The sequence below is a fragment of the Puntigrus tetrazona genome, unplaced genomic scaffold, assembly GCF_018831695.1.
Source record: "Puntigrus tetrazona isolate hp1 unplaced genomic scaffold, ASM1883169v1 S000000776, whole genome shotgun sequence".
NCBI classification, from domain to species: domain Eukaryota; kingdom Metazoa; phylum Chordata; class Actinopteri; order Cypriniformes; family Cyprinidae; genus Puntigrus; species Puntigrus tetrazona.
In genome coordinates, this window is record NW_025048382.1 from 359,065 (window position 1) to 431,153 (window position 72,089).

General features: G+C 41.5%; 2 protein-coding genes across 2 annotated transcripts; one reads left to right on the top strand and one right to left on the bottom strand.

Moving 5' to 3' along the window:
• Positions 1 to 17,766: 17,766 nt before the first annotated feature.
• On the top strand, positions 17,767 to 18,825 carry rho (rhodopsin). Its single transcript, XM_043233343.1, has one exon. It carries the CDS (start codon positions 17,767 to 17,769, stop codon positions 18,823 to 18,825), a length of 1,059 nt encoding a protein of 352 aa, XP_043089278.1.
• Positions 18,826 to 21,189: 2,364 nt separating this feature from the next.
• magi1a (membrane associated guanylate kinase, WW and PDZ domain containing 1a) lies at positions 21,190 to 54,780 on the bottom strand. The gene is given in 30 exon segments (XM_043233290.1): positions 21,190 to 23,828; positions 26,939 to 27,077; positions 27,683 to 27,826; positions 28,708 to 28,759; positions 28,844 to 28,931; positions 29,799 to 29,996; positions 30,821 to 31,135; positions 32,186 to 32,378; positions 32,572 to 32,663; positions 33,824 to 34,085; positions 37,033 to 37,067; positions 38,886 to 38,912; positions 38,915 to 39,004; positions 39,007 to 39,047; positions 39,049 to 39,505; positions 39,713 to 39,732; positions 39,734 to 39,821; positions 39,824 to 39,892; positions 39,984 to 39,994; positions 39,996 to 40,101; positions 40,737 to 40,840; positions 40,919 to 40,976; positions 41,624 to 41,659; positions 42,213 to 42,295; positions 42,651 to 42,810; positions 44,103 to 44,279; positions 45,882 to 45,969; positions 45,971 to 46,001; positions 54,347 to 54,504; positions 54,733 to 54,780. Coding segments are annotated over 30 exon segments (4,362 nt in total). The 3' UTR covers positions 21,190 to 22,836.
• Positions 54,781 to 72,089: the final 17,309 nt, after the last annotated feature.

A 72,089-nucleotide genomic window follows, 5' to 3' on the forward strand; every position in this document is an offset into this window, starting at 1 on the left:
AATTTTCCCAGGATTTCTATATTGCCTAAAATATTTGTGTTTCAAAATGCTCTCGAGGTACACTGAATAAATTAAGACTTGGAACAGTTCATGATCAATCAATGCAATACAGAAATCCTGGCTAGGACGTGTCCAGGAAAATGGCACGTATGGTCACCCTACAGATTCGTAAATGCTGCTACTAATATGCTAAATATTTGCTCTGGCATACAATTCAAACTGCTTACATGAAGCTTAGTTTACTTGTGGACGCTCATGTTTTGACCCCTTTAGGCTGACCACACACACACACACACACACACACACACATTGTATATATATATATATATATATATATATACACAAAGCAATATAGATTAAAAAGAGCACTCGCTTATCTTAGATGTTGATTTCAGATGTTTCTAAACTGCTACATAAGCATTAGCCACGTTTTGGCTACAGATACAGGAAAGAACCAGTTAGCTATGGAATTATGATGTCATTATATCGTATCGAGTTAGAACCTTTACAACATCCAGCCAAGTAAAAAACAAAGGACTACAATCAAGAGAAGACTTCATCAGAGCAAAGAGGGTTCACCACAAGATACAACAAGGCCTGATTAGACTTAAAATAATAATAATAAGCCCTTCTGGAAAAGCATTCTTTAAACAACTGAAATTAAGTTTAATCTTAATGACTGGAAGACAAAAGTATGGAGAATAATTAGAACAGCTCATGATCAAAGCACACATCATCTGTGAAACATGAGCATGCACTATAACACTATATGCACTATAGTGACAATGACACAGAAGACAGAAGCAGCCAGATGAATTCTGAAGTGTATAATCTCTGCCCAGATTCAGTCAAATGGAACAAAGTTGATTGGATGATGCCCAGAACATACAGCAAAAGCAACCTAGTAGTTTTTGAAGGTAAATTATTATGTAATGGCCAATCTCCTGATCTCAGCTTCATTGAGCAGCATTTCATTTGCTAAAGACAAAACTAAAGGCAGAAAGAGCCATAAACAAACATCGATTGAAGTCAGCTGCAGTAAAGGCCTGGCAAAGCGTCACAAAGAAGAAATCCAGTCTCTGCTGATGTCCATTGGTTCCAGACCTAAGACCCAACAAATTTAGTTATAAAAATAGTTGTAATTCCTAAGCTTTTATGTTCTATACATTTTTGTTCAACACCTTGAATTAAGTTTAAAATTTGCACTTCAATTTCATCTTGATTGTTTAACTTTCTGTTCTGGTAGCATGTCTGACTGCATGTTTCTTTCCTATTCTGAGGTCACTGTAGCCACCAGATCCAGTAAGTCTCCAGATCAGATGGTCACTACAGTCCGTGTCCAGACCAGATGGTGGATCAGCACATAATGACAACCCCACAGGGGTTAACTAAAATTAAGTGTTTACTGATGTCCTTTTGTATCACTACACACACATCTGTTTTCTATTTATTACTGTAATGTGTCTTTGACACAATCTGTATTGTTAAAAGCGGTATATAAATATAAGGTGACTTCACTTGACTTTGATTTCATCCCCTTCATTTTTCTCTTCACATCTTCTTTGTACTTTGTCTCTCACCACTAGGATAAGAACAGACAATAGAACTAAGGAAACACAGGGCTTAAGTATACAGGGAGTGTAACCAGACAGGAACCAGAGGAGGCAGGGCTGTGTGTTTCAGAAGCAACAAAGTGGTGTTTCAATAGAGATGATTTCTTTTTAACAAATCATATGAACCAATGATTCAATGGCCCATTTGTAAAAGAACCAGTTATTTAATTCCTGAATGAATCAGTTATTTAAACCATTAAAATTAATGAGTGACTCAGTAAAACATCTACCCACTACCTACTGGCAGTTTACTTGTCTTATCATCATGTCAATAAATCATACTTCCATAACAATAAAATACGTTACAGGTACAGTTCAATAATTTCTTTTATTTCTGTCGTTATGTACTTACCCACATCTTGTTTCAATGCTGTATGACTTTTTCTTTTGTGGAACATCAAAGAATTTGAATAATGTTGGTAAGTGAAATGATTTGTTTCTCTATGACTTTAGAAACAATACTGATATATTTGTAAGGTACTAAGATATATTTTATGTTTGACAGTTTATGCTGTTGTAAGATGCATTAACACTTTTCGAGTCACTGCATGTTGCCAGGGGCTGGCGATAGGGTCGCTATTGAGGGTGTTTATGTTCTTGTTGACAGTGAATCAGGTTTCTTGCAGCTAAATACAAACATTTTGGAGGCAAAGACTAAATATAAATGTAATATCCATGTAATACATACAAACAATAACGAAAATTTGATCACACACAGTCTGGTAAGTAAACTAAAAATTCGCTAGCCAATGATGAATCTGTTGCCATGGCGTGCATAGAGGGTTGCCTTCAGTGGTCGACATGCTCTGTTTGAATAAATATACTTTCTCACTATTAAAAATACTTTTGTAGCAGTTGACAGTGCTGTGAACATCTGCAGCAAACCTGCCATGTTCAGGTACGGTAACAAAAAGGTAAGTTTTCCCTAAGAGAGCAAAATTCACAACAATAGGCTTTATACAGAATTTCATACTACTCATAACCCATACACTGCAAGCACATTAGCTCACGTATATATATATATATATATATATATATATATATATATATATATATATATATATATATATATGAAGGATGGATGCATATTTTCATTCAAAAGCACGGCAAGTAACTTAAGTTTGCTTCTAGTGGCAAAGCATACAAATTCCAGGTGCTTTCTTTCAGCCTGGCACCTGACACTTTCATGGACTGCATGTGTGCTCTTTTGGCAATGTTTTGACTCCTGTTTTGACTAACCTCAAAAATTGGGTGGTTTTATTAATCCGACATCTTGTGTTTCAGCATTTAGTTGCGTTTTCAATTCCTACGAAAGCTGGGTTTGAGAATAAATTCTCAGAAGAACATTCTGTTTCCGAAGCACAACACATTCTTCTTTGGGAGCAAAAGTAGTTTTGATGCACATTCCATCTTTTCCCAAGAAGTCCTGTAGAATAGTGATTGGAGTCCAGTTTAGCAGTAGTTTGGCAGAGCAGTTGTCTTAAATAAAAGATCTTTAGATTCTCTGTCACCCCCAACACTTCTAGGGATAAGCAGTCTGGCCAAGGGCACTGGTAAAAGCCTTACTGCAAGCCGGCTTCCAGTGAGAGAAGACAAGAGTTTGACTTCTGCAGGAGACGATGTTTGACCAACTGTGCATCTGGTGTCTCCTCTGGTGCCTCCTGAGGAGATTCATCATTCGATCAGAACTGAAACTTGTGTGTTAAGGGTCTCTGGTGGATTATTGCCTCTTGTCATAGGTTATCATTCTTAATGTGAGCGCTCCTTTTACTATAACACTGTATGCTTTTAAGTGTTTCCATCCTGGTGCAGGAAATCCATTCAGTTCCCTGATGGTTCGATGCTGAGATTCTTTAGGAGTAATTTACAAATGCTGAGACCATCTTGTCCCACACAGTACTTATTCACTGTTCTTATTCAGGTCAAGTCATATTTCTGTGTCAAAAAATGCCTGCCATCAGTTAGTCATTAATTCCTTGTTTTTTTCATAAGTGTTGTTCTTTTTTTTGTTTTTTATTGAAAGGTTGAATACCAACTCAGTCATAAAGACAGTCCCTTGCAGCCACCTATAGAGTAACAATGTAACTGCACTGACTGTGAGCCTGTCTAGAGCGTGCAGAGACTGAAATATCAGCACGTTTCAAAAGCCTTGTCCAGTCAGATTCAAGAATTGGAAATAACGAAACAACCCAACAAGCTTATTTATATAGCATAATAATAATAGCAATAACATCAAATTTAAGGAAAATTGCACAAAGCAACATGACAGTAGGTGTGGAAAAGCAGTAATAGAGTATTTCTTTGGTTGACACTGTAAAAAATAAAGCAGTGTTACTTTATACTACTTTATACGAAGGAGCAAATGTTCTAATTGTGTGTATGTACAGTATATATATATATATATATATATATATATATATATATATATATATATATATATATATTGTGTTTATTAAATTAGCTGAAGGAAACTATATGCACAGTCTAGAAGAGTCAACAAAATTGAGAACAGAATATATTAAAATCAATAAATAAGACATTCCTGGCATAAAAAAATAATAAGGTGATGGAGATGGTGCAGTGTTGTCATGGTAACACTAAGTTAAACTAAAGAGGAAATGACACCATCCTTCAATGCTCTTCTCACCAAGTACAGTATGTTTGACCACATTATGAGACACAACTGACCTGCTCCCTCCAGAGATCCTACGATCTGCTCATTAGAGAACCCTAATTCTGGAATTCACAATCATTTATTAATATTATTAAACCTGGATGCAAACATAGACTTTTTTATACTAAGTTCATCTGAGAATAAGGATCCACAACATGCACTTTATATCTTTTTTACGCAAAATTATACAAAATAACGCATGTATCCTCTTTGATGACTTGAGACACCACAATAAGTGCCCCAGCAACAATGTTTTACCATATTAAATTATTTAAAAATTACTCTGAATATTATCTAAGTTTGCGAGGATTTACAGATTTAGAATGTATCAAAAGCTTGTCTAATAACACAGTAAAGCTGGAAAAAAAGGATTTGGTCAGTTATGTTTTTCACACACTTGTTACCTTATCAAATAATCATTAATTTTGCACACTCATTGTAATACACGGTTCCTAGAAATAGCATTTTACACATGGCATTGAATGCACCAAACGGAAAAGTTATATAAGAACTTATGATTTCATCCAGTAGCTTTCCACCCAAACATCTGACCCCTAAACCAATCCAGAAATGTACGTCCAATGTTAAGCACAAGTAATAAAAACAGAAGACACAAGATCTTTCTTTTCTAGACAAAAGATACCGAGGATATGAGGAGGAGGATAACGTGCTAAATTCACATCAGCTCATTTAACACTCGCTGTGTGCCGTTTTCACAGCATCGCTCCCTTATGTGCTTCTCACACAAACACACACTCACACTAACATTCTGCTCTTGCACAAGCTGAACCATCTCTCACTTGCCACCCACTCTATTACTGAGCTGTGCAGGCATGAACACACACACACACACACTCCATATACACACAAACTCCTGGCACACACAAGTAATTCAATACTCAAAGGCAAAGACTTGCACCCTACACACCATTTGCACAAAGTGTGTAACATACACATGCAAGTAAAACACACACACACTAGAGAACACATCTGTAGCTGAAGTACACATCCCAATACATCTTATTACAAATTCCCGCAAATATCTGAATCAAAATGATACTGAAATAAAAACACAAGTAATGGCATTCAAAACGCATTTCCACTCTCATGGGGAGGCATGCCCCCTCACACACACACACACACACACACCCCCACACACACACACACGCATTCCCCATTAAAAGCATTTATAACTGCGCAATATGCTCTGCAAACACGCCCGAAATAAGTAAATCACAGCAATTAGCTGAATTTATTACAACCAGCTGTGCTTCACACTGTAACTTATTACATAAATAAGCCTATTTTTAAACCATGGCATATAGCGTATACATATATGTATAAAACGTGTTATTTTAATACTCCTTTCATTATTTAATTCCTTCTCAGACATACATAGTATTATAGGTTTATTAACACAGTTTTCGCTATTTACTTTCTGTATCATCATGTATATAGGTTTGCATACCTTGATTTTCTTCTTCTCCTTTTTCTTGCTTTTTGTTGGTGTCTCGCCGTCTTTATGTTGGCGGTTTTATGATTGTTGAACTAGCGGTAGCTGCTCGCAGTATGTCTTCGTCTCAGGAAGGAACGCGTCTGGGGTTCTGTGTATGTTTTACCTTCTTGTGTTCTTTTCTGTCATTACGTTTGTGTAGAATTCAGCGCTATGCAGGTTGTGTGAGATGAGGAGGACGCTTTCATTTTCCTCCCTCCCAAAAGCCCGTAGGAGTGAGTCATCGGCCCTCAGCCAATTAGAGGCCGAGAATCTGAATCTAATGACAATCACAAGGAGGCTTGCTGAGCAATAAAAGTGGGCCCACCGACTACAAAAGCTTCCAAATTTGTGCAATTAATAATGATAATAAAAGAAAGGAGAGATAAATTCAATATCTACTGAAGAGGAATATGTCTGTGTGTCTGTGTCTCTTCAGTAGATATTGAATTTTTCAGATAATACTAACATTCCAGTAGTAAAAAAAAAAAAATTAAAGAGTCTTAAGTGCCTCTTGCTTCTTTTACTTTCCAATGCCTATTAATAAAACAGAATGTGCCATTATAACATTCACAGGGGTGTGTTTAGATTTTTCAGGGCCCTAAGCAAGTGCTCCCTGGGGTCCCCCTCCACAGGAATCATATTCCGCAGGGGTCCAGCTTGACTGTATGGTTTGCCTGGCACCTAAACACACTACTGAACAGTTAGTACGATAACCATTCATAAATACTGTAGTTTGTATGATAAAATGTATGAATTCATGTGTAAACTCCACACGTCATTGACTCTAATCTCAGTCTCAGAATGTGTTTCCTGTGATAGACCTGCATTTTGTGTTGATTACGATTACATGTGTTCAGTTGAGTGGTGTTTTTAGCAGAAAATAAGTTTCCTCGTTCATCTAGAGTTAAAAGTGTCTTTGTTTAAGATTTAAGTCTATCTACCTGTCAGCATTAACCTTCCTACCTTATTCCAGAGTAACACTTTATTATGATAGTCCACAATAGGCATTCTACTAACAGTAAGGATCTTACACGTCAACTAGCAGTTGTATTATTTGACTGCCTGCTTAATATCTTCTAACACTTTATTTGTGTTGTGGTGGAAATGGTAATGTTGGACACAAGTGAAACACTCAAGGCAGAACCCCTGGCTATGTAGATTTTTTTCTTTTATTTGCAAGAATAACCCAACAAAAGTTCTTCTTGACTGAGGAATTAACAAAAGTAAAGAAAAAAATAAAAACAAAGGAGAAGACAATGAGACATGAAACATAGGGCTAATTCTTAGGGAATAGGAGAGAAACAAATTATAGGAGAAAGGTTTAACATTTCTTGCAATGAAGTCAGTTACAGGGAAAGCTTCCTTGATTCAACCTGGTGGGGAAGATTCTTAGTGGCTAACCAGACTCTTTAACCAGTTCAGAAATTAGGTGCCATTTGGCGTTTAGGCTGATGTAGGTATCTCTGGGAAGTCTAAGAAGAATAGTTTTCTTTTAGGTCTGCTGGCAGCGTTGGACCAAACGCCAGGCAGGGGGAATGCTAACCAATGTCTCTTTCTTGGAAAACAATGGAGGGGTATACCCGAAAGTATAATCAGAGGCGATCGAAAAGGAATAGTCCAGTAGCTGAGGATTGGAGGGTGTTGTTGGGTGGGGTTTTGACTGCCATCCACCAAAGGAGAGGTCTCCAGATGCTGATTGTTCATTAAAGTAGTGTCTCTAGCAAAAATATGTTTTCCTTAAGGATGACTGTGTTGCCCTGGGATGATGGAAGTGGCCTTCAAGGAACAGTCAAAGGGATGGAGCAGTACCTGAGATTGTTGACATAAGGATTTTCTCTGGCTGCACAAGGAGCATCAAGCTTGCCAAGGTTTTAGCCATTTAGCTTGCTGAATATTCCAGGTTTTGTGGTCTGTCAGAACCTGAAAAGGGAGCCAAGCCCCTCAATCCAGTGGCACCCTTCCTACAAGTCAAGTTTTACTGCAAGCAACTCTACCACTTGGTAGTAGCGTTTATCTGACAGGTGACGAAACATTAAAGCACAAGCGTGTAATTTTCCATCCTCACCCCTTTGTGAACTATTCCTTTAAAGATAGCCTATCACTGTAAAGAAATGTCCCTTGTGGTAATTTTAAATGTGGCTCAATATCAGTCAATCAATCACTTTTTTATATAGTGCTTTAACAATACAGATTGTATCAAAGCACTGAACAGTATCAAACAGGAGAATAGAGTGATAGTGATGTATAATGTCTCTGCACTCAAATTGAAAGTAATCACTTCAAACAAAATGTCTCCAACTAAGCAAGCCAGAGGCGACAGATGCAAGGAACCAAAATCCCATCTGTGACAGAATGGACAAAAAAAAACCTTCTGAAAACCAGGCTCAGTTTGTTACAGTTGTCCTCTGACCAGACAACCAGAACTTAATTTCCAGTTCAATTTTAAGCGCATGTCAGATTGTGCAAAGAACTTGTGTTTGTGTGTATATGTGTGTGTGTGTGTGTGTGTGTGTGTGTGTGTGTGTGCGCACATCTGGTTCCTGAGAAATAGAATAAGAAACAGACTAATACAGGGAGTGCAGAATTATTAGGCAAATGAGTATTTTGACCACCCTCTTTATGCATGTTGTCTTACTCCAAGCTGTATAGGCTCGAAAGCCTACTACCAATTAAGCATATTAGGTGATGTGCATCTCAGTAATGAGAAGGGGTGTGGTCTAATGACATCAACACCCTATATCAGGTGTGCATAATTATTAGACAACTTCCTTTCTTTTGGCAAAATGGGTCAAAAGAAGGACTTGACAGGCTCCGAAAAGAAATAGTGAGATATCTTTCAGAGGGATGCAGCACTCTTAAAATTGCCAGGCTTCTGAAGCGTGCTCATCGAACAATCAAGCGTTTCATTCAAAATAGTCAACATGGTCGCAAGAAGCGTTTGGAAAAACCAAGGCGCAAAATAACTGCCCATGAATTGAGAAAAGTCAAGCGTGCAGCTGCCAAGATACCACTTGCCACCAGTTTTGCCATATTTCAGAGCTGCAACATCACTGGAGTGCCCAAAAGCACAAGGTGTGCAATACTCAGAGACATGGCCAAGGTAAGAAAGGCTGAAAAACGACCACCACTGAACAAGACACACAAGTTGAAATGTCAAGACTGGGCCAAGAAATATCTCAATACTGATTTTTCTAAGGTTTTAGATGAAATGAGAGTGAGTCTTGTTGGCCCCTGGCTGGCTAGGTAAAGGGCAGAGAGCTCCAGTCCGACTCAGACGCCAGTAAGGTGGAGGTGGAGTACTGGTTTGGGCTGGTATCATCAAAGATGAGCTTGAAGAAGTCTGCATCCTTCAAGAAAAACATGATTTTCATGCAGGACAATGCTCCTTCACACGCATCCAAGTACTCCACAGCATGGCTGGCAAGAAAGGGTCTAAAAGAAGAAAAACTAATGACTTGGCCTCCTTGTTCACCTGATTTGAACCCCATAGAGAACCTGTGGTCCATCATGAAATGTGAGATTTACAAGGAGGGGAAAACAGTACACCTCTCTGAACAGTGTCTGGGAGGCTGTGGTTGTTAGGTTGTTCCTGCACGCAATGTTGATGGTAAACAGATCAAAACACTGACAGAATCCATGCATGGCAGGCTTTTGAATGTCCTTGCAAAGAAAGGTGGCTATATTGGTCACTGATTTGTTTTGGTTTTATTTTTGAATGTTGAGATGTTATATTGGTTTCACTGGTGAAAATAAAAAATTGAAATGGGTATATATTTGTTTTTTAAGTTGCCTAATAATTATGCACAGTAATAGCCACCTGCACACACAGATATCCTCCTAGCTAAAACTAAAAACTATTTCCAAAAATATTCAGCTTTGATATTGAGTTTTTTGGGTTCATTGAAAACATGGTTGTTGTTCAATAATAAAATTAATCCTCAAAAATACTACTTGCCTAATAATTCTGCACTCCCTGTATTAGCGTAGATTTGATTCTTTTTATGATACTGAGTACATTGTGTGTTATGGGGAGTTTTCCTGATTCCGGGAACACAACAATCTTTTAACAGATTTGCATAATAAAAGTGTATTAGTGATTTACTTGTGAGCTAGGTTAAAGAGATGTGTCTAAACTGAGTGTGTCTGCTTCCCGAACAGAGTTAGGGAGATTGTACCAGAGCTTAGGTGCTAGATAGGCAAAGGATCTGCCACCCAGAGTTGATTTTGATATTATAGGTATTATGAAATGACGAGAGTTTTGAGAATGCGGCGGGCATGCAGGACTATAATGTGATAAGAGCTCGCTCAAGTATTGAGGAGCTAAACCATTTAGGGCTTTATAGGTAATTAATAAGATTTTAAAATCTATCTGATGTTTGATAGGGAGCCAGTGCAGTGTTGACAGAACCGGGCTAATATGATCATACTTCCTAGTTCTAGTCCTACTCTAGCTGCTGCGTTATGCAGAACAACCTTTACAACTATTACAGGTCATAAACAGATAATTTGGATATATTTTTAAAATGGAAAAATGCAGTTTTACAGATGCTGGAATGTTTTCGAAGGAAAGATTGCTGTCAAACAGCACACCTAGGTTCCTTACTGATGAAGAAGAATTAACAAAGCAGCCGTCAAGAGTTATACTGTGTTCTAGATTATTATATGTGGGGTTTTTAGGTCCAATTATTAGCACCTCCATTTTTTTCAGAATTTAGCATTAAGAAGCTACTCATCATCCATTTTTATATCAACTACGCATTCTCAATTTGGTGTGTATCACCAGGCTGTGTTGAAATATAGAGCTGAGTATCATCTCATAACAGTGAAAGCTAACACCATGTCTCCTGAAAATGTCTCCCAGAGGTAACATGTATAGGTTGAAAAGTAACGATCCTAGCACTGAGCCTTGAGGAACTCCATATTTCACTTGTGAGTGATATGATACCTCCTTATTTACTGCTACAAACTGCGGTCAGATAGATATGATTTGAACCATGCTAAGGTGCTTCCTCTAATGCCAACACAGTTTTCTAGTCTATTCAAGAAAATGTTGTGGTTGATCCTGTTGAGAAGTTGAAATCTAATAGCACTAATAACGAGATACAACCATGATCAGATGATAGAAGCAGGTCATTTGTAACTCTAATGAGAGCAGTCTCAGTACTATGGTACGGTCTAAATCCTGTTATCCTAAAAAGGTAACACTTTAGGGTAACACTTTATTTCGATGGTCCATATAGATATTCTACTAATAGTAAGTGTATACATGTCAACTATCAGTCATTAGAGTTTTATTAGTAGACTCTCTACTTAATACCTTCTAACACTTTATTTTAATGAGTCCACAACATACTATATACTGACTATCAGAAACTTTACAATTATACGTCAACTTATTCTACTAACCCTAAACCCACCCTAACAGTCCACTCTGAGAGTTATAGACATGTAGCTGCAAATTAATGACAATTAGTTGACATGAAGTTATAAAGTTACTAATAATTAGTAGAATGTCTTAGGTGGACTATCAGAATAAAGTCTAACCATATATATGCATGTACACACACATACACACAAGCACACCATTTTTTTTTATTTGATGAACACAATGTCTCTGCAACTCATTTACAGTTACCATATAAAAGTAACACAAGTACATAGTTAAAGCTCTAGTGTTGAATTATCTACAAGTTATTTTTTCCCCCTTCAAATTTCAGACCCATTACCAATGTAAGATGTTATATCTGGGACATTTCATTTATTTTGCACACCTAGGAGTCAGGTGGGATCAGGTTAGGGGAAATTTTATAGATAAATGGCAATTCCATCAGCTATATCGGTAAACATTTTGAAGTGCTAAATATTTTGCATAAAAAGCCCTTTGAATATTGATATGATGCATGATCGGATCACAGAGATTGCATATTAATACAAGTAACCACCGCTAATGTATGACAAGCATACGTCCAGACAAGACTCTGGATGCAAGTTTAATGCTAGACTCAATATGATATTTCATATTAGAGGACAGATGAGGTGGAGCTGAGTGAGACAGGACAAGCAGTAGTCTCTTAACTTGTTCATTAATTAATGGTGGTTGTTTGTGCATTTTCAGGTAGCTACATTAGTTAGATTGAAATAAAAAACTTAAAATGATTCTCTGAAATCTTGGCGATCATAGTAGTAGTATACTAATATACTTTTGGTAGAATTTATGATAATAATTAACTTATTTCATAGATTTTCCGTAGTCCCTAAACATAAAAAATGGGTCCCATGTAAATGCAGAAAATGGGATTCATATTTTGCCCATTTTTCTGATTTCTGCTTTGCATTTAAAGTTAATTCTTGCTGGTGGGGAAATGTACTATGACAGAATAAAGACATCTTCAAGACCTCTGGAGGGAGCTCTCTGTGCAGTTTTGTGTTTCCTTTGATTTGTGTTTAAGTTTGCAAAGTGGTGCTGTGCATCTGATCACCTTGAGGTCTACTGATTGCAGTACACATGAAGATGTCTTAGAGCTAAGTGAGGGGGGTCTTGGACCTCCCAAAAGCATTAAGGGACCCCCCCATAACACCCCTAAAATATACTGTTTTGCATCTCTGAACAACATGACAGTGTAATGTTCCTGAATGAATCAACCTGAATTTCAAATATTCACAGTTTTCAAAGATTCAATTATCAAAACATTTAAGCATTTGTAACATTCATGTCTTGCAGGTTACATTAAATTATGTAAATACATCTGAATACCAAAAAAAAAAAAACTTTATAAACGTAAAAATGCCCATGAATGCTCATAAATGAATTAAATTAAAATGATTCATTTCTATCACTGCTGTGAACTGACCTCGCAGAATATCAAAAGCGTTAGGAGTCAGGTGGGATCAGGTTAGGGGGATGTGAACTGGCTAGGTCAGAACCAGAGGACTTGTCTACAACAACAACAACAAAAATCCTCTAATGTGGCGGATGCAGTCTTGACAAGTCAAGACAGCTTTATTTTAACAAAAGTGCACACTACATGAAAGTATGGAAAACATACATTTTTAAAGAAAATATCCATAATGCGTCACAACAAAACAACACAACTTGAATAGTGTAGTTTATTTTTCTATTGTTCTGCTCAAACTCTCCTGCCATCTACCTTTAAAATACACGTGGACACTGGGTCTGTCACGGCGTGGTTTAGCGGGAAGGAGCATTCGACGAGAATAATTAAACTTAAACAGATTTAATAATAATATACAGGCAGGCAGGCAGACAGGCAGAACATAAACCACACATAAAAACCTTGACGATCGGACAAAGGTGAACTCAAACACACAGGACTTAAATATACAAGGTAATAGACTAAATGAACAAGAAACAGCGGAAGACAATGATACAATTAACAGGAACGGAAGGTAGGGCACACAGAGCACATGGCACAAGACAAAAACCACAACAAAAGAGTCCAAAGACGTGACAGGGTCGCTGTCATATTCTAACTTTGTTTGGTGTTGTTTTTGATTTGTACTCCTATTTTGTATTCAGAGCAGTTCTCCGACCGTGTTGAATTTAACTAAAGTACTTTTGGATCTTTGCATCTATCTTTGCACCACATTTGTGACAGAAAACCAGAAATGCCACAACGTATGGTAAGGTATGGGTTACCTACGAGAGGGGAGCTGGCAGAGACTACGTGGGGGGATTTTCAATTAATGGATTGTTTTTGGAATGGCTATATCCTATTTTTGAGAGGCTGCAATTCCACAGTACCCGTCATGCCAGGTCTCATCATGTTTGACGCACTACAGACTTCAGCTAATTATGCCAGCCACCAGATTCTTCCTGGGGTCAAAGGGATTAGCATCCACCAGCCCCAGTCTAGTCCAGTCCCGAAATCCCCTCCAGAGTCCACTCCAGGGCACTCAAAATTACTCCAGAGTTTCAGCCCAGTAATGGGACACTTAGAGCCTCGGCCAAAGCAAGGAAAAGAAGATGGAGTCTGCTCCAGTGTCGGCTCCAGTCCATTTTGAATTTATCCATCTCTCAAATGGACCATTGACACTCTGTCTTCAATTTCAGTTAGTACGGTTAAAGGTCCATTTCAGAGATAGTCTTAAAACTATCCCTTTAAAGAAAGCAGCATATTCATTAGAGCACAATGAACATTTTACTGGCTTGACTTTTTATTAATGAAGCTTGGAAAGTGTGTGTCAGCCCGGCTGGATCTTTCTGGATCTCTGTTTCTGTCACAGTTAACCTATTAAGTTTTAGCACTGATAAACAGAAACCACTTCAGTAGCTGCTGTCAGTATCTGTGTTTTTGGCATGATCTCATGAATATCCACGCAATGGCAAGATCATTTCTGAATTTTGCATGTTACAGTTATAGTTATAGGCAAACATAATTTGACGTAAGTACTATTTTCAATTTTTTCTTGAATAGATAAAATAAGTAATCATTTACAGCGCAAGGAGGTGAAAGTAAGCTGACCACTGAACCCTGGTTTAGACAAAATGCTTCTGAAGCTGTTTGTAACATACTTATAATATACCTTTGACCTTTTATAGACCATCTCTTCACACAAATCTGTTTAATTTGATCAAAATGTTGGAGTTGGGTTAGCATAGCTCTCATTTAGGTTATGCTTCAGCATCTCAATTAGCTCCAGGACTCAGGAAAACACATACACTACTCTTCTTTGTTTGCCATTGTTTAGATCTTTTATTTTTTACTTGTGTGATTTGGGTCATAATTTTGCATTCACCTTAGGGCTAGTTGATATAGTCAAAAATCATATATCTGTATTTTGTGGCTTCAAAACATCAACCTCTGACATTGAGATAACGCTGCTCAATAGGGCGAACCCCACTTGAAATGCATTTTTCTGTTTCGTGTCCTCAGAGGGGTTACATGCTCTAGACTGTGTATGAAGCACATTTATTTCCTGCTGAAATGAATTACTTGTAAAGCCCAAAAAACTCCCGCAATGCAAATGCCAGGAATAAAAAGAATAAACCTAATCAGACAGGAAGATCTGAGTGAAACTATTTGTTCACCCATCCTTCCCACCAGGCACATGGTCCAGGTCGCTTAAAGAGTGTCAAGAACTTGTTCCAATCTCTTATTAGTCTTATAAGTAGATTAATCTGTAGTATTTCTAGAAATCTGTGGCAGGATGGAGCAAACTGAAGGTTCCTATGGTTGGTGGATGTGAATCATCAAGGGATCTTCTGGCATGCTCGGCCACCTATTTAACACGGTGAAGGTGTTTCTGTATTTTGTTGTTATTTAGTTAAATATTCTTTTTGTTTTGAGCATGTTGGGAGTAGTTCGCTCAAAGGTATTATAACCACACTTCATCCTGGAGCTGTCAAGTTTGTGATCGAGGGTTCGCTTTTGGCCAAAGTGCAATTCCTAATGAACGAAGAATTGAAAGTATGGGATATCTAGAATTATTTGATATCTAAATTAATATACAATTGATAGCTGTGATCGGGTTTTAATTAAGTTGGCTAAATGTAACAATCACTTAAAATTGAAGTCAGATTGAAGATGTAGCTAGATCAAAATTGAAACTAAATTCTGATGTAAAAAACTGAACGCGAATTAAACCGTGGCCTCTGGATTCCGCTCTTTACAACAGCGTTTCACTCCAACTATAAATAAACACAGACTCAGAAATGCTGCTGCTCATGTGCTGATATGCATACAATTCAAGCTGCTAACATGACACTTATCTGAACCTTGTTTATGGTTGCACCTTTTTTAATTCACATGACTGACCATGCAATACAGACAGCGATAAAAGAGCATTCACTTATATTTCTGTAGATGTTGATTTCAGATGTTTCTGAAGCACGCTGTAACTGCTATAGCGAACACCAGTTATATATTTGAATGTTGAGCATGTGTGACCATAGGGAACACTTCATTTCTAGCGATTATTGTTAATTTGATTACAAAGATCCTATTGAAACAGAGCTGATCTCTAAATTCAATAATGACATGCTTATTCAAACATCAGTTAATTATTTGCCTGTGTACTGTGAACAAGATCTGTCTCTTCTTTCTAAAAGCATGTGGGGTGAAATTAACCAATGGCATTACAAAGTTCAGGGACTAGCTCTTTTGAATGCTTTTCATTTTCATTTTTTTGTTAGTTTTAATGTCAGTCAGTGTAAAAGCCTTGTATTTTAACAGTCATTTTGCACCCATGCACTGTAAAGAATGTGAAACCTGGGATGTTAAAATTGAACTGGAAGTTAAGTGCTGGTCGTCCGGTCAGAGGAGAACTGGCCCTAACTGAGTCTGGTTTCTCCCAAGGTTTTTTTTCTCCATTCTGTATGAATGGGGTTTTGGTTCCTCTGGCTTGCTTTGTTGGGGACACTTAACTTCTAGTGATTATCGTTGAATTGATTCCAGAGACCGTCTCTGCATTTAATAACAAACTGTTCAATCTCGTCATTATACATCCCTGTCATTGTATTCTTCTACTTTATACTGTTCAGTGCTTTGATGCAACCTGTGTTGTTAAAAGCGCTATAGAAATAAAAATGATTGATTGATTGATTAACTGATGTTAGAAGTAAATCTAAACTGAGCTACACACAGGGTTTCTGTTCATAAGATATATTGTAGCCTACTTCAGATTGTGTGAATATTCTGTGTTCAGATATTTACCAGCTGTTGAACAGCATGCTAACTGAGACTGTACTGACCTGTTAGAGCCAGTCTTTCCTCTGCATCCTATGCACTAGCAAGCAGCTAATGTGCTTAAGACTTCTCGTTGTAGGGTAACTCTCCTGTAATCTGTAAATCCTCTTCATAAAACCCACCTGTGTGAAATATGCTGAGCCTTGAGCATGTCTACCCAGGCATTTCACAGGGACAAGGGTAGCTGTCCACCTGACACTACACAATCTATAATATGCACAAGTGGAAATACGTTTATAACAAATATCCTTGTGTTTAGTTCATTAGTTTTTATTAAAAATGACTGATTAGTGAATTTCTTATTGTTGAATGTGTTTTATTGAACATGATGATTACTTAAAAACAAATTTAATTTGCATGTAGTATTCTGGTTCCTTCAGAACAACTGTAACACCTCAAGGTCATGAGGGCACGGAAAACATGTATACTTTGAATGCATCAAGACCGATACATTTCTCTAGAGCACTTATTAGGGATCTTGTGGTGTGTGTGTGTGAAATGTGACCTACTTTTCTATAGTGCTCCTTAGGCATATACCTTACAAGAGCCCAAGATTTCTTGTTGGCACAGACGCAGCACAGGTCATCACATTAACATTCAATGGCACAAAATGGTAATTTTGAATGACTTCAAACTAAACAAACTTCTTTTGTCAAATGTTTTGTTTAAAATAAAGGAGTGAGCTATCTCATAAATGTTATTGTGTCACTTGTACACTTTGAAATGTATCCAAATCCTATTCGGCCTCTCCACTGGAATTTGCAATTCAATATAGGAGCATTCAATATTCAAGTCAAGTCATATTTATCTAGGAATTCAAAATGAATCAAAGGTGCTTTACAGTATCAAAGAGGAAATTGGTGTGTAACAATGCCAGAGGACAACATTAAACATTCAATTTTCAGTTAAAGTCAGTTCATGGTTGATTCAGTGATCGTATAAGTGTGCCACTGTTTCCCAAAGGAAGTTTTGTGTGTGTGTGTGTGTGTGTTTTTTTATTGCCTCTTACCTGTCCTGTTCAGGTACAACCTTAATAACTCGATAAGTTGCCAGATATGCAGTGCAATGATGGCTGGGATTATTTTATTAGCTGTGGCCTAAATAGACTCGTGCTGACAGCCTGGAAACATCAGGTAATCCCGAGCGAGCCTCTATAAAGCGGGGTGCATGCTCGGGCCGTCAAGTCGTAGCACGGTCCTGCCTCGTTTCTCTACAGTCCTGCCGAGCCATCCGAACACTACCACAGAAAGGGGCTGAGCACAACATCCAACCGCAGCCATGAACGGTACAGAGGGACCGGCATTCTACGTGCCTATGTCCAACGCCACCGGCGTTGTTAGGAGCCCGTACGAGTATCCCCAGTACTACCTGGTGGCGCCATGGGCATACGCCTGCCTGGCCGCGTATATGTTCTTCCTCATCCTCACCGGCTTCCCCATCAACTTCCTCACTCTGTACGTCACCATCGAGCACAAGAAGCTGCGTACACCTCTCAACTACATTCTGCTGAACCTCGCTGTGTCCGACCTCTTCATGGTGTTCGGTGGCTTCACCACGACGATGTACACCTCCATGCATGGCTACTTCGTTTTCGGGCGCCTCGGCTGCAACCTGGAAGGCTTCTTTGCCACCCTGGGTGGTGAAATGGGCCTCTGGTCCCTGGTGGTGCTGGCCTTCGAGAGGTGGATGGTGGTCTGTAAGCCCGTGAGCAACTTCCGCTTCGGAGAGAACCACGCCATCATGGGCGTGGCCTTCACCTGGGTCATGGCCTGCTCCTGCGCCGTGCCTCCTCTGGTGGGCTGGTCTCGTTACATCCCCGAGGGCATGCAGTGCTCGTGCGGAGTCGACTACTACACTCGCGTACCTGGCGTTAACAACGAGTCCTTTGTCATCTACATGTTCATCGTGCACTTCTTCATTCCGCTCTTCGTCATCTTCTTCTGCTATGGCCGCCTGGTCTGCACCGTCAAGGAAGCCGCTGCCCAGCAGCAGGAGTCCGAGACCACCCAGAGGGCCGAGCGCGAGGTCACCCGCATGGTGGTCATCATGGTCATCGGTTTCTTGATCTGCTGGCTCCCCTATGCCTATGTGGCCTGGTACATCTTCACCCACCAGGGAAGCGAGTTTGGGCCTCTCTTCATGACACTGCCAGCCTTCTTTGCCAAGACCGCTGCCGTCTACAACCCGTGCATCTACATCTGCATGAACAAGCAGTTCCGTCACTGCATGATCACCACCCTGTGCTGCGGCAAGAACCCCTTCGAGGAGGAAGAGGGCGCCTCCACCACTGCATCCAAGACCGAGGCTTCGTCCGTGTCTTCCGTGTCCCCTGCGTAAACACTCGTCTGTGACACACCGTAAGCAACAACGTGCACTGGGCTTCGACGGCGACCGACCACATGCAAAGACCACAAAGTGTTCCGCCCAGGGAAACGAGCGACCGCTACCACTTGCAGAAAAAAAAATGTCCGTCAGTTTTCCTTTTTGTATTTTTACAAAACCCAATTGGTTCATCCAAAAGACAGTTTTGAGAGAGGACAGACCCTGTCCCAGTTTCAGTACATCCAGCGAGTCCAGCGTAACGGTGCATAAGATTCTTTTTGTTTTGTGTTTGTTTTCGTTTTTTGAGTTCTCTTCCTAAAATGCAGCAAAAGGAAAAATATCTTAACTCTCTTACTGTTGGACTCCTTATACTGGCTTTGTTGTGATTGTAGAGGCATGTATTCAAGGCAACGTAACAATAAAAAGCACTTTGCAAATTAAATCGCTCTGTTTATGTTTTGATTGAGCTGTAATGTTAATGAAATGTCGAAATAGTATTTTAAATTAAATAAACCATACTGATTTCTGACGAGAGCTTTAATGTGGTGTATATATTTCTGCTGCCAGTGTCTTCAGTCAAGAGTGCTTCTGTTTAATCAACATTAAGACAACAGCTACAGCAGTTTTGAGTTAAAATATCCATGCATTCCTTCAGAAGTTAACAGCACCGTAATTATAGATAACAGGCTCAATATGTTATTAAACGTAAGTGTACAACTGGGGCAATCCTCACTGTCACCTTGGATTAAGGGCTTTATGAAGGATGATAGATATGTATGGATGAATTAGGTAGGATCAGAACTGACGTGTTAATCCCTAAACTCTAGGTCAGAGTGGTGAAAATAGATTATGATTATGTATAGTTTGCCTTTCACTGGCATCTGTGTAAAGAGGGATACGCACAGGCTCACACAACATTTACGTAACATGGACTAGCTGCTTATTGACATTCATATTACTAGCATACTGGCTGTCTATTAGTGCTTAAGTTGAATTTTTTTTTTCTTTTGTTCGGGTGCCAGACAAGACCATAAATGTTTCAAGTCATATACATTTACATACATTATTAGTATTATTTATTCTCCCAGATATAGCTCAGTCAATTAAAGCCACCGATACACAAATATGCCAGCCACACAACAACACTAATGCATAAGGAGAATTATTAATTAAATAATTCACTGAGATCTGAAAAACACGAAAAAAATGGGGAAGACTCAACCAAAATTACAATGATAAAGTTTCCAGCATGTAAACAATTCCAAGAAGTATTCCTTCTAGAAGTATTTATAGAAAGATAACCGAAGAAGGTCAGACCCGAGATTATAGCATGGGCAAGCTCAAGTCTACAAATGCACGAACAGCGTTATCAAGACAAGTTTAAGACTCGAAAATCTTCAGACACAAGCTATGACAGATTTAACTTGCAATGACTTACAATGAATCCTAATTAATGTCATTAACATATAAAAGATTAGCAGTCATCATTTATTTAATTGAATGAATTTAATTTAGAAATTTTCAAAAACCTGCAACACTCAGACAAGAAAAATGTGTATGATCGCTCAGAGCCTAACGTGACGCTAAGCACTTTTCCAGGTCAGACGGTTAAACACAACACTGGAAAAAATGCTTTTCAAGACTACATTTTTTGTTGTTTCCAGCCAAAAATATCAAAAAATTCAAGAAGGATTTTCTAGACAATAAAAAATGATTGTCGTTTTCAGAAAAAAACAAGTGAAACTTAATCCATTTAGTCTCACTGGTCACAATAGTGACCATAAAGAAGTTACTGACTGATGATTTAATACACTTCCTGCAAATATGGAAAACATAAAGGGTCCCAAATAAATAAGTTTCACATGATTAGTGCCAATTGTCACATGAGCTGTTTATTTCCTGTTTGCACCTTGAGAAGATGATAACTGCATCAAAACGAATATCACCATGTCCCACTGGTCATAGTTGTGACTGAGCGTAAAACATTAATTATATTTTAGAATATACATTTTTAAAGAATATCACGAAACAACAAAACTTACAATAAATACTTTTGTATGTATTTCTGTAAATGTGTCAGAATTGGTGTAAATAACTCGAAGATTAATGAAGTGCAGTAAATGGTAAAAACAAGTATCTATTGGACATTTAAGTTACAAATTACAGTTACAGGGTTATGTGGTTTGATATTACAAACTTGGTCTTTTAGATCAGGATGTGTAGACTACCTTCAAGATAACTAAACAAGAAACAGCAACCAAGGAAACCAGACGTGAACACATGAAAAAAATCACCATGGCAACTATTACAGACATTCCAGGTTCAGGTATCACATGAAACTGTACAGTGTAGTTTCATAAAAACACAACGAAGACAGAATTGTGAATTTGTATGGAAAACTTTATTTGATAATAAAAATAGCATTCACAGACTTCTTTTTGATAGCTACATATACATCGTGATCCATCCAAACAAGAAGAAAAAAAGCTTTACTGTGTAAGTCCACGTCTACTTGAACTTAGACTAATGTTATGTGTGATTTCATGAGTCAAATAAAGCTATGGACAATGCAGAATTTATATATTTATATATTTATATATATATATATATGCATAGTTTCATTAAAAAAAAAAAAAAAAAACCATTAGACCATATACATGTACTGCTTTTATCGACACAGAAAAAAAGCTTTTAAAATCCATAGATCTTTTCAGAGACCACAGACAGTATACAAGATCTCTAGAAAAAAAAAGCAGGCTATCCATCACAACAGATATTCAACCCCCTTCCTTGAAAAACCTACATTTCCATCCTTCCTGGAGAGAGGAAAAAAATACAGCTTTGCGTACGCCTGGTTCTGAGTTCACCACACAGCCCCAGTCAGCAGAGTAGAAACATATTTGCATCTTCTTCTAGGTGGACATCTTTCATAAATTCTTTTTTGTACAGAGAAAAGGCAACAGTGTCCTTACCTACACAGGTTTGAAGTACATACGGTAATAAAATTTGTACAAAAGACAGCAGCTGATACGTTCATTTTGATACAGTACTATTCAGATGACACTGAAGGGATTCCCTGTTCTCGGTCCTGTCGAAATGCACGAAACAGCTGTGTTCCCAAACAAACACGTATTGCGTCTGCATATCAGCGAAGCCCGGGGGCTCTCCAGAGCGTGACGTGGTGGCTCAGATTGGCAGATTGCGCCAGGCGCCGTTTTGACCAAGCCTTTCGGATCGGATCTGGCAACCTGAATCTTCCGTGCTGCATCTCTACATTCAGCTCAAAACGTGTGCCGCGTCGCCTTTGGTACTTGACTCTATGGAGGTAAATGTGGCGGACAATTCAAAGTACTTCAGACGTTGGCATAACATGACAGCGAATTATGATCTCACATTTTATATTTCCAGTGTTTTTTCATAGTTGAATGTTTTAGCTATGTTCCTGTTTCCCACAAAGCGCCTGATTCAATCCAGAAATAGCATAAGCTAATGTTGGGTCACGTTTTCTCAATTGTGCATATGTGCCTTTAGACTAAGTTCTGGCAATTATGGAGAAAAAAAAATATAAAGAAATTGTGCCACAAGATAGTATTTTTCTGCTTTCATGTTTTCCCTCTTTTTTGCTAATGGGCGGCTCAGGCCTCAGTCCAGTGCAGTGTTAGGACTAACAAAGTCAGATATTACACAACAGACCAAGACTGAGTGATGCCTTTTTCATCTGGACATCCCATCGAGTTACATTTCAGTTTTTCAAAATAAATATACAGCTTAAATATATATTACTCAATTACAGCATCATAGTCTGAGTTCAGGTTTCATCACACGGTCTATTAAAATGTACAAACAAAGAAACAAATGCTGAATGCTTGTGCTCTTGTTCAGTAAATCTCCATTTGGAGCAAAGAGGACACGCAAAGTAGACGCATTTAAAAAAAAAAGTGTCTTTTAACAAAACATGGATCTCACTTGCAACACAACATATAAAAACGAACTATAAAATGAAGCATTGTTCCGCTGTGGTGAAGCTCAGATGCTGAGGTCTGCGTGGTTCTCCTTGTAAAGCCGTCTCTTGCCTGGAGAACTCTGGACGAGGCCCAGGCCGCTTCCGGTCACCCCGCCGGCTCTCAGTGCGTTGTAATAGTCCCTTAGCTGTGGAGCAGTGTTGTCCTCCAGGTAACTTCCATCGCTGCTGCTGTCCGATCTCCTGCGGAAGCATCTCTCCGAGGCTCCGTTGACTGAGGGTCCCTGTCTCTCAGCTTGAGAGGACGGAGAGTAGTTAAGCAGAACGTTCCTGTTCTTTAGGCCGCGTTCAGGAGTTTGAGCGAGAGCGTAGGCCAAGGGTTTGTGGGTTCGTTCAGGGGTGGACGTGAAGTAGCCCTCTTTGCTGTAGCTCCTGCGGGGGGTTTGGGGCTCTTTCTGGGGTCGGACAAGCCTTTCTGGAGTGGAGATCTGGCACAGCAGGTCCTGGGAAGAGGCTGGATAGCTTGGCTCAGGGGACCGATCTTTATAGGAGCGTGTCGTCCGGCGGTCCACGGACTTGGCCCTTCGGCGATCTGGAGAAGTGTTGCGTTTCCGGGTGGAGGAGCGATCCAAGGAGCCGCTGCGCACCTGGGGCCCATCTACGGAGGGCTTGCGACCTCGCCTCGTGAGATCCTGGTGGGAACTTTTCCTCCCAAATCCACCCTCTTTCCTCAGGGTTTTGAAGAGCTTGGCAATGCCGCTCTCAGACTCAGACTTCTTGACCTTGCGGTGGGAGTTGTTTTTGCTGCTGTCAGGGGACGGCGAGGGCCCGGGGCGGTTGTTCCAGGAGGGCTGGTGCGGAGCGCTGGAATACAGTCCTGTGCTGCATTCCCTCGCCGGATCTCTCGGTTGGTGCTGCTTGGGCTGGGATGGGGTGTGATGCTCTGATGTACAGCTGGACTTGGACGGATGATGAAAGGGGCCGCTGGCCAGCAAGGCCCTCACTTCCGAATTATTTTGTGGCCCGGGTGAGGGAGGGTAGCTGTCATTTGGGCCGTCTGGAAATGAATGAAGAAAGGCATTATGTCAGGCCACTAAAAAAATCGGATCTTAACAGTTAAGACGTCATGCAATACTTAAACAGACAGCACTTGATATGATCAAGCATAGGAGCAAACATTTCATACAACAACATCTATACACAAGCAGTCAAAGGTATGCACACACCTACATGTGTTTTATTCAATCATTTAAATGAATAAACTACACAAGTGAAAACTGACCACAAAGTGCAAGTGCAAGTGCTAGGTTCCTGTAATGTGTCCTACCCAGCCTTTGCCCTAGATTAAAGCTGTGGTTAAAGACCTGACCAGGCAGCTGTGGTCACCAACACGAGAATGACAGAAATCTGTACTGCTTAAGCGTGCCATTTACATCATATCATTTGTAGGCATCAATGATGGATAGTAGCTCCAAAAGCCTTGCTTCTGGCAACACAGATCACTTTTTGGTGTTTATTATATGTAATATGGGGTAACTTTTCCAAAATACAAGGGTAACCTAGGAGTGGACTAAAGCTTTCCCCACTAAGAAAGACACTGCTGTACTGGCTCATTCCCAGATGGAGAAATCTATTCAAATCACATACTTTACTGGTCACAAATATATATCCAGAATTCTGTGAACCTCTGGAGGAAACCCACAATAATCAACAACGGTTGACAAAAGCAGATTCTTCTCTATAGAGCCTAGTCTACATCCGTTGGGGGACAGGTACTCCATATCTCACTGAGATGATATCTCACAGTGCTTTGATGCAACCTGTGTTGTTAAAAGCGCTATATAAATAATAATGATTGATTGATTGATTGATTGATGATGGGCATTTTGTCAATTCCTTTTTGATGTACTTTTTGGCTTTGACCAAGGCAGTAAAAAAGGCTCATAATCAGGGTCAAAATGCATGGAAGCCACCTCCAGAGAGCACATATAGTGTATCATAGGTCTAGAACACAGATCAGAGGGTCTTTATTCAGTTACAAGTTTTTTTTCACCTGTAGAATTATTAGGCAACAACAAATCATTGTACATCTGTGCATACTTTACTCCTAAATCCTAATGAGCCAATAGGATGCAGTCATGCAAGAACCTTGTCTTTTAGTGGTTTGGGGACCAAGCTTATGATGATGGCTATGTCTAACTATTTAGACATTCACAATATATCCTTTTTAACAAAGCTTTTAGAACTGATTTCCCTAACGGTTCTATTTTCCCAAATATAGAGAAAATACAGAAATACAGAATACAGAAAGCCCTGTCACAGCAAGAACACTGGCAGCAGACAGAAGAGCTGCAACCTCACTCGACTTCGTCTCCAGACTCTCTCAGAAGTAAAGACTGTCAGGACTTCATGAACTCCTGCCCGGTCACCGTTAAGAGACACAGCTGTACTGTGTTGAGACTGATAGACTTAAACTGGTCGTATCCTATGAGGATGTGCAGTGCTTTGAGAAACACTGCTTTAGAGAGTACTATGCCAAGAAAGATATGTCAAGGACAAATGGACAATGGAGTTAAAATTAGGGAAAGAACAAGATGGGGTGGTAAGGAAAATGAGCCTTACCAAATTACAGGGTGAAACAAGTGCCAAATGGCAAATCCTTGCAGATGTGACTCTTGATTACTCCTAAACTGCTGTTCATGAGCAGAGTATGCAACTACAGTAATTGTTCTCATCCACTTTATGGTTCATGGTATTTACCTGAATAAACAGTACAGGAACTATCAGTTGACTTCTAATGTCAAATCTAAAGTGAATTCAATAAAACTTTAGCATAAGGACCAATTCTCACTATTAACTGTTTGCTTATATTAGCCTGTCTATTATATTAACATACTGGCTATTTGTTAGTGCTTATGAAGCACAAATTCTGCATGACAATTTCCACATCCCTAATCTTATTAAAAACCTAAAATGAACAACTACCTTTCTAACTATTAATTAGGAGCAACTTTGGAGTTTTCTTGAGATAATAGTTGTAGTTCATCGTTTGCTAACAGTGAGAACTTCTCACTACTTTATTTAAAGCTGCAGTCTGTAACTTTTTGTGTGTTTTTATATAACAAGTGTCACTGTCACTGTCAATCCATTTTCCAATCCTTTTGTTGGCTTGTCCTGAATCACTAGAGTATATAGTATATTCAGACTATTTAGACTAGTTCTGCTAGGTACCGCTGCGGAGGAGTCCAGTACCTGTGTGATTCATCATAGACATCAACAGACAGAAGTAGATGCACAAGACACACAGCTCTGTTTATTAACAACTAGAGCGACAAAAGTTACACACTGCAGCTTTATAGGTTTTATTTTTTTTAAATATACACCACAGATTTTTTATGGCCTTTTTTCCTTATATTCATCAGGGCTAATATTTGTAGAGGGCACTGTTTGTCGTTACTACAACATTTTTTCAAGTTTTGTTTTTTGTGACAATACAAAATGACATTACTTGCTTATGGGTGAATCTAACAAAACTTGTCAAATGGGTAAATAACCAAAGATACTTTTTTTGCCATCTATTGTGTGTGTGTGTGTGACCGAGTCAAGTTCTTGTAACATTCACCCATCTGTGCTATCGGTGAGATGAGAGCATTGCAGTGACCACATCAGCAGCACAAACCCACTGAGCATGCGGTCAGAGGCCAGCGGGGCAGGGATTGACCGGGTGAGATGAGAGCGGGTGAGCGTGTGCGTAAGCAGGGTTTATAACGTGTGACTGGGTGACGGGTGAAGGGTTGGCACACAGAACGTCCTTTACAAACCGTGGCTTGGTTTTGACCCATTAGGTAGAAGCAGGGCTCGCCCAGCTTATCATTCCTCAGACAGGCAGCGAGATGGGGGCCCATCATAGCTGAGGAGCCCGCCAGAGAACGAGAGATCGGGAAGAGAAAGAAACAGAGATAAATAAAGAGAAAGGAAACATGCAGCACTCAGACAGTCACAACAGTTTTACTGGCTGAAGACTGTTCAGAAGAACTGAAGATCTCTCTTTCTCTCTCTCTAGATGAGCTAATCACCGGGAAGAAACAAGTTTATGGTAGAGAACAAGAAGAAAAGACAGTTTAAGGATAGACAACACGAGACATAAAGCAAACGTGTGTTACCCACCATACTCTGGGACGGATCCATCTCCTCTCTTCAGCACCAGTCGAGCTCGTCTGCCTCCGGTCTTGATCAGCTCGATGGCGCGAGAATGCTTCATATTTTTTGTACTTTCACCATTGATCTCCAGTATTTCATCACCAACCTGTAAACGAGGCAGGAGGGTTTCTGAAGACCGCTACAACAAACACTAGTCAGATTTTTGAATGCTGAGCAGAGAGCTCGTCGCTACCGACGAAAGAGAGAACCAATCAGCTGTGTCGTCAGACTCGTATCGGAGCGCGCCATCTAGAGTTTGAACATGTCTGTACTCTGTATTTGGTAAAAGTGGAAACCAAAAACGTTTAACATTACACTTATGTTACTGGTTTACGAATCAAAAATCAACCTGCGAGAAAACACTGGCTTTCTTTGGAGGAGAACATTATCTGAACTCTCTCTGAGAAAAAGCTCAATGAAACGAACGAGGAACAGAACGAGCAGCTGATGTGTGTCTCCGAACTTTAAGGCTCAAGCTGAATAAATGAATAATAGAAGCAAGTAAATACTTCACTTAAACCCAGTATTTCTACAATGATTCTTTTCATGTCGCGTTCAGTAAGTATTCTTTAATTTCTAATGACACGGACAGAGAGGAAGACATAGAGAGTATAAAGAGGACTACACTTTGACACGTCCTTACAGAAAAGACGGACGGATGGTGACCGATCATATCTGAGATTATTTTCTCATGCTGATGAACGCTCTTACCCTCATCTTGCCGTTTTTGACAGCGGCTCCATCCTCGGCTAATCTCAGCACGTACAGATCCATGTTGTACTCTTTGCCTCCTCTGAGACTGAAGCCGAAACCTTTACTCTCCCTCTCCAGATCAACAGAGTAATACTCTGCCTCCTAAACACACAAACACAGCAAAATCACTAAACAAACCTGGCAACAGACTACTGGGTAACACGAGCTAGCCACACGGGTCAGGTTCAGTACCTACTCATTATCTATTAAGAACACATGTGTACAGACTGAACACACGTTTTGAGAGAGGTAAAAAAAATTATACATTTTTAATTATATATCTGTGTGATGTCTCTCTTAGACATTGTTCGGCCTGATATTTGACCCAAATGATGTGCTCTCAATAATGTTAAATTATTGATATTACAATTTAGACGTTTCAGCTTATCTTGGAGAAGTAAATTATGATATTTGTGATATTAGTGATATTATGATATTAGTGGACAAATTCTCACATTTACACACATTTACATAAAAAAGAGAACATTGTTATACTTTTAAACACTTAAAATAGAAATAAAAGAAAGATTAGACATGTTTTTCAGTGTAAGGTTTGGATTAAAGTTACACATCTGTTATTTCAGTGTACTTTTCTTAATAAATCAGCAAATCTGTTTTGAGGTATTATGAGTGAAGACTGATGTGAAAAAGTATTTCAGCCATTTTAGAATTTACATTGATTCATACGTACGTCATGGATTACATTTTTTTTAAATAAAAAAAAAATTGAAATCTACAAATCATTGAAAGTTACACAAGAGAGTGCTCATTCTGTTTTTTTCATTTGAAGTATATTACAGTTTTTTTATTTATGCACCGCAGCGCAGTAATGTCACACCTTTTTGATTTGTTGGCATTTTAACACAAGGCTCTGGCCTTAATAACAGATACAGATAGTACAACAGAAGTGAAAAGAATTATAATAATAAACAGTTAAAGTCTAAGAAAGACTTCCTCCAGGTACTGTGTAAGGATCATCTCACCTGACTGTAGACTGCTGGTTGGGTCAGAGCTTGCTTGGGTTTGTTATTCCTGCTGGATGAACAGAAAGAAGACTCATGTTAATAATAGCTTTTTGTATTCTTCTTCTCCTAATTATTAGAGATGTGTGCGTTTCACCTGGGCTCTGTGCTGCTCTGAGGTGTGTGTGTGGTGGTGATAGTGGCGATCTTCTCTGCGTTGGTCAGCAGCGATGCGTTTGACGTCTCTGTTCGGGCAGAGAGAACACCATGGGGTCAGGAGACTACAGAAGATCAAATCTGGCGGGTCTTCAAGGTTTTGAAGATACACATTGACTATTCTAATTAGTTGTGTCTGGACCAGTGTTTCTCAACCCAGAGAGAGCGTGTCGATCCGCTAGATGATTCAGATTCTACGCCACAAGCCATCTGAAATACGAGCACTTAATTCATCACAGCACCACCTTGTGGCCAGTTCTCATTGTTCAATGAGATGGTAGCAAGAATAACATCTACATATCTGCATGTGCATACCGCCTAAACTCTGACCTCCCTACCATCTCTATCTCCGTTTTCCCATGATAGAGTTCTGAACTCAAACTGTCCATGAACTGCACGTGTTCATGTGTGAGAGTGTCCTCCAAACAGCATTCACAATAAACACTCAGTACGTGATGATCCTACTTCTCTGACCATCACAGCGCATACATTCAATTTTACTAAACTATAAAACTATAGTTTAACATCACTGCTGAGTCTGTCAGAACAAACATTACAGGTTCAAGAGCGGAACAAAATCATATGATTATAAACTAATTACATAAATGGGGGCTAGAATAAAGAATAATTGCAATCTTTTTTAAACAATCATGTCATTTGCACATAAAATACTATAAAGGGGCATAAAATTTGAATTTACAGTATTATATTATACAAACTTTACAGTTGCTTTCAATTTCTGAACATTCTGGCATTTTGAACTGTCAAAAAAACCAATGAATCTCTAAAATAGGACAATTATTTTGAGACATTTCTTTAGTTCCTTGCAGAGCTCCACGTCAGACGATGATGAGTCCAGCTCTCAGTCCACTGCAGCACTAATGAGAGGAACTCACCGTCTCCGGGTATGATGCGCAGCGAGACGGCGTTGCCGGCCTCTTTGATGAGGTTGACGATGTCCGAGTGTGATTTGTTGGTGATGGAGCAGCCGTTGACCGCTAGGATCCGGTCACCCACCTTCAGCTTTCCGCAGCGGTCAGCCGGACTGCACTCGATGATCCGGCCTATTTTATGAGGCATGGCCGTGTTCCCTGCTGTGTGTGTGTGTGTGTGTGTGTGTGTGTGTCACGGTTCAGAGGCAGGAGGGAAAAGAAGAGGAAAAAATAAGTGACTTCAAACTGACACCAAAACTCAACTCCATTGTTGATCACATCCATTGTTCTCTCAGACTTGTTGCTCTGGGTAGGGATGAGCATATCGGTCCTGAAGTATCCATATATCAATTCTGATACGATTCTGATACTGAAAGCATCAATATATAAAATATGGATACTAAGGTGCGTTTTATTTACCAGTCATTTTGCTTGTTTAACAAAAGAAAGGCATGCATTATGAATTAATGAGCTATGTCAGGAAATAATTGTGCAGGACAGAACTATTTTCCTGCTCATCTGAACGCATGAGAATCAATCGATCACAGAGATGCGTTCGGTCACTCTCCTAAAGCTATCCTGAAGCATTACTGATTCTGAGAACGGTAGCCCAGGGCAACAAACAAATATAAATTGTAGCCTGGACTTTATTATTAAAATGGAGCATTTAAAGTTCTTTTTGATCATGTTCTATTCTGTAATGTTAATATAAACCATACACTGTCAGAACAAAGAAGTTGCATTTTATGAATTCAAGCCTATCAGCCTGCAGTTTTATTAAAGTGACCACAGCTGCAGATTTTTAGATTTACGATGTGTAAATGAAAATATAGCTTAAGTTGCAATTAAGGCCTACGGAATGCAGAAATGTTTTTCAAATATAACGTAAAGTGTGTATTATTACCCATTTTACTAAACGGAATCAGTTAATAGTTCAGTTTAGTGGTATTGGTATCAGTATGGGTATGAACCCAGAGTGCGTGTACCGAAGCTGGAGCTGGCGTCAGGCCTGGACACGGACGACACAATGACGAAGCCGAAGCCCTCGTTCTCAGCGCGCTGGATCTCCACGTCGTACGGCTGCAGGGCGGCAGGCGTCATGTTGACCACGGTGCTGCCCGAGCCTCCTCCGCCGCCGCTGCCGATACCGCTGGTGCTGCCCGAGCCCGAGCTGACCGTGTTCAGAGAGTTCTGACTGCCCTGAGGAGTGCGCTTCTCCTCCGTCAGAGATGGAGCCTGTGTGCTGCTGTGATGAGAGGAGGCCGGGGACGGAGGAACATCCGGCTCGCCAGCCTTATATGCTGCACACACACACACACACACACACGTCAGGACATCTGCATGATCTGTGATCCTACACACACTCTAATGCACTGTGCTCTGTCTCTCACGAGGGCAACATTAAAGGGGTCATATGATGTGATTTCAAGATTTCCTTTCTCTTTGGAGTGATAAAGCTGTTAGCGCACAGATAAGACCCCTAAAGCGGCAAAGACTAAAGTCTCAAAACCAAAGAGATATTGTTTATAAAAGTTATGACTTGTTCACACCCCTCTAAAACGGCTCGTTTAAACACGCCCCCATCAGAGAGTGGGTTAATTTTCATAGCTCCGCCCAAATGTTTACTGAAAAGGAAAGAAGGCGGAGCTATTATTGTGTCTGTAGTGTTGCTGCAGGCGCCATGTTCTGGAGAAGCTGAGTTTTCTTGTAAAAGTGAAACTACTTTCTTTGTTCTTCATAAAGAGGACACGAGAGGACACTAAAAATCAGTGTTAAGTTTACAACACTGTTCCAGAAGTTCAACACAAATATTGAACTATATTTATAGATTTAGTTTAAACGTAAATATAGAAATGCCAAAATGTTTATAAAAATCTTCTGAAGTATTATTTTGTGTTAACTATTGTCAATACAGAGACTATAATTTCATATAATATCTTTGCATGATGTGAGCTTCTTTCCCAGCATCTCAGTAATAAAAGTATTCATATTTAAAATACATAACAATTACAGTGCAGTGCTTGGCAGTGGAAGAACATTTTAGAACTCCTGTAAAGATCTCTTTGATCTCTCTGAACTCTATAGAGATTACGACACAACCTTGTTTTTTCAATTTTAATGTTAATTTACATTACAAGGTTTACAAATACTATTGCATACTTGCATCATATTTCATATTTCGACACAGATAGTAATACTCTCATGCATTTTGTGAAAGCTATCATATGGTTTTGCTTTTTTGCTTTTTGAGCAAATGGGAAAGTTTTGTATTTTCAGCGTGTTACGCTGTAGTGTTCTGTAGTGTTACAAGTGATGAAAAAACGAGCTACAGTGAGAATCAAACTAGATACCTCCGTAAGCGGTTTTGCGCCGGACGGTGAGGTTGACGTGGCCCTGTTTAGCCGCCTGCTGCATGAGCTGCACCACCAGCTGGTGAGACTTGCCCACCACGGCCGTGCCGTCCACACAGATCAGCTCGTCCCCGGAGCGCAGGCGGCCGTCCTCGTCCGCAGAGCCGTACTTCACTATGTGCCCTATGTAGATCTGGGCACAAGAACGACACTGGTAAGCAAGACAGCTCTAACAGGAAGCCGATTCAGGTAAATCAGTGCCTCGCTGTGTTCCTCCGGTGCTGTTCTTCACCCTTAACGCACTGGAGGTGAAGCTAGCACACAGTTCAAGCAGTGTAAGAAAGCAGCAGCGATTGGGACAGACTACGCAACGTTTTCTGACTCACCGGTTCTCCGGGTTCATTTCCCCCCAGGATCCGGAAGCCAAAGCCTGTGTCTTTCCTCCAGAGGAAAATGTCCTGTTCTTGAGAGTCTGGCACTGAAAAAAAAAAAAAAAATCAATAAATCTGTTTATTTGCTAGCATGTCTCTACATTACAAAGGAGATACACCGATTGCAGTGCAAATATATTACAGACGCTCTAAAAGTCTAAGACTTGTGTTGTCAAAGAGCACAAAAACTTTTAGAGAAAGCTCCGATTTGCAAATGACAAATTCTTAATACAAAACGAACACCTGTTTTATAGATAGCACTAGGTTTTCGCTGCTATTGTTAGTACTTTATTTGCATATAAGACTGCAGATGGGTGAGGTGTCTAACGCTGTTCCCACGCTGACTGTCTGACGAAGCCTCGGCCAAACAGAACGCTCACCTCGCCACATAGGGAACAACATAATGTTAACCACAGACGCTTAGCATGGAGCATTTAATTGGCCCTTTCACACAGTTCGCTTCAGAGGTCTGGATCTGCCAAGCTCGCTCCGTGTGGAGCATTTAACAGGCCTGACTGGGAATTGGCACTACAGTATGAGCGGGAGCCATCAGGAGTCGCCCAACGACCTGGCACCAAACCGCCTTGAGCACATGGACATCTACTCAGGTACATCCTGAAATCATACTGCCACAACCTTCAGCACTAAAGGCATACGCATTCGATGCGAAAAATGCATTGGTATGTGTTACAGCCATAACGGGTTATTTGACATTTTATCTTTGTTGTTGTTATTTCATTCAAAGGGCTGTTTTGTTCTCAATCAAATTATAATCTCTGTGTGTCCCTTGTCAGAACTGAGCTCGGTAAAACCTCTTAAATTACACTGCAATTTCAATAATACATTGTATGGGTAAAAATTATACATTTTTTCAAAAATCATTAGGATATTAAACAAAGATCACGTTCCATGTAGATTTTGTGAATTTCCTACCGTCGATTTTCTCAAAATGTATATTCACTTTTCTTCTGCATCAACCACCTGTCTACTAAACATGCCTCTGCTAAGCTTACTCTGGATAAAAGCATCTACTAAACAAATACATATTCAAATAGGAATGCACTGAGACGACTCTATGTTCTGTGTGAGATCTCTTTCTGATCCTAAGATAAATGGAACTGAACTGAAGTGTGTAGCTGTAACACATTGACGCGAGAGAAGAGTGTGCTAATCTGCCGCTTCACATTAGCTGAGGCTGGTTACTCACCACGGCTCTCATACATGCTCCTGGACTGCGCCCAGATCTTGAAGGGATCCGGTTTCTTCTGGAGCGTCCCATTGGCTGCAGAGGTGTCAAAGGCGGGCAGGACGGGCAGCGGCTGGGTGGGAGGCGGCGGCACCGGCGGAGGGGCCCCCAGGGCGTCGGGGGCCATGACGGGCTCCGGGCGGCCGGGCGAGTCGGTGTGTGTGCTGCGGTGACTGCATATGCTGTGCTGAGAGCTGCCCTGACTGTCCTTTCTTTCCAACTGCTGAGAGACACACACATTCACAGGTTTCCACTGAACGTTGGAAAATAAATACGATCTCACAATCATGTTTGATTCTGGAATTTCTATCCGTCACAAAGAAATTCTGTCGGGTTTTTTACATTTGTAGCAAGCACGTTGAGAGGTGCTTTTAATTCAGAGCCACTGTACAAACATACGCCCCAATCCAGAAGAGCGAATATCAATTTCAAGTTCAGAAATGAATACGTGGCTCTAGTATGGCCAGCAGAGCTTCAGTCTGAGACACGGTGGAATATACAGAGCACCGCACCACCAGGACAAGCATACAACGCTTTAACTTGAATCATGTCCCACAGCCTTTTGTTTTAAAGCTGTAGGTAATTCACTCATACATTTGCTATTCTGTTGACAAACATGTATATAGCACATTCTCTTCGACATGTTTATTGCTGGCGAAGCAAAAATAGACAGCGCAGCCTTCACGAGCAATTTGTGTGCAATGTATCTGGTTTCCATGGCAACCTCACGGGCTTGCTGCTGCTCTGTGCAATCATATCCAAACTATTGTACATTTACTACAGAATCTGTGCATTTACATTTAAAGTTGCATTTAAAGTTTCAATGACCAGATCAAGATTCATGGGGACTCAAGAACGTTCACTATCCTTTGACAAAGTGATTGATGGCAGACACGTCTATATTAATGAGGCACCTGACGACAAATCTCTGCCTGATCGATATATCGTTCTGATTGTGGATGAGTGATTGAGAGATAATGGATTTGACCTGGAAAGAAAAGAGAAAGACAAGGAAAGAAAACGGAATTTGGTGCAAGTGAGGGGATGGAATGAGAAACGAACAAAAAAAGAGGCCAGGTCTAAAAATAGACGGTTCATGGAGAGAGATAGAGATAGAATGGATAGAGAGTCGATACATGGAGTGTGTAACATTGATCACTGATCGCCTTGCTTATTAGATACTTAGAATCTCATTCAGCTGACACGATGACGGTTATTAACTGCTAATAACGGCTAGATTATTAGACTGTCAGATAAACTGTGGAGTGTAGTGGGCTGTGTGTGGTGTAGGTGAGATGTATACAGGGAGTAATTACAGGCAAAGTGAAGAGCTGAGCAAGCAGAAACAACTACCCAAGCATGGCCATTATTTGACGTGCTATATGTAGCATCCTAAGGTTCCAGACAGGATCAGTTAAATATCACAGCCAATCAGAAGCGCCTGGGGGGGCGGAGCTTCTCTGGAATAAACCGCAAGTTCGTCTGATTCTAGAACCTTTTCAACAGAACTAAAAGAACTGAGTGACTGATGACATCTTAATGAATTCACTTGTTGGTTTACAGCTTTAAAGGAATAGTTGTCACGTGTCCTCTGAAGTAGATCGATGGGTTTTTGTGACAAAAATATCTCTAGTTTTTAAATGATTTTGACGCACGTTATTTTCCACGAACGGCAAGTTCCAGCTTTTTGGCTGAGCTCTGACTCGATGTATGACGCAACTTACTTCCCACATTGTGCGATGAGTCAGAAGTCAGCCCTCAGTCAGTCAGTTATTCGGGATTTAATTTAGAAATATTTTTGTTACAAAAACCCATGGAGTTCAGAGGTCCTCAGCGGTGCCCTGGGCATGGACTGATGAAAGGCCCCCCTCAGTTGAAATTGAGACCAATCAAAAAAAAATTAATAAATAATAATACATTTTACTTGGGCAGTAGGGTTATGTAATCGACGTGTGACAATACCGGTAATACCTGTGGAGGGGCTCGTTTGAGTTCCCCTCGCTTTCCTTCAGATTTAAATAGCCTGTAAGCTTCGTGTGTGTTTTAGCTACTTTTGCTTTTAAATTTGCGGCAATTCTGCAACAAGCAGTTGTTCGCTTTTAGTTTGTTTGGGTTTTTGTCCTTTTAAATAGCCTAGTTTTAAAAAAGAACTGTGAACACTTTCAGTTTTAAAGCAATTCATCATCAATTCCTTAAAATTCAATCCAATCAACAACAAAATACAAAGCAGAGCATAGAAAAAAACGAATAAAAATTGGGCAGATGTGGGTGTCGTGTCAAAACACCTTTAAGGTACTAATTAGAACGCTTTTATTGTAGAAAGACGAGCAAAACAGAAAGAGAGCAAAATAGCATTCGCATTATCAAAGAATAATATAATTGTCTTTAGTCTAGCACTCTCAAAAAATCCCTGAAGTTGCTTGTGTAGTGGAGTTAATATCTTAGATCGCACGCACACTTTGAAGAAGAGAAAGTGTAATGGCCGCTATCCAGCAGCATTATTGAGCTCGAAAGAGCCAGGATACATTTTTAAAAACTCAGGTCGTGTTCTTCTGAAAGAAGAAAGTCATATACAGCTTCGGGGTTTGTACAAAATTGAGTCGTTTTCATTTTTGTGTGAACTACTCCTTTTAATGTACATGTTTGCTTTATTTTCGAGATCTAAGGTAAACTACTATTCTTCCAGTATGGCTACAAAGGTCACGCAAAATTATATTTAAACTCGCAGTAGCCACTTTTAAACTACGTCTAGAACGTAATCAATACCTGAGATTATTACCGTCATGCTTCGTATGTTCTAGTTCCAGCTGCGACATCACAGAAGTACAGTAGAAACTGTTTCTAGAAACTGTGCGTGTTCCTTGTTCGTCGTCGTTACGAGAGACAGCTTGAACTGAACTCAGACGGGTCTTCTTTCATACTGACGTTACCAGCACCCACCAATACCACAACCTACATCTCTGCATTGCTTGAAAGGACTCATGTGTTCTACATTTGCAAGGTTTGCTACTTCAAGTGCACAGACCTAGAATGTCCATTTACACGTATCAGCTCAAGAGACGGGCTCAGGCGAGACACAAAGACGAAAATCAAAGCGCAACAGTGTGATTCTAGCAGACTTTGTCTAAATCGATGCGCTGAGGTGAGAAATGAAAGGGAAGCTGTCTTACCAGCACTTTGGGGCTTCTCTTGGGCTGCAGGACTCCTGTGAGACAGCGGCAGAGAGAAACAGAAATCATCACCCTCATATCACACACTCACACACACGCGGCTCCTCGGAGCAGAGCAGAGTGTGTGTGTTCATGCATCAGCTGCTGCTGAGGAACCTGCTCCACCCACCCAGAGTGAGTGTGTGTGTGTGTGTGTGTGTGTCTGATTCACACACATCATTATCACAAACCTACAATATCCATTTACACTGATAATCCAGTGAGACTCACGTCACGCACATCTTCCACATGCTGTGAATGAATACAAATGGAGTAAAATCATGTAATATTTACACATAAGAAGCACTGTCTCCGTTTAATCAGCATCCATGAAATTGAATGAAATGTATTTGAATTTGTGTTTCGTCTCACAGCATTCCTTTCGTGACTCACGATTACTGTCATTTGATCACAGTCGACCGAGATCCTCTATAATATGGGCAGGTGTATGATTTCAGCAGAATGTTTTGTGTCGTGACACTGTTATTACTTCAGTATTTGATTTGAGGTAATGAAGTCTGAGGGTCTGCAGCAGTATAAATCTCACAATCACTGTTTAAAGACCTCCACCTGGAAACCGGCTGATCTGAATGATTCTTCTTCTACATGATGCTGAAACGACAGACACTGACTGACGTGTCGAGAGAATCATAAACCCTTGCTTCATAAGCTTGAAGCTCATGGATCCGTCGGATTCTTGGATCCATTGTAATTATTATTATTGTTGATAAGAAGAGATTTTGTATATTCAATTGTGAGCCAAAACAAGCTCTCACTAATGGACTTCTACTTCATGTCAAGAACGCACGGATGCATGAATTATGACGGATCGCTCATAATCATAACCAAAGCATAGAAACTCCAGCTGATTTCTGATACTCTCTATAGCAGCTTTCTGCTTGTTCTCCATCTCACTGGAAATAATCTGAGTATCGTCATGGAAACAAACGAAGACAAGATACTGATATTCATGTGTGTGTGTGTGTGTGTGTGTAATGGCTTTTCTGCTGCTCAATGAATAAATGTAAGAGTGTTTGGTCTCAGACTAATAAGACTGAGTGTTTTTTTATTTCAATACTCTGTTATATTATAATTTATTTTTCCATCATATCTGTATATTCAAAATGTTATTTTTAAAACATTCATCATACTGATGCAGTCGTAATTTCTACCAATTCAGATGATTGTTTATTAGTTAGTCAGTTTATTTGATTGCTAACAGCTCTGTATGGTGCTTTATTAAATAAATTGTATTTATTAAGACATAAAATTATTATTTAAAAAAATTGGGGCACTTTTGGGTAATTTTGGTTTGATCGTGGTCTTGTCTTTATCTTTTTACATCCTCAAATCACTTCTGTTTGAATTCAGAAAGTTTAATCTGAATATGGACAGAAAGATAACAAAAGGCATACTACACTGTTTATAAACTCTGATAAACATAATCAAGTGTGTGCTATCAGTGAAATCAATCATTTAGTGCTGAAGAGTTATTTGTGCCTGACCTTATTGAATATGCATTTGTAGGCATTTCCCTTTTAGACACAAAATAATGAATAATTAAAATGAATACTTCAGCAACTGCTCGTCAAGTGGCTGATATTTGTGCCTTTATTTAACAGTCAAACAAAGTGGCTGCAGTTGTTGCTGCTTGGAGGCAGAAAGTGTGCGGAAGACGGAAACTTCCAGAAGAACACATTATCTGAATCTGAACATATAGTTACGCTAAATTTGGGCTAAACCTGATACACTGCGATGGTAATTGTGTAAAGAAGATTTCTAGCTCTCAGATGAAGTATAAAGCAGGTTCTCACCTCTCTGCACCAGCAGGGTCACTTCGCTCCTCTCGGACACTTGCTGAGGAGGTCCACGATCTGGTTGTGGCTCATGCCCTGCACGCTCCTCTTGTTGACCTCCAGCAGGATGTCGCCTCCTTCAGCCCTCGGCAGCGTGGGTAATCCACCACCTGCTTCACCTCTGTCCGCCGCCGCCAGACTGTCCGCGATGGTGAAGCCCAGGCCCTTGTCGCCCTTCTCGATGTGGACCGTGATCAGCTCGGGCTGCGTGGCGATGGACGAGGCCAGCGTGACCACGTCACTGCTGTAAGCCGGTCCCATCAGAGCGCTGTCCACGGCGGGGCCGAACGACACGGGCTCAGGGGCCCCGGGGCCGCCGCCACCGCCGCCGCCGGGGCCCAGGACGGGCATGGCCTCGAAGCCCTCCTGACTGTTCACTATGATGGGCTCCTTGTCCAAGATGGCCACTGAGGTCACCAGGCTGGTGTTGGGGTCGTCGGGGTCAAAGGGCAGAGGGTAGCCGCGACACAGCTCCAGCTGGACCATCGAGCCGATGGGGATGGACTGGAATATCTTCACCACCTGAGCGTGAGTGTATCCCAACACGATCGTGTCGTTTACGCTGACGATGACGTCACCTGAGACACACACACACACGTTAAATACAACGCTATCGTCAAGATTTATTTTATTTCACAAAATATATATATAGACAACCAAACTTTGTGTGAATTTTGTAGTTTGATATTCAGTGGTTTTGGATGTATACTATGCCAGAGGGGCAGGGCTAAAGGAGCGTGTGTCGTGTCCGATTAGGAACATGGAATCGAAAGAGAAGCTCGGACCTGTTTCCATCTTCCGTCCACCGCGCCGGTCCGTCCAGCACCAGACTCTTGATCTGCAGGAACTCATCCGGTTCATCTCCTCCGACCACAGTGAAGCCGAAGCCCGCCGCTCTTCAGCAGCCGTGCTTATGAAGGAGCCTTTGAGTTCGGCTGGATTACGAGTAAAGAACGGCTTTCCCCCTGCTCACACACACACACACACACACGAGTTATTCACTATTCAGTTGTGTCTCTATAGATGCTCATTGAGTGAGAGTGAGTGAAGTCTCACGCCTGGGGCCCGGGCCTGAGGGGCCGAGGAATGCTCTGAGGGTCTCTGTATGTCTCCAGATGACTGGGCACGTAAGAGCCGATCGCTGCGCCGGCGGACGAGTGCTCCTCGATCCATTCTGACACAAACAACACGTATGACATATATTGGCATTTCTCAAATAATGTGATGGCCATTTTTTGGGGCTAAATTGACATTTTCATTCAGTGAGGACATTGTACAAATTGTAATATTTCAGAATAATGTAACAACAAATTAAATGTGACTCAGCGAGCATAAGAACCATAATTCAAAAGAATAAAAAAACAGATATTGCCTTTAATCAGTCATTACAGTGTTAGTGTCTGTCTGCTTCGTATCTGCTCACACTAGCACTATCCTCACAGTCTTATGAGACTTATTGGACATGTAGATGCAAACATCTAGATGCAACTTTTGGAAAACCTGGAATCTGAGGGTCTGAGGATCTGAGAAAATATCTTTTAAAGTTGTCCAAATGAAATTTGTCCAAATCAGAAATTACGTTCTGATATATTTACGTTAGGACATTTACAAAATATCTCCATGGAACATTATCTTTATTCAATATCCTAATGATTTTTGGCATAAAAGCTTTTTGGCATACGGTGTATTGTTGTCTATTGCTACAAATGCTGCAGAAGACAACGCTCACAGTGCTATGACATTAAATACTACAGTGGTGTTTCACAGCCAGTTCAGGTGTGTTCTAGTGGACTTAGTAGTGATGCACACCTCTGATGTAGCGTCCGTCCTCCGGAGACTGCTGAGCGTCCAGCTGCTTCTGCCTCCGGGCCTCCAGAACCGGGTTCTCGTACTGCGTCTTACGGTTGATGTGACTGAGACAGAGACAGAGCGGTCAGCATCTTCACGTCATCCTCTACACTAAACCACAGACACAGGGATCTTACACTTACTCAACATAATAGACTCCGTACACCGGGTCGTCGATCTTCTCCCAGCCAGGAGGAAGTTCTGACACAAACACAGACAAATCAAGAGCCGCTGAGCAAACAGAGGTCAGTGAGCGTCCAGAAACATCATTCAGCACTTACATTCACAGTATCTCGGTCCTACAGACATGATCAGTGATGTACGTCTCACGCGCACACACACACACACACACACAGACAGACAGACACACACACACACACACACACACACACACACAGACACACACACACAAAGATACAGACACACACTCCCACTCACACAGACTCTCATACACACACACATACACACTCTCACTCGCTCACTTACACACACACAATTTGTGTTTTATGGGGACTCTTCATAGGTGTAGTGTTTCTATACTGTACAGACTGTGTGTGTTATTGTTCTACACCTAAACCTACTCCTTACAGGAAATTACACACAGTTTTAGATTCTCAAAAAATTCAACCCTGTATGATTTATAAGTTTGTTTCCTGATGGGGACCTAAAAAATGTCCCACAATGTCATGTATTTACTGGTATTCCTATCCTTGTGGGATAGGATCTTTGTTGGTCCCCATAACGTGATAAATACCAGGTCTTGCACACACACACACACACACACACACACACACACACACACAATGTTTTAATAATCAAACCTGGCCCAGGCGAGAGGAGAGAGACGCCGAGATCATTGTCCAGCTCTTCTGTATGTACACCCTCTTCTCCAGGACAAGAACACAGACAAGAACAAACAGACAAGAGTGAATATGTGATGATCGATCACAGGATTATCACACACCGCTTGATAATGAGATAATGAACACATATTTGGATCAATTCATTACCTTCAGAATCATAATATCTTTAAATGTATGCCCGTGTACTGATGCTCAAACACAGTGCAGACCTCACACTCCTCACATCAGATGATCCTCACTAAACTCCTCAAATACATTCAGTCTATTTTTACACACTTCTTACATAAGATCTATATTGTAGAGTGCACTGCTGATGAAGGACGCCCTCTGCTGGTCAGGTGTGACCCGACGCTCATCGCCCAATCTCAGCTCTAATCGTAATGTTTCAAATCCAACCAGTGAAATCATTCATTTTCTACTCAGAAACCTCACTGTTAAAATTCCCTCAAACTTCGAGGTTTTACAAGACTTCTCAGGGGTTAACAAAACAGGAAAACGTAGACTTCTAAGCTTGTATTAATGGCCAGGTGGTGTGGTGAACATGGACACTGGAGCAGAGCGCTGTGTGTCTTACCATCGTCCTCACAGTCCTCCAGAGGTTTGGGCTGCTTGTCCTGACAGCGAGGGTCCATCCACGAGGTGGTCTTTGTGTTGTGGCTGAGAACAGCAGCGTGACTGGTGTTAGTATGACCGTAACGTGAGCCGAGCCGTGATCTCTTCACGCCAGTTGCGTCTGGATCAAACTACTGTGTGTGAACGACTGTCTATATCAGCACATATCAACATCATCAGTTATGAAAATATGCTAAACTACACGTCTGATCAGAGTTCCCTGAGGAGAGCCGAGAGGGAAACACGCCAAACTAACTACACGCATGAAAAACACAACAGTAATTTAAAAGTAAATAGCAGTGCTTTTGAACTATGTATTATACTGTATATATTACAGTATTTACAATGCTTTGTTAATGAATGTGTATCAGTGTGTGTGTGTGTGTAGCGCGTCTCTCACTCGATGAAGTAGATCTCTCCGCTCTCTGTGTAGGCCATCTCCCAGTTGTCGGGCAGCGCTCCGAGGGGGTCGTGGTCTGGAGGAAGGCCTGGCGGAGAGGCCATGTTGTTCAGCACGTAGCTGGGGGCATTGTCTCGCACCTCCGGCCGGCTGGAGTCTCCTGTACACAGCAGGGGAGAGGGGAAGAGACTACGAGCTAAGAACTCTGGGTAAAACACAGAAGGAGCGGGAGAGACACAAGAGAAGAGTCAAAGGCATGCACATGTCTCCTCAAACACAGAAGCGGCTGAGAACGACCACGATTCAGTGTTTGATTCCTGCATTCACATGTTAACGTGATTTTAGACGATGTAAAGCAGGAGGGAAAGAAGCGTGGGTTCCCAGCCCGGGTCTGCTCTCACTCTTTCACATTTTTCCCACTAAAACACATCAGTATTTCATCATAAACACAGCTGTCTTTGTCAAACAGAGAGCAGTCTAATAAATGTGCTGCGTGTCATTGACGCTAATCAAAAAACAAGAAAATCATTCATTCATTTTGACTGAACATATATCCTAACTTTAATGAGGTTCGATCTATCTTTATTTATGAAAAGATTTTTATTCCATTTTCTGTACCTAAAATTTGTTCATATTTGTTCAAATATTTATGCTCCAAAGAGCGCTTCGTAAAAAGAATAAATAAATTTGACTGAGAATTGATCATTTTAATTCAGTTCTGGTTATGTGTTAGCGTGTTGCTAAGCTAACGTCATGAGCTACTCTCATCAAGACAAAACACACTGGGACGCATGCATTTTTAGGAAAAACTGTTATTAATTTTTTTATTTTATTCAGTTTCTGTAGTCACTGAAATGCAAATTGATTCCTGTTTTAGGTCATATGAACAGCTTCTACTGATCCCTTTGGTACTGAATTAAATGTAAACTGATTCTTTCATCAGACTGAACTAACTGCCTGTTCAGTGCTGAATGGACTACAGTAAGCTCTTAATCATCTGATCTTCATGTGTTTTGTTGGTTGTGTTTATCCCGGCTCATACTGCTCTGTTGTCCAGGACTGCAGCTGAGACGAGCGCGGAGCAGAATGCTAATCACAGCTAGCAGTCGCTACAGACGAGACCAAATAAAGCCTTCAGTCTGTAGAGCTTCAGCAGTCTTACTGGATCTCTTCCTGTCAGACAAGATTCAGGCCCTTCTGTTTATCTGCAGCTACAAAAACTCTAACTCTAGCAGTAATGCTCACACACACACACACACACACACACACACACACACATACACACACACTCAGAAATAAGCCCGCCTGATCTTTGCACGTGATCTGATCATTCACACACACACACACACACACACACACACACACTCAGCACTCAGTCAGTCTCTCTCTCTCTCTCTCACACACTCTTTCTCTCTCTCTCTCTCTCACTCACACACACACACACACACTCACCTGTAAACGTGTTGTTCATGTCTGCATCCTCCTGCAGAGCTGTCTGCTCTACTCCTGCATGCTTCACGCGATCGCAGCACTTCTGGGAACCAGTGCAACTGTGTCGCAAAGCATCATGGGTAATCACTGTCCTACTGAGAGGCTGGATGGGTGGCTTGGGTGTCCCATAATAGTTACCTAGGCAACCAGGAACCCATTAACATGCTTGAAAAAAAGAGGGACAGAAAGCATGGCAGAGAAAGAGAGATTTGTGAAGCGCGCGCACACACACACACACACACACACGCACACTCGACTCAGTCCTGCAGAACACAGTAGAGCATCTGTGGATTTCCTCTAAACCTGACTCTACAGAGGGTCACAGTGTTTTTCAGAAGCTCACAGACATCTCTAAATGTTTGGTCAGAGACTAGCACTAAAGCTAACGTCTATAAACTACAGACCACATGCCCTCCAGGAATGGGCTTCATCTAACACATCGCCTTAAAATTAGTTTAAAGGTCCCGTATTGTACACCTTTTTGGATTTTTATTATACGTGATGTCTTCCTAAAGAATATATATTTGTGGTGTAAGTAACAAAACCATCTCAATAAGTTTCTCTCTCTGGTCAGTTTTGGCCTGTCTAATTACTATTCATGAGCCTCTCTTCTGATTGGCTTATTTTTTCTCAGCGATGCATGACCAGGCCAATCAAATATAACAACATCACAATTATGTCACAGCGCTAGCTTGAAGCAAAACAAAAGGGAAGACTGAGACGGCTCTTTCAAAACAACACAGATTTGGGTACATTACGTAACACAGCCTCAAATTAGAAATATGATCATATACCCCATGTTACCGCCTGACAAAAAACAGATGACAGGTGTGGTTAAACCCTATAAAGCAAGCGGATTGGACAGAAACAATCGTCACAAATGCTTCAGTTTGCACACTTCTTATCAGAAAAGGGTTCAATAAAGTATTGTGTTTTGTTGTTATAAGCGTGTCATTTGTGAAATAATGTCTGTGTGCATGTGTTTAAAGCAACAAAATGATCATGTGTTATAGTATATGCACTGTTGTGGTTAGCTGGACTAGCTGTAGCTGGAATAACAACGCAGTTGTAGTTGTCTGCATACATGTTTATCATGACTAGATAGACATGTGATTCACCTCATAATAACAATCCTGTCTATCCCTGGAGTGAGCTACAGGTTGGTCGATGTAGTTTCATCTGTTAAAGTTAACCTATTCAGCATGCTTCAGTGATGTCGTGACGGTGGGCGGTTTTCGGGTGATGACATTTTTAAGGCTCACGACGGCTCGTGAAAATTCACATCTACTTTATGCAGGTTGAGTGCAGTTCACTGTGGATGGACTGTTTAGAAACTTGTATGGTAGTTACATAACCCCTACACCTCACCGCATTCCTAATAATGTTTTACATTACAGTGGCTTTTCCTCTTTGTTGCTTGATTGCAAATGTGGACACATGCAGTGAATGAGTTAAAGACGCGGTCGTATTACACTGTCGCTCACGCTTGTTAGAAGAGTTCAGTTCAGTCATGCACAGACGACGAGTGACTTCTGGATATCATGAACTCTCAGCAGTACAGTCAAGTATTTCTCTGTGCTAGACTGATAAGTGGAAGTTTGTCGAATGTTTCTGTAAATATTGCATCAAGTGTTTGAGATGCTCATACTAGCATGCTAATGCTATCTTTGGGCATGTGCAAGGGTTTTAATGATGATGATGATGATGATGATGATGATGGACAGTGGGTTTGTGACTGACCGTCATACGTTCCTATCTCTAGCAGTCCTCCGCTCCGCTCCAGCTCCAGGAAGTCCTCCACAGACAGGAAGTAGTAGTCCACACTCATGGAGCTCGCCGTGGCGAGGAGGACGCGTGCACCTGTGTGAGAAACACGAGGTCAGTCAGCTCTGACAGCTTTTCACAGGAACTGGATTTCATTTTTATGTTTCTTAAAGACCGGAAGGTTATTTAGCGGTGTTGGAAATAATCAAGGCATCCCGATTCTCTCTTCAGTGATTCTACGATCAGTTCTTAGACTGTCCTGAAGCTCAGATGAGGTTAAACACACTCACATCTCTAAATACTTCTATGATAGGAAATTGATCTGATATGTGTAAAGTGTAATAGTGTGAACACGGCCTATTGAAGTTGCCACTGTCTATAATCTCATCAGTAATAATCTTGCAGTAAAACCCAGAACTATGGTCGTCTGTAAACTGTCAGATACATAAGCAGTCTAGATCCCTTGACCTTCAGGATCTAATGAAACGATGGCTCTCTGAGATGAGCTCGGGCCAGAAATCCCAGCCTGCGATCAGCTAAAAATCACTCTGAATTTACTCTGAATAAACACCAGTAAAACAGTACTGTTGCTGAGTTGTAGGAAACACCAATTATTAATAAAAATAGCATGTGGTGAAACATACAGGTCAAAACAGTTACTACTGGTGAATGTCAAACAACAGATCTCAGGAGTCAACTGTACTAAAATCTAAAAGCAGTGTCCGGACACATACTCTACTATCAGCGCAGTTCAACACACTTGTGTTAGTCTGACTGTAATGAGCTGAGATTTACATTACAGTGACCCTGGCAGTGTTTGTGTGAACAAGACAAGGAGCATTCACTGCCATTCACAGCATTTACAGCCTTACAGACTGACTCAACTATCAGCAGAGGCCGGCTTGATGAAGTATGACAGTCATAAACTCAGACGTGTCTGCTGATTAATCACAGCACGTAGGACCTATGCTGATTGGCTCATGGTGAGACCAGAGTCAGAACTACACAGACACATGAGCCAGAATGACTGAGCTCATATAAACACTCGTGCTGTGAAAAAAGTTCAAGGAGTAAAGCTTTTCTATTACGAAGCAGTTTTGGAATATAGCAATGACATTTTCTCTCATAAATGGAACATTAAAAGGATTTTTCCTTTGGAAATGAAGTCTACTACTCAATTAGCAGTGATTCCATGGTCATGAAAAATTCACAGACTTATAAAATCTGGACAAACACGTTACTCATTAAATTACTGTTCTGAAGATATGAAATATAACCGGCGGGACCTGAACCCATAGCACTCCTGTACTGCAGGACAATCAAGCCTTTACTGGAGTCACAACTCTGAAGGATCCCATCAAGACTGAAGATTTACAGAAAACAATCAAGTATTAATCCAACGAAAACTACATTAAACTCACTTCTATCACTCTTCTATCCTGTGAAGGCAGAGATGAGACAAACAGAAAAGCTCAAAGGTGCTTTAGTACTATGTACTACATTATGTAATCATGTTATAGGCAATGTCATATACACACCAGATTGAAATAAAATTGAATAACGTTGTTGCACCCTGCTTTGGTTGGTTGTTATTGAGTTTCAAGTGTGAACATAATATCTGTGGCTGAGAGGAGATGAAGCCAACTCTCAAACATACAAAACTACACACTTTTTTACCAAAATGTGTTAACAGCTCGAATTCCAGAAATGTTTAAACTGAGAAATTTGACAATTTTATGCACAAAATGAGCTTGAGCAACTACGAAGCCATGCTGTGTAATAGCTGCAGTATGTGGTTTAGTGCTGTCCTGCTGAAATCACAAGACCTTTCCTCAAATACACCTTTCCTTTCATGTCATCTGGAGGGAAGCATATGTTTAAAACCTTTATACATCTTTCAGCACTCATAGCACTGAACAGTATCAAATAGAAGAATAGCGTGCCAGTAACGTATAACGACAAGATTAAACACTCAGTTTACAGTTAAAGTCATTTCATTATTGAATGTAGGATTCATTGTCCGGCTCAGTTCAGTTTAAATAGTATCTGTGCAATCAAATTGACGATAATAGCTGGAAATGAAGTGTCCTCAACCGAGCAAGCCAGTGATCTCCATCAGAGATGCTGGCTTTTGAACTGAATGCTAATAAAACTAACGCCGGAAGGTCTGTCCTCTTTAGCCCGGAGGACATAGCATCTGTGATTTCCATAAATGTTGAGATTTTCAACAATGTCAAATTTGGACTCGTCTGACAATAGAACACTTGTCCACTTTGAAACAGTCTATTTTAAATGAGTCTTGGCCTACAGAACACGACACGCTTCTGGACCATGTTCACATATGGCTTCCTTTTATCATGCTAGAGCTTTAGTTGTCACCTTCAGATGGCTTTGAGGATTGTGTTTACCGACAGAGGTTTCTGGAAGTATTCCTTTCACAGATTGGAGAGCTTTCTTTACTTCTGAGAGACTCTGCCTCCTAAGACAACCCTTTAATAGCTAATCGTGACCTGATGTCAATTAACTAACTAATTAATTGCTAGATCCTAATCCTTTTAATATGCTGTGAAAAACGCTATACAAATAAACGTGAAGATAAATTAGAGCCAGTGAAATATACTGAGACTTCACCTTTAAATCCTTAAATCCTAAAGACAGATGTGTGATCTTTCTCAAGACATCTCCTCTGATCTGTCTCAGTTCTTCAGTCCTCGCCTGGAGTTTATAAACCTGAATGTAAAGACCTGATGTTCTCCAATTATTGTCTCACAAGGTTTGACTCCCATTCTGTTGATCTCTTAAAATCCTTAATGCGTTTATGTGGGTTAATGTTTTCTCTCATTTTTTAGCTGAACCTGAATGTTCAGTTGAGTGTTTGTTACTGTCCATCAATAGTGTGGGTTTGTTTTAAACTGAGGTTTTAAGTCATTCACTGGTCAAAATGATTGAGAACCCTGAACTACACTAAAAAAAAAAATTGAAGGTCAGGTGATGCAGAAACTTCACCAGCACACACAGATTCCACTCATAACACCCTCTGTGAACACAACACAGTCTGTGGAATATCTCTAGCTGACATCAACACTAGAACACAACTAACCCAGGCTGACTGAAGGGTGGTCACTAACCACAAGGCTATGGGCGCCGATAGACCTATGGGTTTAACACAAATACCACAGCATAAACAAATAGACTCAAATATTACAACCTTAAAGACAAGCAAATAGTAATAAAATAGGAGAAAAAAATCAATCAGCAACTGCATAAATAAATACAACTGAACAAATGTCAGGTATAGAAACGAAATGTTGTTTTAACACTTTCAAAGCTTCTGCTTTTGCTGGCCTCTCCAAAAACAGCCGTCATGAGCTTATGTCACTTAAAATCACCTCATCATTCCAATCATGCAGGAATCGAACACTGAATTCTTCCTCATTTGGAAGCGGTTCTTAACACTCGACCCTGAGCGTGACACGTTTTCTTTACATTGGCACAGGCATGTATCTCAGCCGTTCACAGTCCATACGTTAAAATGACATCATATGGTGAAGCGTAACCAAAGTTTTATACACTGTTCCCTTTGTGCGCATGATTTTTATTTGATTTGATTTTTTCAGTACACATCCTAGGACAATCACGACATTCACACCCAACTTTGTCGATTAAACATATCAAAGATGCTAAATTGCTAACAGTTTTGGATTTCTGGAAAGAAATGGTGGGTATGATCAATTCTGTTCTATTAATTCCATGTGAATTTTTACATTTCAAGTCTCACGACTAACTCGTATGTATTTTAGGAGGTGGCCGATTCGATTTTGTATGATGTTTCTAAACCTCAGTGATGGACGGGGACACAAAATCCTATAACTTGGCGGCTCTAAAATACATTTCTATTCTTCTGACATTTCCTATGGAGAAAGAATAATGTGCGAGGCCTGGGCCTGTCATCGCTGCTTGCAGCTATATGTTATCAATTCTTTAGTTTTTGGGGGTTTTTTTTACAAATGAGGTCATTTTGGCTTTAGTTCACTTTAGTGGAGCAGCTAGCCTAGATGTATGTTTTCAGTTTGAACAGAAATCTTAAGCGGTGAGGTTAAGGTTAAGCAGGGTTGCTTTAACAGCTGTGTCGCTCTGAAAATGAGCGTCTAACTTACTCACACAGCGCATGTGTACACACCTGTGGACCTCTCAGTCTAGTCTAAACTCTCACTAGCGTTTTACAATATATGAATGTAAATGTGCTTTGACTGTACATGTAGTGCTATATAACTGTAATGAATTATTATTATTATTATCATATGTGAAGACACCTGACCCTATACTGTAGTCAAAACAAGTACTCACATGGAGTGAGCAGTGATATTCTCAGCTGTAGTTTTTTTATCCAGATGCAAGCAGCCTCCTTGAAGAGCTCAAGATCCCTGCGCTCATGCTAGGACACTTAACCTGAGATCTAGGGTCAGTGATCAGTTTAATTATCACTAAAACACACACACATCTGATTAATCTCCACGTGAAAGAACTACATTGTGAGGAACAGCATATTTTTCTAGGCTATAAAACCAGGGCATAAACTAAAGGAACTAAAGAGTGAGAGTTGAGAGAGATATAGTGAGAAGAAAGAGTGAATAAACAGAGCTGATATCTGAACCCTGCGTCTGCCTGCTGTCACTGCAGAGCATTGTGTGTCCAAACACAGCCCGACATCTGCCGCTCTTAACCCCGCGCGTGTGTGTGTGTGTGTGTGTGTGTGTGTGTGTGTGTGTGTGCGTGTGTGTCTGTTCACCACACACACTCCCAGTGTCAGTTCACGTTCGCATTTTACATCTTTAATACAATAGACGCTGGCTCGGTGACAATGAAGCTCATATTCTGTCCTAAATACTGATTTATTCAAAAGATAAATTGAATGCACCTCATTTTTAAAGCTTTATCAGTACATGAGTCGCAGATTCATTACAACGTGAATACTGTATCGCATTGTTGTTAAATAAAATATGCTATTATCATCATCATCAAATATTAAAAACTACAAAACATAATATGATTTTTGAGTAGGCTATAGTAGACTAGCTCAGGTCTCCTTCAGATGGTAGCATGCTGATTAAATGAGGTTTAAGCTGAACACGAGCGTTTGGTTAACGCGGAGCTGCTCGCATGTCTGCTTCCACAGCTTCTTGAGACAGCCTGATATAACTCTAGCATTATCTCATGAACAATAAACGTATTTCTGTGCAACGAAATTATTGGCTTTAATGAACTTAAATATTAGGTTCAAATATTAAATATTGCTGACAAGAGGACAGATCTCTGTCACCAGGTCAAATTATAGGATCATCTGTGGCCAAAAGTGTTCAAATGATTTGAAAAAGTTTACAAAATGTGTTTACTGATTACAAAACCCTTAACACAGATCACTGACTGGAGCTTCTACAGTGAGACAAACAGCCCTGTCCCCAAAACAAGAGAACTAAAGACTCTTACACCCATACACACTCACACACACACACACACACACACACACACACACTCACACACGCACTCACACTCACACACTCACACACACACACACACTCTCTCACACTCACACTCACACACACCGATACCAATTATTAAAGACCAACTAGACCGATAATCTATATTTTAAACTGATTCAGTTCATCATTTCATGCACATCGATTGATTAACTTAAAAAGCACAGTGTATATAATGCTACTGAAAAAGGAGTTTTAAAAACATATTGAGATATATATTCCTAAGGACATCAACACCTAAAATAAAACAGTGTATGACATGGGACCTTTATGAAGACTGCATCTATTTTAATGAAACTATCACACTGATAGCCGGTTGTAGGCACACTTGGTTCAATCTCATATAGAAATTTTTTATCATCCTAATTTTGGCCTATATGACAGTATCTTAATCTCAATAATTTCCGTTAGTTTTAATTTACAGTGCAGTGCAAATGAAGGCATAAAACATTCATTTAATTCATTTAATATGACTGGATTCCACGTTTCAGCCTGTGTTTTCCTCATCGCGGATGCCACAAATAGATAATATCGAGGTGTTTTACAACTTTTTCGTGGATTGTGATTTTAGCGACGTCTGCCGCGTGATCACTGAAGCACCTTTAGTTACAGAGCTTCTGTGTGAGCTAAACAAAACGTAGTTATTTTAATAGGCAAATAGTTTTTTTTAAAATGACCGATACCTGTTAATCATAAAAATGCTTAATATCGGCACCGATAATCGGCCAGAAGGATAATCGGTCGACCCCTTACTCACACTCACACACACACACACACACACACACACACACACACACACACACACACACACACACACACACAATGAAAACTAATAACAGAGCTAACAGCTGAGAAGACAGCAGAATGCAGTCTGTTCATTATTTACAGTATTCTGACAGAAAGAGATGGAATTAGAGAGCAGAAGAAAACACGTGAACGCACACATCACCACAATACTGCTCCTTGTACGCCACAACATCTCATATGACAGAGCTTTGTAGTAATGTCTGTATTCATTTATTATTTATTTGAAGTATTTCTGCTGGTGCGCCATAAACACGGCCATGCTGCCCTTTACACAAAGACAATTCAGTTGTCTTTCAATCCCTTCTTTTCAGTGATAACACAAACGCTTTCTAAAGTGCTTCTGATTATACCACGGTGTGTCTGAATCCAGCGTAAGATCAACAGCCGCCAATAAAGAGCATATCCAGTACGGCCGGGACAAAGACTGCAGAAAATAAACATCAAACACTTCAACATCTGATCCCCAGTCAGTGACTCAAGTGCTCTTGTTACAGTCATCATCATGTCGCCAAATAAATAGACATTTATTAGGCCTGAAGTGAAGAACACTGATATTTTATACCTGACTGAAATCTGCCTTCAGTATTGTTGTGACGATGCTGACCACTGGATGCTTTTAGCACGCTGCCGCTGATTTGAAGACAACAGACATGACAGCAGGAATACGGACGCTGAAAACATCATGACGCTCTCTACTGAAGTCCTTCGGTAAACGCATCATCCGAGGGCCTTACATTACAGACACAGAGCTGTCGTGATCTTACACACACACACACACACACAGCTGAGACAAAACATCCTTTAAAATGAGTCACATCATCACACACTCAAACCCCACCTCTCAAAAAAAGTCCAATGAAATGAGGCACGGCTATTTTTAGACAGAAGCGTGATTCGTCCCTCTTTTCAGGTATTAATGAGATCAGTTCAGAGTGACCTCCGGCCTGACGATGACCTCTGAACTACATGCATCTACAGATCACATGACATACAGTCTTCACTGATCCAGCATCTGAACAATGAAAGTTTAATACTGCTTTAGGGGCAGTATTTATGTAACCACTGTGTTCTTACATTTGCTACAATGCACTTATTGTGTACAGAAATATTTTATGCATTGTACTTATATCTCTAAAAACACCTATATGTAATTGAATCTGTAATTAATTAAAAATATATTCACTGTGTTGACCATCCATTACACCTTAACCCACCCTTAAATGACATCAGAAGACTTCATCAAATCAAAGCCCAGCCCTAAAAACAATTAACCCTCATATAAAATCTTTCCTACTATCCCATGACCTCGTAAGGTTTTGTAAGCGCTGTGGTTAGAAACAGATGCACGTTGATTTTATTAGACGATTATAAATGTTAAGGTTAACATGTATTAAAGTGTTGAGTTGAAATGTTTTCAGCTTTGGGCTGGTTTCATGGGTCATAGTGTTAATCATTTTAAATATATTATGATCAGTATTACATCAAAATGTGAGGTCTCTTAGACCCGCATACACTCAAACCAACAACAATAACTGTATATTGAGCTTTGTCTTCATCGCAGGCACTAACTGGAACTAACGGTTATACGGGTATAAAAACAAACGACACCGCATTTCAACTGCTTTGTTTTCTGCACTGTGACGCCAGGGAACTCTGAACACACACACACACACGCCAAGACACACACACTACTGACTGACACAGCCTTCACAACATGAATGAAAAGAAATGCAAACAAAGCTAAAGAACCGGCCCCTGCATGTCACTGTAGTTTATTTTCTTTCCTAAATTAATTGGTTGAGTGAATAATTCAACAGCTACTGACATAATGATATAACCTGCAGAAAGCAGAGATGAAAAGAAGCCTATGAGCAAGTTACGTAAAGTGAGTTAAACTGAGTTCTCAAGAACAACATACACGTGTGCATGCAGAAAACACATCAGAGATGAGACGGGTAAAAGAGCGAGTATGAGTCCTCAAGACCTCACACACACACACACACACACACACACACACACAAAACAATGGCGAAGGCCACGCTTCCCAGCGTCGCTTCCTGAGAAACACTCTTTGTTTAGAGAGCATCTGGCCCTGACCTCCAGCGCTTGTGCCTCGGCTGAAGCCCCGCCCTCTTACAAGCCCCGCCCTGCTCCACCGACTCTGGCCCTCTTCCTCTTATTGCCCTGTTTGTCTCTCGTGCCATAAGATTGGCGGATCTCTCAGTGTGCTGCAGCTGCCCGCTCTCAAAAGAGTTCTGTGCAGCACCGGGCCGTCCACAATGCCCAGATGAATTGGATAAGCTCTGTGTGTGTGTGTGTGTGTGTGTGTGTGTTTGAGAGAGAGAGAGAAAAGAGAGAGAGAGAGAGAGAGATTGAAAGCAGAGAATGAAGAGCCATCTGTCCTATATGAGCTGAAAAAGGAAGATATTGGACTCAAGTTTCCCTCATCGCTGCCTGGATAAAGCCATGTCAAAATATTGAACCTGAGGTTCGCTGTCTTCATCTGAGATATCACTTTCCACCAGATTCATCTCTCATGTGTCACGCAGCACTGAGACGCCTCCTATCGATTGATACTTGAATATGTGGAAAACACTAAGCAATATCTCCAATACACACGCACAAAAATGCTGTCTGAACACAAATAAACCTATTCCGTCCACAGTTTAGCAACAAAACACCAATAATAATAATGATAATACTGCCAGACAGAAACATCAATAACTCGTGAATAAGATTTATAATGTATGAACTCTCACGACTTCACCGGCCTGGTGTTAGTCACAGTAAATGTGAAATAATATGAAGATGAAGAATACGCATAAACAATACTTTGCATCCTACTAAGCTAAATATGGCAACATTTAAAATAAGAATAAAGAAATATATGTACACATGCTCACTCACACCACCTTATTCTAATTATGAGATAGTATTTTTTATTAGCTTTTCAATGCAACAGTCAACTCTTTAACTGTTAAAATGTTAAAGATCTGATTAAATCTGATTAAAACAGAACGGTATTCCAATCTTGCTACTATGAAATGAAACTCCTGTTCATCATGTCATTCTGTTTTTTTTTTTTTTTTTGCGTTATCTTGTTAGGAATGTTCAGCCATGACTATATTTATAATAGAGCACAGCACAGGCCGCTTCCATCTCTGATAACTTTCATGCAGATATGCTTTGACGCACATACTGAAATCTGTTTATTACCATCTCAACACAATCTCCCCACAGCAGTTTCTGAAACTAATTTAAGGTTAGGTTATTTTCGCCACATCATGAACTACCTCCACACTAAGCCAAAACACAATTCCGTGATGGAGTGTGGTATAATCATAATAAGGCACTCCAAATTTATCACATTTATTATTCTAAAGTAACTTACAACTCGCCACTCAACTGAGCAATCCAAAAGGTTTTCCTATCATGATAGTAGCATGCGCTAGTAGCTAGCAGAGAGGCGCGAGCACTAGCGGACGCGTCAGAGACCAGCTCCCTCTGCTGGTCACTTGAGGCTGGGCCAATGACCTGTAGGCTTCACCCGTTGGGTTTTCACTGTACATCAGCTTTATTTCACTCCGTGGCTTTACAACACAGTACTGAAGGGCCGTTCAGATACACGAGGACAACGAAACACCTCCTGATGTTATCAGATCGTATCTGCAGACTGTACTCTCTGACATTTAACACGTAACCCTGATTCGATCAAACATGCCTACGATGCTTAGAGATAGATACACACTGAACCTAGTGGCTAGCAGAGCCTTTGCTAAACTGAAACGCCAGATTCTGTGTCCATACAGTCAGAAGGACAACAGCAATAGCTGGATGCACCCAAACATCTTCACCGACGGCCGACCAATAGGCTTTTTTGATGACCGCTTGACAGCTGCATTTTGACGTGTCATGTCAAAATATAATAACCTCAATCACATGCATTTCATCAAGTCGATAGGTTTTGCAGATAAAAGCTGAATTTGAGCCACTAGCATCACCGTTACCTTAAATCAGTGCAGGTACCGTCAACAACAACAAGCCAGCAGCGTCAGTCTGATCCATCAAAATGGCTTTTACCAGCCAGATCACATCTGCTCTGTAAATCAGCACGGCGCTGTCCCCTTCAAAGCAGATCCACCGCTAGCACCGCTCTAGATCAAGCAGCACAGCCATTTCTAAACATCCACACCGTGATCTCAAACTAGCACAGCCATTAGCGCTCCATTAACAGACTCTAAGCCGATCCCGGGATGCGCTCTCGGAGCAGCTTCTGATCAGAGCTAGCTAAGCCATCCGCCACCAATCTGTGCCATTCACAACGGCGCACACGTCCGTGCATGGCCAAAAATAAACCCACACTTGCCTGGATGTCAAGCGAGAACACGGCCCCTTCCACCGATGCTCCCTCCCGTGCGTTCGAGAGCTAATCCTTCCTTTGTGTCTGCGGCTGAAGAGAAGGGTCTGATAACGCAGGAGAAGCGAGCGTGAGGCCGACAGAGACACAGCGGATCCGGAGAGCTGAGTACGGCACGGGATCTGGAGAATGAGGAGCGCAGGAGCAGATGGGGGAGGAGAGAGAGAGAGAGAGAACGAACGGGGAGGGCAGAGAGAGAGGGATCAGGATAAAAACTCCTTTAGCAGGAAACAGCAGCTGGGAGAGCAAGCGAGCGAGAGAGAGAGAGAGAGAGAGAGAGAGAGAGAGGAGATTCTGGGCTACGCGGCGGCGGCATTTACTGCACACCATAACAATAGCTATCTGTGGAGGGGGAACTCTGGAGGAAGCAGCACCTGTTAGCTGCTCCGTGAGAGCGACTCGGCCCGCAGGAGTGCAGGGGGCGGGGAACGCAACAAAGGAGCACAAAGCCTGGCTCGTGTGAAGAGTCGTCGTGAGCAGAGACTCAGTTCTGCAGCGCTGCGCTGAGGAGCCAAACAAAGCTCTGAACTCTGCTCTAGAAAAAGCCTAGAAAACCTCACATCCATGCTGCTCTTTCCAGCAGCAGTTTCTGAGAATATAAGCATGTTCTCGGACAGTCCCTGCCTCAACATGTAATATTCGGCTGAAAGATGCCCTAAAAGATGCAGTCAGTTTGGTGTTTTGGGACACTGTCTGTGCTCCAAGCCGCATCCTCCCCACCGATCAGCCTATTGTGCTTTATTCTTTACATATGCAAAACCACTGACTCTACAGCCCCGTCCATCCACACAGCAGCTCCATTACACATGTGTGTGTGTGTGCCTCCATCTTGTCCTCCATCCTGCTGCACGAGCGGGAAACGCATCCAGATCACAAACCACCGGGCTCTTAAAGGCCAGTTTGTACACGGATGAAAGTTGCTCACTCTTGCCTTTTCAACAGCAGGCGACTTTCCTCAAGCTTTAGCATCATGAACATACACATCACGAGGGTGAAGTGTTCTGCAGAGTGTTCTGAAGAAAACATAGCACCCATAAGCCGCCAGAAATGACCAGTTAGGACTTATTGTGAGCCGCCAGGTCCTCTGTCAAGCCCGCACCTGGCACCTGGACTTCAGTTAACTCCGCTTGAGGGCTTTAGTGTGCAGTGATTCACAAAAATAAACAGGAGCAAACACTGTGACACGTTTCTAATAGATTTCAGCTGCAAGGCATTGATAAGTAATTAGCTAATGATGAACTAATAATTTACAAAATTAGCAATTTACAAGCAATATGATGATTTGTTAATTAATTGTAATTGTAATAAAAGTGAAATGTCAATTTTTTTGTAGATGAAGTTATCGATAATTTCACAAGTGATTAGATGATGATTAACTAAGCATTTAAAAACACGACTATATGTTCATAAATGTTTATTAAGTAATATGCTAACGATTTAGAAATACTTGTAAGTTATCTTAAATAGCATCATGAAATAATCCTTAGTAAAAAGGATATATATTTTTTTTCAATGTAAGAGGTTGCAAACAATATATTTTAGTTACGCTTAAATAAAAAATGTTAGTTAACCAAATATGTTTCTGTATAGTTACTAGTTAAAATATTATTAATCACTTATAAATCGTTGTACCATTATCTACTAACACTTACGCTTTTAAGTCATTGGTTCATCATTAACTGATCACTTCTAAATGCCTTTACAACTGACATGATTATAAAGTGATAACCTGAAGACTACGCTTATGTGATTTTAGTAGTTTTTGTAGTCTTGTAGTATGGTCTGACTAGGCTTCAGCTTCATGCATGCATTCAATCAGATGTGTGTCAGATTTGTTTTACTGGTGTTAAGTTACGAGAATGACTGCGCATACTTCCATTTGCATGATTTTATAAGGCTGATGATAGCAAAACGAAGTAAACCACTTAATGCAAAATACATCTGTCTATTCAGACAGGAAAATAATGCCCACACGTTTTTCAGATTGTCCAGTGACATTTGAGCACCAACAGCAATAATTAGTTCTAGTGTCTGCAGGCAATCATAGACACTTTAGACACGCTTTTTGTACATTACATGATCACTGATCATATCCTAGATGTGCTCTTTGAACCAATTCCTAGTCAAAATCATACTCTTAATGGTGTTGAAATCTCCAAAAGTGATGATATCTCAGATCATTATCTAGTCTTGTGAACTCATTTTAGCATAAACTGTAAATTATATTCCTTGTTACAAGTATGTAGAATGACTACTTACCACGTAAAGACTGTTTGTAAGTAAACTTCAACAGCACATCAGCTGGTCACTGGGGTTCCTCAGGTCTTTTCTCCATACACTACATCACTGTCCCATCATACAAGCAGATGGCTTCTCCCACTACTACAGCTGATGACACACAACTCTATCTCTTTAACCAGATGATCCAACTTAGCTGCACAGATCTCTTGTGGCTTCCTGGAGGACATCATCTCACCATGGATTTAAAAAGAACATCACCACAGCCTTAATTCTTGGAAAGAGTGATCTTATCTTCCTGCTACCCTACACAGGTCTACAGAATTATTTTACATAGTTCAGTTAGGTCCATCAACACCTGCCCCCAACTTGGTCAGAAATCTTGGTATAATCTTTGATGACTAGCTGAACTTCAAAGAGCACATTGCTCTTTGTTTTTGCTGGTGTTAATTGCAGGTGTTAATTATCTGACTTAAAAGCCCACATATGTATTAATCTAGAACACTGTCTAAGGCTTGAGGGCTGCTCTGTTAATTCTTCAGCACGCTTAGAAATTTCAACTCCATGTCAAAACTGTATCTAAATAACCTTTGGAATATTAGAACTAGTAAGTATGACCTGTTAGCCAGTTATATCAATACTGTACTGGCTCCCTATCAAACATCTGATAGATTTTATATTCTTGCTAATTACATAAAAGGTCCTGAATGGTTTATCTCTCAATACTTGAGCTAGCCCCATCACATTATGATCCTGTTCTGGAAATTGTACTGAAAAATTGAGTGTTTACTATCTTCTTTGCATTATTGACATACTCCATTTAATACTGTAAAAGCTGATTTGATTTGTATCTGCATTGTCAAATTCATTATTTATATAAAGCTGATTTGACTATTCTGACATAATATATGCATTTTAATCCGAATGGACACCAGCTCCCAACTATCAACACTAGTTTGGATTTAACGCTACTGCTGCAAGGTGAACAAAACGAAAACATAATATCGATGAAGACTTAACTAAAGCAGAAGCACACGTGTAGTGGATAAATGAAAGAGTCCGTAAAAATCGATTGGTTTTTGTTGCCAGCATGTTTTGGCACACGATTCACTGGGGCTAAAATAAAGAATACTCATTTAACATAAACAAAGACAGATCTAAACTACAGTCAGCCAATCAGAGAGAGAATAAACCAGATGGAATGGCATCCTCCAATCAATGCACACGCACAGAAAGAGGCCACTCAATCAGCTTGAACACAGGTTTAAACTGCCTTGTGTGAACTGTTGTATTTTTCTTCAGTCGGGCAGAAAGTGAAGGAATGTAAATAATATTTACTGTTGCTCATTTACAGCTTAGATTATTTTAGTAGTATTTGAACATTTCTTCACATTATATAAAATATCTATGTACGCTCTTAATGTATATACATAATGATATACTAATTTTCAAGGTCGTCAGAAATGAGAAGATTATTGTAAATCCCAGTGTATCACTGAAATATGTCTAAAATCACACTCTCTACCAGAGATCTGACAAATTAATGGACAGGTTTAGAGACTCAAAAGTCATCTGACATTTTGTTTCAATAGTTCATTAATAAAGTAAATCATTGTTTCACATCTTTCCTTTAGCCCTGTCTCATCTACAGCATACTGCGCCCTTTGCTTATTCCCTTGCGAAACGAAAAAAAAAAAAAAAAAATCTAAATGGCAATGTAACTCTTTTTAGTTTGTCAAAACCGCCGTCTACAGAGATCCAGTTTCAGTGCATGACTTTGAATGATACAAAGCATTGCTCATCTCATGTTGTGGAAAGTCATAATTACATTTTTCTTTAAAGAAATGCCTGTGAAATCCTCATGTTCAGGTACTTTCTTCTCAGAGCTGCTCGTGGCAGTCAGAAGGACAGCTGGCAGTTATATTCACTCTCACAGAAGAAGACACATGGATTTTATTTCACGCCACATTTTGTTAGGCACTGAATGATACAAAGCCTTGGAAGATGAAGATGAAGAAAGCTGAAGAACTAGAATCTAAAATCATATTAATTCTCTTCCTCAGTTTGCAAACTTGAAGAAAGAATATCCTAAAGGGAGAAATGAGATAATTTCTAGTTTCAATATTCTCTCTTCTTTAAACAAATAAGGCTACTTACGACCGCTAAAATGTTAAATATAAATAGTTAATAACAAGATAATAATTGAGCTATTCAAGTGGATTCAGAGATATTCCTATTTTTTACATTCTCCATAATTATGTCTAGGTTTAGGTTTGGAGGAGGTTAAGAGACCTAAAATCTATGCATACAACGTCAAATGTTCTCTATGAACAGGCTGTGCAGTAGAAGACTCGTAGTTTATACATAGATGTGCAGTGTCTCTTCAGAATACAGCCGAGTCCTTCCAATATATCACATTCAGAGAATCATTATAATCCCCAAACCCGGAGGATTGAAGTAGTTTATCGGATTTAGTTACATGGCAGGCAGACTCACAGCAGAACGGCAATCAAACAGACAAGCTTTTTAATTCGCGCACGGCCTGCTCCGAATCGCAGCGCTTCCTGGAAATCTACAGTCATTCACACACTTTTCTCACCGTCACCTCTGTGCTGCTCTACTGCCAGTTTACAGCCGCGGAAAATGCCGGAGATGACGAAGACTCGCCGCTTGCACAAACAACTTACTGAGAACTGCGCGCAGTTTCAATATTGCGCGATTAGATCAATTAAAAATCATGAAGGATTCTAGGAGGTGTGCTGAGGCTCTGGTGGACGAGTAATCTTCACCAACTACCGCGCGTCAATGTCATAACGCTGGCTGTGGTGTGTTCGTGTTGTGCTGGACTCACAGGAGCACTGTAGCTGTGCAGGTTGTTTCTGATGCTCTGCAGCCGCTGATCTGCTGAGCCTCTGAAAGCGCTGACTCAAGAAATAACCTGTCCTTCTTCAGTCTGCCACCTGAAAACATACACACACACCCAATCAGTGCAAAATAGACAGTTACTGTTTTATAAAATATTATAAGGCTTATTATTTATCCACAAAAGAAAAATTCTTTCATGCGACATATATATATATCTGCAGGTGGCCAGGAGCAGCAGAGATGCAGCGCTTCTTGGTTACCGCGTAAATGAAATGAAACTGCTGTCTGTGTGTGCATGTGCCAATGTAATCAATGTACTGAATGATCCAAGCGACACTGTGCTAGATCAAGGGTGAGTTAGATCCGTGGCCTACTTCAAACACAGAACAGGACCTCTCTTCTCTTCCGCACTGTATGTTAACCTGCTAATCACCACGAAACTTTTGTTGTCTTTTTTAGTTTAAAATATGACCATTCTGCTAAAAGAACGCTACATAAAACTGATGGACATATGGACAAATAGAACCATACCTGGAAACAGAGAGTCCAATGAAGACAGTAATATATTGTAATAAATTATTTATGATGTCTCAGCTCTGTACCAGCGCTCTGATGAGGAGAGGGGCGTAATAACCCTGAAATTAAAGTGAAACGACCTAATAAAACATTTTGATGATGGGTTTGCAAATAAATCATAAATAGAATTCAGAAAAAGATAAACAGAAAACAGGATTGTGGTGTAGTACAAAAAGATTTCTGTGAATGAAAAGCTAGGGATTACAGTGTGGCTCCTCTAAAGGCCAGGTCCCTGTGTACACCGGCAGTACACACTCAGTGCCCCCAGAGATCCGCCTGCCGCCCTGCCAGGTTCCTGTCTCCAGCGGCGCAGACCAGCCATCTTAGACACTGTGGGAACACTCCAGAGGCCAGTCTTGAGAGACTGCTCAGCCTTAGCAGTATTGGCACTGTCAAATGTGTCTCAGTGGGTCCCACATTGCTCCACTCTGATGAGCCCTGAGTAGGCTCTGGTGATGGAACAGGAAGTAGATACTCCTTTAAGGGAGAGGCCATCGCAGGTGGTTCCTCATCCAAGAGGTCTCAAATTCTACATCCAAGCGAAGGATGGAGGCCTCTGAGGTCGATTTTGAATCAATCCAAGGACTGGTTTGTCACAGATCTAAAAACCTGGTATGTCCACATCTCCATCCTCCTCCTCACAGGAAGTTCATGAGGTTTACCAGTATTGGAGGTTTTTCGATCTCGGCCTTGCACTCTCAACCCATGAAGAAAGACTGAATCGCTAAGAAAAGTGTGCTTTCCACAGAGAACCACTTATCTTGACGTGGGATTCACCAGGCACGAATGTCTCCTGTCGAGTCGAGCCGATTCTCAATTCAGTCGCGGAGAGGTGAGAAGGCCGCCTACCACCGTCGGCTAAGCAGTTCCCAGAGATGGTCTGATGGCAAATTCCACTCCAGCCGTGAAACCCCTTGGGCCAGCTCCTACATGAGAACCCTACAGTGATGGCTCAGGACCAGGGGCTCACATGATCAAAGGGTCACGCTGAGACGACATGCCTTGGACATGGAGAAACCTTGGTTCCTGCTTTAGAGGAACATCCCAGGTTACTGATAAATTCATGTCTCCTCGCTGAGTTCCGGCATCTATGCCAGCACTGCTTAGAAGTTACGCATTAGCACTCCATGCTTTAAAGTTTTTAATGATGATGTCACCTGCCCATGACATAGTATCTAAATATAGACATGCACTAGAGGTCCATCTTAAACCCCAGCGGCATTTTTCTAGTAGCTAACAAGAATGTGGTCTAGTACTGAAACCACATTTTCAAACTGATTAATACATGAATTTTGACCAAATGGTTCAAAAACACAGCAAACCTGATTCAAAAATTGAGCGATTTAATAAAATCTAGTTTTGGTGAATCCACAGGAAACATATACTCAATCATAGCTATAATGGATATAATTCTAACATGTTTCAGTTCTACTCTGCATATTAGTGTCACAAACACACCCACCAGATCACCGTCTCCCCACGCCAATCACCCGCCCATCATCCCCAGAATTCTAGCCACCTGTTCACCACACACCTGCTAGTAATTAACCTACCTCCCATATACTCCGAAACCCAGTCTTTCTCGCTGGGATTGCCACGCCCATACTTCTGTCTGGCGCCTCCCGAACTGTTCTCCTGTGATCACTCCCTGCTGATACGGACTATCCGGGATGGAGTATTTGTTTTGTTTCTTCCTGGTTTTGAGCTGATGTATGCTCGGGCGCAAAGCCCATCTTAAGTTTCATTAAAACGCTGCTGTGTTTTCCTGCCTGCTCGTCTCATCTCTCCTCAGACCGTGACAGAATCCAGCCCTGATATAAGACGCAGATGAAGAAGACGCTAACACGAACCACCAGCCGCCTAATCCACTATCCGAGATCGCCGCGCTATCCACGCTGCTTTGTCCTACCCACTCCAGCTCCGCATGTCCCCTCGCTTTCGACCGCCACACCAGATTCGTGAGAGAAATGCGTGCAACGGTTTCGAAAGCAATGTTCCCAACATCTGGAGTCACAGGCGCACTAATTCACTCTCCGGTTGCCAAGTAACTTTACCATCGACTGTTACTAGGACGAGGCGCTGCAGTGGGCGTAAGCCTTCCACTCAGCCCGAACCTGTTAAGGTCCAATTCAGCCACACCTTCCTGACTCATCGGAAAGAGGTATTTGGACCCATTACTCTACTTTCTGTACATGATGAACTGTTTAAGCAGGCAGACGCAGATTCGATGACACGCCCATTCGCCTGGAACCTGAAGTGTGGCTAGTGGCTGGAATGAGCCGCGCTACTCCGTGTTCCGGCCGATTACAGCCGGCGCTCAGCCAGCAAATGGCGAGTATATGAGGGGATACCGTGACTAGGAAGCGCGACACCAAAGCGATCCATATTTCCTCAAAACTCCACTGCCTGTGTGTGGATCCCTGCCAGCTACTCAGCGCCACTCTACTCTCACCGCTCTCGGGAGCCAGCCGATTTGAGCCCATGGGAACGTGACATCTACCATCCTTACTCCGCCAATCCACCCGCCGACTTGCTGCCAACCTATGTCTCTACTGTGGACACCGAATCACCGCCTCAACACCTGTCCTGTCCGCCCTGGCGCCTAGCGGTGAGAGTAATATCTGCTTCACTCCCTGGGTTGGGCTAATCTACCATATATCAGCTGGGTACATTGATCCATGCCACCACTCCTTCCCAGTTTATATCCTTGTGGACTCGTGTCGCCGGAAACTTCATCTCCTCGAGGACTCATGACACCTGGGATTCCTCCTCACCCAATGACACTACCTACAGCATCAGCACCATCCAGGAACTCCGCTGGGCCGGGCCGCAGCCCACCGCACTACACCACTCTCTCACCCCTGCAAATCGGTCAGCTTCATCTGGAGGAATCTCAGCTCCTCGCCCCAGAGGACGCCGTGGTGGATGTCGTGGTTTCGAGACCTTGGTTGGAGTAACACTCAGCCTGACATCCTGAGGACCGTGAAATCCAAAAATGGAGTGTTTTCTGTTTCAAAACTGCTTGGAAGAATCTGCCCTGCCTGTTTATAATTATCCTTCCATACCCAGAGATCCACTTCAGTGGAGAGTCCGGAGCCCGGAAAACACCGACACGCCCATTCCCAACCGCACAGGGATTTCAGGATGTGTTCAGCAAGTCGGGCGGTTACTCACCTTCCTCCACACCGCCATGGATTGGGCGCCATTGACCTACTGCCAGGTGCCAAACTTCCCAAAGGTCATGTTCACCCTTATCAGTCCCGGAGGGCGGGGCGATGGAGGAGCACGTGGAGGAGGCCCTCCACTGCTCATCTGCCCCCACCTCGCCAGCCAGATCCAGCTTCTTCTTCGTATTAAGAAAGACGGGGTGGCCTCCGGCCTTGCATCGACTAATGAGCCCTCAACTCCCAGACCGCCAAATTTGCCTATCCACTTCCTCTCATTCCTGCCGCTTGAGAACCTTCGTGAGCCACTGCCTCACAAAATCCCGACCGGCGCTCTACAATCTTATTCGATCCGCAGGGTGATTAATGGAAAACAGCGCTCATCACTCCCAATCGGACACTACTTAATATCTTGTCATGCCGCATGGCTCCCGCCTAACAGTCCCCTGTAGTGTTCCAGGACTTCGCGAATGAGATTCGAGACATGCTAAACCGCTTTCCTCATCATTTATATTGACGAGCATTCTCATCTACTCCCCGGATCTTCCAACTCATCGCCTACACGACACAAGTCCTAACCCGCCTGAGATACTCACCACCTTACCTCAAACTGAGAAATGCTGCCTCCACCAAACTCTGTTCACTTCTGGTTATATCATTACCCCATGGCCTCCAGATGGATCACCAGAAGACCCGGCAGTGCAGGAGTGGCCGAAACCCAATTCTATAGCGTTGAAGTACAACGCTTTCTCGGATTTGCTAACTTCTTATCGTTTCATTCATTCCCGCTACAGTAACTCAAGGTCTGCTCCTTTAACCTCTCTCACCTGCTCCTCCAACAGACCTTTCACCTGACCCTGAGGCACAACATGCATTCCAAACCCTGAAGGCCGCTTTCTGCACTGCACCCATCCTCCATCATCCGGACCTAACAAGCGCTTTGTGGCTGAGGTGGATGCGCTACCCTGGGAGTCGGGTGGCGCCCTTCCCAGTGGCATGGCTAACCTCCCCAGACTGGTCCATGTGCGATTTCCTCCCGCAGGCGCAAACTGTCCCCGCGCGGAGCAGAACCACGACGTGAGGTACCGGAACCTCGCCATCAAGCTCTCGTGACTAGAGGAGTGGCGGCACTGCTGAAGGGGATCCAGTTCCTTTCGGGTTATCACAGATCACAAAACTCCACACCAGAAACGCTAACGCTGAACCCGACAAGCCCGCTGGTCTCATTCTTCACATCGCTTAATTTCACCATCTCCTACAGACCTGGTCTCCAAGAACGGCAAAGCGACGCTGGGCCTCCCGATCTATCAACCTGACTGTGTACCCACTACCCGAACCTATTCCTTCCTCCTCATATCTTGCCGCTTCCTATAGTGTGGGAAACTGGAGACCAGATCCGCGCCGCCAGCCACGAGGGTGTTCCGCCCGAGGTCCGAGGCCGCCTATATGTACCATCCTCGCCCGCGCCTCACTTCTCCTGGACTCGCAGGTGACACACACCTCTCTGGGAACCGGCATCCTGGCAGGTACCTAACCTCTCTATTCTCCCAAAGGTTCTGGTGGCCGCGGATGACACAAGACGCTACAGGTATGTCCGGCTCCTGCCCAGTCTGTGCTGTAACTCCACACCTCGCCGGGCTCCCGGCAGGCAAGCTCCAACCTCTCCCCATACTCCGAGCGGCCCTGGTCCTACATCGAATTGATTTTTGGCACCGATCTATCAATTTCCTCTGACGGCCACACAGCTGTATTAATAATAGTAGACCGTTCTCAAAATGTGTAAATTTGTCTCCTTTACCTGGTATTCCCACAGCTTTGACACCGCCTCTGGCTCTCTTCGGCTAACGCCTCTTCCAAACTCGGACTACCCGCAAGACATGGTATCGGACCGGGCCTGCACCATACCTGGTCTGGCGAGTTCTTCCGCCTTACTGGGGTGACAGTCAGCCTCACTCTCCGGTACCATCCAGGCAATGGCCAGACGGAACGTAAGGGGTCCAGGAGCTGCCCGATACCTGCGCCGCTTACTGCCACCAGAACCAGAATAGCTGGAACCAGTACCTGCCTCTGGGCCGAGTATGCCCAGAACTCACTCCGCCAGATCACCACCGGGCCCACCCCATTCCAATGCGTGCTGGGCTACCAACCTCCCTCTGTTCCCCTGGTCGGGTGAGCCTCTCTTCAGCCCGGCAGAGACTACTGGTCTCGGGAGGAGAGGTGGGACTCCAGCCCATGTCCAGCTTCAACAGGCAGTGCGACGCCATCAACACCAGACGGATGTCCGTCGTCACCTAACCCCATCTACCAGCCGAGAATTGGTTTGCTCTCCACCCGAGACATCCGCTCTCGCCTCGCCCTGTAAAGCTGGAGTCCCCGTACATTGGTCCTTCCCGTGGCCCGGCAGATCACCCTGTCACCACCGGCCCACCACGCCAATATCAGATCTCACCTCCTTCCACGCCCACTCCTGAAAAATTCACCATCCTGTTCTTCCTCCTCCACAGACGCGAACTACCCCCACCTCCCGGGAGATCGAACCCACGAACGTCACTGGTCCAGGAAATCTCTTGGCTCGCAACGGGCAACCACCCAGTACCCAGTGGACTGGGAGGGATCGCCCTGAGGAGCTGTCAAAACCGCGATGACATCTTGACCCGATACTCCTCCAAGACTTCCACCAGGCCCATCCAGAATGCCCAGCTCCACGCCCCAGTGGCTGTCCCTGCTGCCGTCGCGGGCGCCAGGAGGCACCCGAGAGGGGGCAGTGTCACAACATCCACCAGATCACCGCCTCCCACGCCAACACCCGCCTGCATCATCCCCAGAATCCCAGCCACCTGTTCACCACACCTGTTAGTAATTAACTCACCTCCTTATATAATTGGAAACCTAGTCTTTCCTCGGCGGATTGAAGTTACGTCCCATACTTCTGTCTGCGTTCTCAACTGTTTCTCCCTGTGATCACCCCTGCTGATACGGACTATCCAAGATTTGAGTATTTGTTTTTGTTCTTCCTGGTTTTGAGCTGATGTATACCAAGGAAGCCCATCTTTTAAGTTTCATTAAACGCTACAGTGTTTTCCCCTGCCTGCCTGCCCCATCTCTCTCCTCAGGACTGTGACACACAGACTATATGTATGTTTTGTAATCTTCATTTTACTTCAACTGAAACCCATTTACGGTGCTGAATGTGTTTAGCTTCCCGGCAAGACATGACAGCATCTAAAACTAGAAGGAGTCATTATAATAGAAAAACTGGGCTTGTTTCCACCATACAAAAAAAGAAACTTAATTGTTCACGGTTCAGATATCTGTTATTGTAACTGTGAGTTTATAAGTTTTACAGTTACTTACTTTATCAGAGTTTGAAATACTGTAAATTCACAATCAAAAGAAAATAGCTTCAATTCTAAGATAAAGTCAGTTACCTTTCACTCTTTATATTCCAAGAAATACATAACTTACATTTCTCTCTCTCTCTCTTAATTCAGTGTTGTTCATCCACAAACCAATTCAAATTGTATTTTTATTCTATGTTGTAAAAAAAGACTATTCCATCAAGTGAGTGGGAGGAATAAACTATTTTTAAATATTTCAGTGATCTGTTACTCAGCTGTTACAGTATTTTATTTTATAAAGAGATATTTCAATTCTTTTGAGCTGCAGGACTAGACGCTTATAATACTATATTTTAGGTCTGGGAACAGTAGGCCTTCATTTCTGACCTGCTGTGTTTAAACATTTGTAAATGATAAGAATGATCCATGATCTTTTTGGGGTAACACTCTGTTTGTGTAAAAAGAAATGTAAGCATTTTAGAAAACGCGGTTAATTGGATCTGAATATCTGGAAACTTGACTAGAGACTGGACAAAGAGACTTCTAAAGTAATAGAAAAACTAAATATTTTCAGATTTTCTGTTTGAATATAATTCTGCAGAAATGGATAGTTTGTGATCATTGTGATTTGAATGTGTCAGGTTGTGAGTATGAATGACAAAAGTGTTTGTGAATTTAGAAATGTAGCCAGCTGCATACATTCTGTCTGAAAGAACAGAAATGATTCACAGTTTGGTCACATAATTTCTGTGTCTCTGAGCGTAAGAGTTTTGAAACGTGGCTCGTATTGAACAATGCTTGTTACCAACTGAAACGCTTTTCTAAGATGAATGGAATGCTTGATTTGATGGGGTACAGGATGGTACACATAACCTTCTCAAAATAACACTTCAGACTCTGCTTCAGGTTTCTGAGCGCATGTGTGGAGACTGGAATCCCAGCAATCACCCCTGAGGCCCTCCATCCGGCCCTGAGCTGTGCTGCATCACCCTTCAGTCTCGCACCCAGACTCAAACACAAGACTCCTGCAGCCAGACCTCAAGTGCCAAGCAGAGGCAGGGGTCACAGTGATTTAACTCACATTCCCAGTCCCACACAGACTGTGAAACTGTGAGAAATGTTTTGAGACTAAAGTGCCTGCAGCTAGTTTGAAGGAGGTGAAGGGTTAAAGAAGCTTGTGTGTGTGTGTGTGTGTGTGTGAAAATCCACCCCAAACTCAAGATCTTTGTTCATCTTCAGAAACGCAAAATTAAGCTATTTTTGATGAACGAGAGATAGATAGACAAAATAAATAGAACAATAGGGAGCAATATAACGACGGCATACAGACTTATTAGATAGATAGATAGATATAGATAGATAGATAGATAGAGCATAGATAGATAGATAGATAGATAGAGACGCGCCTCTGTTCCTAGAGATCTGAGAGAGAGAGAGAGAGAGAGGTGTGGAATATTAGAGCCCCAGTGTTCTCTGTTAGCATATGCTGCTCAATGATTGTCTGAGCAGATGAACACAGTCCTGCCAAGCAGCTCCTGTGTGTGTGTGTGTGTGTGTGTGTGTGTGTGTGTTCACGAGGGTGTGTGATATGATGTAAGGCTGACTAATAATGTCGCAGAGAGGCTCGTCCTGGTGAGTTTGAAACTCATAGAAAGCTGTTTTAATCACACTGAAGCTGATGTTCTCGGGGTCTGCCTAAACACAGTGCTTTAACTGTCCTAGAGACCTCAGGAGACCCCCAAATAAACATTTCTTCTTCATTGGCGTTGCTCCAAACTGACTTCCATATGAAGAAAAATAATAACAATGGCAGCAGCTGTCTGGAATAAACATGAAGATGAGTAAATGATTGACCAGAGCTAAAACACTGCAATTAATGTGTTGTAATTTACAGTAATGTTAATAACACATCAGGAACAATCATATTTTTAAAGCGTGACAAAATAATTCAAACTTGATTGAAATGTCTTTCAAGTAAGGTATATATCTGCAAACACAGTTTATAATTTAAACTTTGAAGATGTGTCTAGAACCAACGCTTTTTCCTCCTGAACTCGACTTCTGATTCAGTCACACCGCCATTTCCAGGAAGGAGATCAAATACAGCACATCATAAAATCAAGTTAGGGTCACTTTCGATAAAAGCACACGATGACAAGAAAGTCTCTCGTATTGTTGTACTTGGATGTAAAGCGGTGGAGTCACCTGCTCGCGCGGTCTTGATCCGACGGATCCTCGCAGAGCTCCAGCAGACCGAGCAGGTCACCGAGGGTCAGTCCGACACGCTCCACACCTCCACCTCCAGCAGTACCGTCCCAGCGAGCGCCGGTCCTCGGCGGCCGGACCCAGGCGAAGCGGCCAGCTCTGTATGCTCCGCCGCTCAGCTGCAGCGGAGCCGGCCCGAGGAGCTCCCGCCACACCGAAGGCGCCTCCCGCGGCCTCCATCCTACGCAGACACCGCCGAACAACTCGCGTAGTTGTCGTTAGTCACGCCTATAACCGGCTCTCGGTCCAAAAAGCGCACCTGCTTTATCGTTATATAGCTGTAAAGATTAATAACTCAGCAGTGAAGGTGTTCGTTAATATCAGGTTGAGCACCAATTAGACAGACCACAGCCAGATTTATTCAACTCATTTTTGTTTTATATTTACATTATTTTTGAAGTTCAGAGTAGACAGAGAATACTCTTTTATGTCTACAGCAGCCTTTAAAGACAGAACAGATATACTTTTTTGAGATATGCTCAAATAAAACTAGTCCATTTACAATTCACTGAATAAGAATAAAAAAAAATTTATCCCCACAATTGTAATTTAACCCATATACGGGAAATTTCTTGACTTGTTTTCTTTCAATTGTAGTTTATATTACATCTCCGATCATAGCTTTATAACTGAGTGTGTGTGACTGTGAGTGTAAGGAGAGTGTGTGTGTGTGTGTGTGTGTGTGTGTGTGTGTGTGTGTGTGTGTGTGTGTGTGTGTGTGTGTGACTGTGAGTGTGTGTGTGACTGTGTGTGTGTGTGTGTGAGAGAGAGAGAGAGGAGTGTGAGTGTGTGTGTGTGTGTGTGTGTGTGTGTGTGTGTGTGTGTGTGTATGCTTTCAACCTCTAATGCAGAAAAATTAATTTGTGTTATATTAGTCTATGACCTCAAGGGATTAGATTATTGTAATGCTTTTATTGGGTGGTTGTTCTACACGCTTGATAAACAAACTTCAGCTAGTCCAAAAACGCAGCTAGAGT

Excerpts from the sequence above, each read along its gene's own strand:
- rho (XM_043233343.1), top strand. The coding sequence starts at position 17,767 with ATGAACGGTACAGAGGGACCGGCATTCTACGTGCCTATGTCCAACGCC.